This window comes from Ictidomys tridecemlineatus, chromosome 9, assembly GCF_052094955.1.
Source record: "Ictidomys tridecemlineatus isolate mIctTri1 chromosome 9, mIctTri1.hap1, whole genome shotgun sequence".
NCBI lineage: Eukaryota > Metazoa > Chordata > Mammalia > Rodentia > Sciuridae > Ictidomys > Ictidomys tridecemlineatus.
The window spans coordinates 72,508,079-72,571,291 of NC_135485.1; the positions used below are offsets into that span (position 1 = coordinate 72,508,079).

The window sequence follows — 63,213 nt, forward strand, 5'->3', positions numbered from 1 at the left end:
TGTCTTCATAAACATAAACCAACCTTCATAGGGCAAAGAGCTTTTCTCTCATGGATAAAGTTATAACTGTAGTTTTAAATTATATTGTAATTTTTAATTTGTTAAATACATTATCAAGACACCTTGAAAATTTGCACTTATATCCAGTAGACAATAATATTTTCTTCACATCCACTGTGAAATGTATAAGCTTTATAGTAACTAAAATTGCCAGATATTTTTCCTTGAGAATAAAATTACAAGTGAAATGAAGTAAAGGAGAAATTAAATGAATTCCACTGAATTATCAAAAAACTGTGTGTCAGAAATAAGACTAGAAGTGATTTCTTTGTTCCATATATGAATTCTTCCTGGTCACCAGTCATTTCTGTCACTTTGAATATTAGACTGATAAAATTACACATTCACTTTTCATTTTTATCTTTCTCTTTTAAATTTAAGACACAATGTCAAGTAGGTGCCATAATTTTGTGAGAACCATAAACACACTTCAAAATATCTTTTGATCTCTGTTATTTCTCAAGAGCTGTATTGTTGCTTTTTATTCACAATCTGATAAGTCATTATTTCTTGTAGCACATGCAATGTTTGTCTTTCTGTCTCTTTCACAGCAGGAAGAGACGATAAGCAAATATTTGGGACTGAATCATTTCCTAGGTAAAATGTATCAGTTATATCAACTCTGCAGACCATGTGAATAGTTTAAATGCCATGATAAAATATTTCTATGGTATATATTTCCAAATAAAAATCATGTAGCATCTTTAAAATAAAGAATTTTATTTTGTAGAAAACAAATTTAAAATGCTTATAACTTTTATCCATTACCACTGGGGTTTAGGTCCTATATGTACAAATTGTATTATTTGATCTGAATATCAATTATCTATCTTTGTGTCTGTGAAATGGAGAAAGACTTGTAGGTTCTGCCATTTGGGGCATCCATTTTTAATTAAGTCACTTGTGAAGCTTTGCTCAAATCATAATGTGGAGAACTATGTCCTCTTAGGGGCTCCCTGATATTTATGCCCATTATATGATCTGCCTTTCCTCTGAATGCAATGAATTTAGTGAGTTTGTTATAACAAACAGTGTATAGAATACATCCAAAGTGATGGAGTGCCACTTCTGAAAGTGGGTCATGAAATACTGTCATTCCTGTCTTGCTCATAACTGTAAGTTCTATTCATGTGCTACTTAAGAGAAAACAAGCTGCATGTTGAGAGATGTCCTATGGAGAAGCCAATGTGCCAAAGAGGTAAGAACTAGTGAGGGACTGTGGTCTCAATGCAATAACCAAGAAGAACATAAATCCTTTGACAAGCCACATGCCTGGGCATGGAAATGGTTCATTCCCCAATCAAACCTGGAGATAATTGTAGGCCTCACTTGATTATAGTTTTTCTGAGACCCTGAGTCAGAGGATTCTGCTAAGTCACTTTTAGATTCCTGATCCACAGCAACAAGGAAACCAAGTGTTATTGTTTTAAACCAATAAATTCCGAGTAATTTTTAAAAACAAAGATAGACATAACTAATACAACCTGTGCCTCAGAATTCTGTCTCCACTCTAACCTCAAAATAAAAAAAAAAATTAAAACCTAAGTAAAAATGCGCATTCTCATCATGGTATTTTTTAAACCAATCCCCAAATTGACACAAACAAGAGAAAACAACAAAAACTAGTTTGTAAGACCCAAACCATCATGGTTTTAAAAAATAAAATCAAACTGTATATGAATCCTTAGATTCAAGCTCCAACTGAATTGTCACTTAGCTTCCTCAATATAAGATGCCAAGTCTGCTATTGACCCACTCTCATGGTAGTCTATACATAGAAATGTACATTTTTGCATATTGTTTCATTTGATTGGTATAACCCCTTAAAGCATTTGAAGATACCATTATTACCATTTTACAGATGAATATTGAGGAAAAAGAGATAAGGAAAGTCCTAGTGTCACAAGCTAAGAATCTGATAATGAGTTATAAATGGGAATTGGTCTTAACACTGTTCCTAGTGCAGAATTGTTACTATACCACAGTACATTTACATCTGGGAAGATAGTAATTTCCATAATTATACCATGTTACAAAACATGGCATGTTACCCCAGTGGAATATATAAACTAATCAGACACTTCATTCTCTGTGAAACCCTTCTTAATTGCCAAACTTACAATGGATATAAAGTAAATATTTTTAAATTTAAAGATATTAAAATTAACTTTAGAATTTTAAAATTAATATTTATGCCATTTCCATGATATTAAGTTGTCTAATGAAACAGTCTTGTAAAATATTGTAGAAGGACATCTTCCAAGTAAACTGAGTGCTTTTGAATTCAGAAGTCCATAATAGACATTAGCTCATGCACACACACACACACAAAAAAAATTGACAAGGAAGCTACCTGTATTGAAGGAGGCTATAATTTGAAATTAGCATTGAAGAAAGACAGGAAAGAAAAATGGGAAGTAACCAAATTGAGTTGAACACGTACTGAATATTTTGCATAGTCATGCAATTTGAGGGGCAGCAATGTAAATACCTTAAATATATTGACCAATTTTTGTCTTTTCTCTGAATTGGCTACTGCTGAACTCAATCCCTAAGTAAACTAGTTGCTGAAGAAATGGTAAATGACTAGCATGTGACCATGTTACTAATTACATGTAACAGATGAAGACAATGAAGCAAATAGGAGTCAACCATTTTCGATAACACTGTTAATGAGAATTGGAATTTGACAAAGATATTATCTTTCCATTTGTATAAAGTGTTCTCAAATAATTCTTTCTGATAATAATTAAGAACTAGATATAATCAATAGACATCTAATTTATTGTCAAGCCAGAACATAAGGGTGCTAGTTATAAATATCATGTATCTACAAGGAAAAAAAAGAATGATTTTTCTAATAATTTCAATAAAAATGACTTAACTCTTATGCTCAATAATTCCATATTTACCTCCAAATCTATACTTATTCCAAAAATAACAGCTCAAAAATATAGATTAAACAGATAATAGTGGGACTCCCAAATTCTACTTTTTAAAATTCTTAGACTTCACTAATGGTTGAGCTAGGAATAGCAGTGGGTAAAGCCAACTAGTATTGCATGAATCACAGAGAAAGACATCACCCATTTGAACTCAGATTAGTCATCTTTTGGCCTAGAGCTTATTTAAATTCTGAATTCAAAGCTTAATGCTCCTTTTCAGGCTGGAAAATGGTAAAATAAGAAGGCTACATCCTCATATACCTGCACAATTAAGTGTGAAAAATGAAGCATCTCATGATATAGAGAACAGAGAGGATGAAAAGGCAAGCTGAACTCCTGGGTCATATGTTATCAAAAAGAACTTAGGGACATGTCCTGGGCTGAAACACTGTGTATTAGACTGAAAAAGAAAAAAAAATCTCATTATATTTTCTTGGCAGTAGATAGCACATGAGTTTCTAAAATAAAATAACAGTGTAAATAAAGACCTTAGGTATTAATTGGATAATTGCTTTTAAACATGATCTGAATGGTAAGAAAGCAACAACCACTTGAAATGTCCCCTTTTAGAATGTAAGTGAAGCAATTGTTTGTCCCCTAATTTCCACATGGAAGATGCATCTTTCCAGCTCTTATTTTCTTTCCAATGCCCTTATTCAGGATTTGCACACCAGCCAAATTGGTTCATTCCAAGTTTCCTGAACATCCTTTTGAACCCTTGTGCCAGTTAACATTATTAACTCCATCTGGCTCTTCTAATTATGTAACTACAGATGATCTTCTCTTCAACATCCAAAATAGATGCCAACATAGCCATGAAATATTTCATCACCATCACATTAGGGAAAAAAATCAACCAATATTTCTGTACAATTTTGGACCAGGTCATTTTTACTTTTTTTTATCTTTAAGCTCCTTGAAGAGTTATTAGAATACATCAAGAATCCAATATGTATTTGTTAAGCTGAAATAAATCATAATTAAATTTGATGAGTTCAGTCAAAAGCCATATTATATATTTTTCTTAGTTCTTGACAAAGTAGAAAGTAAGTGCTAAAGATAAACAATAAATGAATGCATTTACTTGTAGACTAAGTGGACTGCAAACTTTCTTCCAATAGTTTTTGTTGTTATTGTTGTTGTTGGTACAAATTTCTTTGAATTTCATGAGTAAAACAACCTGAATTAACTGCAATGACAACCATAAAAGTAGTACTAAAAGACATTGCTGTTTATGAAATGTGATGTAAAACAAGTGATCAGAAACACTATGCATTTTTGCTCAGAACTTTCAAAAAAATATATAGGCTTGCTTTAGTCTTTTAGTTTAAACCAACATGTTCATTTCCCAGCTTTTTAATTTTCATTAATAAATTTTTATTCAACTATATATGATTAAATGTATTGGCTTATATAGCTAGAAAGGTATTTTTTATTTATAAAGGTGAAAACAAAAGCCTAGAAAAACCTTACTTGAAATGGATTAATGACATTGATCAGAAATAATAATGCATCCTTAGCTTAAATGTTAAATTGCAATTTTAATTAGAATTTTATTTATACCTACATACTGTCTCACTTTTCTTGTACTTTTATTAATTAGTAAAACAAATTATAGCAGTAATGCTCTCGTTAATTGAGTTTTTTTTTTAATCCCTAAGATTTTGTTAGTTTTAAATTCTTTTAAATGAAGGTTATGTTGGGGGGTGGGGAGAGTACCTCTGTTTTAGACAACTTTTTCTCTTCTGTGACTAAAAGACCTATCCAGAACAATTGTAAAGGAAAAGTTTATTTGGGGCTCACGGTTTCAGAAGTTCTAGTCCATAGATAGCCTGCTCTGCTCCTCAGAGCTGGAAGCGAAGCAAAACAACATGGTAGAAGAATGTGGCAGAGGGAAGCACTCACAAAGTCATCAGAAAGCAGAGAGGGTGCTCCACTGGCCAAATACAAATACACTCCAAAGCCACACCCCCAAGGACCCACTTCCTTCAGCCCCTCCTCCTCCAGTTACACTGTGTTAATCCCATCAGGGGGTTAAATTCACTGATTTGGTTAAGGCTCTCACAACCCAATCATTAACTCTCTGAAACCTCTGGCATTGTCTCACATGTGAGCTTTTAGGAGACAGCTCACATTAAAACCATAAGAACCTCCAAGAAAAAAAGTATCCTAAGAAAATCACCCATTCTATGCACACACTTCCATTCTTGGCTACATCTGTCCCAGAAAGGTTACAGAGAAGAAGCAGCCAGTGAATTAGTAGGATAGGCACAGAGGCAAGGAAGGAACCACAGGCTATTATGTGTTTATTTCTGTTGCTATTGTGGCTGATTCTGTTCAGGTGGAAACCATGGACTTTTTTATTTCATACTTTATCTCTTGATTCTTCCTAAAGCCTTCCTAAACCACAGTGCAATTGCATTTATTTGGTTCTGAAAGTCTGTAACAGGATTTTGTGTCAATTAATTTTCTTTCAACTTGGGTTAGTCAGCTTTTTTGTTGTTGTGGCTAAAGGATCTGAACAGAACAATTTTAAAAGAGGAAAAGTTTATTTGAGGGTTCACAGTTTAAGAGGTCTTAGTCCACAAAAGGCTGACTCCATTCCTCCAGGCTCAAGGTGAGGCAGGACATCATAATGGAAGAGTATGGCAGAGGGAAACAACTCACATGTTCATCAGTAAGCAGAAAGAGAATCCACTTTCCACATACAAAATATATATCCCAAAGCCACGTCCCCAGTGAACCACTTCCTCCAGCCACACCCCACCTGCCTCCAGTCACCACTCAGCTAATCCCATCAGGGATCAGTTCACTGATTAGGTCAAGACTTTCACACCCTAATCATTGATCCTTGGAACCTTCTTGCTCTGTTTCATATGTGAGCTTTTGGGGGACACCTCATATCCAAACCATAAAACAACTTCAAATTAATGCTTCATTTCCTGTTCTGCAAACAATTAGCTAGAAGCATTGGATATTTTTTCTTTGCCAGGTAACAAAGTAGCAGGATGTTAAAACGTTTAAGGAAAAAGAAGAATAGAGACCTGAATACAGGAAGGAGTTTTTCTTCCTACTTCTGAGGTGCTCTCTCAACAGGCTCAGGCAATATGACCAGTTTCTCCAGCACTAGGCTTCTGGAGCATCTGGCTCCTCACTGTCCAGCTGCTGCAGTATGACTGCCAGCTGAACTCACTGGCCAGATATCTCCCACAGGAATGAGTTTATATAGTCTTGTGGAAGAGTGCATCTACCAAGACATCCCCTTTCACAGCATTCCTCAGCAGTGTGAAGGATAGACAGATCTTAGCCAGCAGTGACTCCTCTGCCATTCAGTCAGCCACAGTTGTATTCTCTTCAGCATGGTGTAGAGTTTAGCCTTGGAGAGGGTGGACTCCTCTATGGTTGCTTTTTTTCAGTCCTAGGACTAGTGTCTTCTCCTTACATCTTCTTATGCCTGTATTCTTTAGAGTTATTATGTATTAGCTATTGCTACATCATCCAAATTTACTATAGTTAATAACATTTTATGTTAAATATATTTTTTTCAAATTAATATCTGATTTCTATCTCTTGATTTATGACAGATGCAGAGGATTTGAAGTTTACATAGAGGCTAAAGGATTAAATAAATATTTAAATGTTTTAGAGAAGGGAAGTAGTGGCTGGGCAAATCAAAAAATAAGGAGTATATTAGTACACAGAAAAATGTGGGGGGTTAGCAAGGATGGTGGAATGTGATGGACATCATTATCCAAAGTAATATAATTTGGCCAATATATTTTGTCTAGCATTTCCCCTTTCCCTCCCCTCTTCCCTCCCACTGTTCCCTTTCCTCTACTCTAACTGATCTCCCTTCTATTTTCATAAGACTATTCCACCCCTACCTTTTGTTTTCATTTTCCTGTCTACCTTCTGTAGATGAGAGAAAACATGTGACCCTTGACCTTCTGAGTTTGGCTTATTTTGCTTAACTTAATGGTTTCAAATTTCATCCATTTTCCTGCAAATGGCATGATTTCATTTTTCTTTATAGCTGAATAAAACTCCATTTTGTGTATGTATCACATTTTTTAAAATTCATTAATCTGTTGATAGATACCTAGGCTGGTTCCCTAGTTTGGCTATTGTGAACTGGGCTGCTGTAAACAAGGGTACGTGTATATCACTATATTATGCTGACTTTAATTCTTTAGGATAAATACCAAGGAGTTATACAGCTTAGAAGTATGAGGATTCCATTCCCAGGCTTTTGAGGAAGTTTCAGACTGATTTCCATAATGATTGTACTTATTTACAATCTCACCAACAGTGCAAAAGTGTTCCATTTTCTCTGCATCCTCTCCAACATTTATTATTGTTTGTACTCAAAATGACTATCATTTTGATTAGACTTGGGTGAAATCTCAAGGTAGTTTGAATTTACATTCCCTAATTGCTAATGATTTTGCACCTTTTTTTTGTTGTTGTTGGCCATTTTTTTTTCTTCTTTTTAGAAGTGTCTCTGTAGCTCATTTGCCCATTTATTGACTGGATTATTTTGGTTTTTGTTGTTGTTTTTGTGTTAAGTTTAGCGAGTTCTTTATACATTATTCCTCTGTCAGAAGCATAGCTAGCAAAGATTTTTCCCCATTTTCTAGGTTCTATCTTCATATACTTGTTTCCTTTGCTGTGCAGGATCTTTTTAAATGATGCTATCCCATTTATTAACTCTTGACATTATTTTCTAAGCTTTAAAGTCCTATTGAGGAATTCATTGTTAGTGTCTATATTGCTAGAGTGTTGACCTTACATTTTCTTCTAGAAATTGCATCGTTCCTGGTCTAATTTTTATATTGTTTTATTCATGTTTAATTGATTTTCATGTGGGACAAGAGATAAGAGTCTAATTTTTTCTTCTATATATGGGCTACCCGTTTTCCTAGCACTGTTTGCTAAAAAAGCTGTCTTTTCTCCCATGTATGTTTTTGGCACCTTTGTCAAAAAAAGATCAGGTTACTGCATCTGAGTAAGTTTGTATCTGTGTCTTCAAGTCTGTACTATTGGTCTATATGTCTGTTCTTAGGGCAATTATTTTTGAGGAAAGTGTCTGTGTGTGTTGCCTGAGGATGCAGAGGGGACTTAGAAATGACAATGGACAGCACTCTCAGTTCTGTCCATAACGCATGGAGTAGTGCATATTCTAAGTGCACTTTCTGAGATGGCTTATTGTAGTTGTAACTGTCTTTATACTAAGAGTGACAGTATACACTTGGACACTAAGACCCTGTGGTCCATATGTTACCACTTGATGGCTGGGTTTTATTTGTAGATAAATCTAAATTTTATAGAGGAATAAGTGGGCCTCCCCTTCCATCCTTCCTTCCTTCCTTCCTTCTTTTTTTTTTACTCTTATTTTTAAGTAGGAGTAGACTGGAGATATAGTAGGAGTAGGCTGGAGATATACCTCAGTTGGTAGAGTGCTTGCCTTGCATGTACAAGACCCTGGGTTCAATCCCCAGTACCACAAAAAAGAAAGAAAGAAAACCTATAGAATAGTAAACATGTAACCAGTAACATCATCATTTACCATTGAGTATTATGTATGGTACATAACTTTCCATGCTATACTTTTATGACAGAAGTATTGTAAGTTATTTATACCAGCAACACCCAAAATTTAATGAGTAGTGCACTTGCTAGAACAGCTGCCATGATGTTGACAACAGATGACAGCTTTCATGTCACTGGGCAACAGGGATTTTCCAGCTCTGTTATAATCTTATGGGAACATCACGGAAGCAGTCTATTGTTGAACAAGATGTCTATGGCTGTAGTTTTTATATTCAATTACACACACTTGATTGATCCCGTTGGTGAGTTGATCTAGTTTGTTGCTGATTTTATGCCACTAGATCTGTCCATTTCTAACACTCAATAGGAGACTGACAAGAGTGAATATCTGATTTTGAGCTACACATTTAATTTATATACAGAGAGGAAATATTTGGTGGATCATATTCAAAGTTAGTAGTGTAGTAGTTGTTTAAGCCTGGGATGGGTGATAAGTACAGGGAGAAATTGCTATTCAACCTTCTGCTCAAATCCTGGTGTCTATGAATAAGTTTGTTCTTTACAAGAAGGGAATGAAGTCTGTACTTGGTCAGAAACCCTCCTTAACCATTTTATTGATCAACACCTCAATGTCTTGGGTTTGTGACTGGAAAGATCTTGCTTATGTTTAAGCAGGGTCTGGCTTGAATTTAGTTCTTAGGCTCAGCTGGCACTAGATAATACACTTCATTTTATCCAGGAGGTGAAACAGAAGTTTCTAGAAGGTAATAAATCTGAAGATCTTGTAGCTGTAGCTGTCCTTACACTAAATGTGACAGTACACACTTGGACACTAAGACCCTGTGGTCCATATGCTACTGTTTTATAGCTGGATTTTATTTGAAGATAAATACATGATGCCATGTCCCACTGAAGCCACTGGAGGTGAGAGTCTTACAAAGAAAGAGGAAGGACAGACTGAGAGGTTTATCTACCCTCTCACAGAAGGTCTAAACAGTACAGTGGGGTCAGCTTGGTGAAGAGAGGAGACAAAGGGTGAGGACTCCCCAGGGCATCTGCCAGTGTTGTCCTCCTGACTCCCACAGACACACACTCCCCCATGTCTTGATACCTACTCCTCTTGTTTGGATTCATAGGAGCCTCTCCATTGGATTCCTTTTAAATTTGCATGAGTTTTTCTCTAGTTTCCATAGGACATAAAGTCAACTGTTATTATGTATTATACTTATTCTGTTTCCTAAAGTGATAATGGGATGTGTGAGGCAGGGTATTGACGTATTTTTGGAACAAGTTAAGATCATATAGGACCCTCACAAATCCTCTGTTTGGACCACAGAGTCCTTGCTTTGGGAATGATATTCTCCTCCTCTTGAAGTTTTGTGCCTTCCCCACCTGTACCCTCATTTTCTTGTGGGCCAGGAGAGAGTGCTACAGGTGGTGTGTTCTTGGTGTGTTGTGTCTGATAAATCTGGCGCTATTTCTGTTCTTGGAGTTTCTAAGTGGTGTTACACAGGGGCAGCACATACAGAGATAAAGAAGTCTTCCAAGTTCTCTCATAGGCAACAGAGGAGGGATTGAGAACAGTGTCCCCATGCTGGCTTTTTGGTTGTTAGAGTAGTCATTTATATGATCTCCTTACTTCATCCTTACCCTGATAAAAGTAAGAGTGGTCCTTTTAAATATAGTTAAATCATGGCATTCCTTCACTCAGAATTTTGTGCTACCCTCAATGTCATTCCCAGTCCAAGTCAAATTCCTCATGGTGGTCGGTAATGATATCTGCCTGAGCTCTCCTTCCTTTGACCTTATCACCTGTCTTCTTGCCCTCCTTCACTCTTCAGGCCCTCTGGCCTTTTTGCTGGTTCCTTACACTAGTGCTTAGAAGAGCACTGTTCCTCCAGAAAACCACCCTCAGTGACTTCTCAATAGCATCATTAGAGAGTACTTTCCTAACCCCCTGTCCTACATCAGTCTCTTATGTAGCTGGGATTTAGAGGTTTGCACCACCATGTCTAGCTTGAATTCTTTATTTTAATCTTTTTTTTAAAGATGTGGTTATTAGGTGATAATCTGTTTTCCTTAACATATTACTACTGTAATTAAAACTACCTTTTAATGTCAATGTTTAATAACTCCAGTCTGGATTACCTGTGGGTCTTCTTTTATGTTCTCATTTTTGGAACTTTAGCTACTATATCTGACATACTTGAAAATTTGAATGAGGATATCTTTTGTTTTTCTTTGTATTGTTAATCTGGGGCCCTTAACCAGTGAGCCACATCCACATTCCATTTTATTTTATTTTTTTTATTTTGAGACGATGTTCTTGCTGTGCTACTTAGGGCCTCACTAAATTCCTAAGCTGGCTTTGAACTTAAAATTCTCCTTCCTTAGTCTCTCTTTATTTTTTAATTGTTGGTTGTTCAAAACATTACATAGTTCTTGATATATCATATTTCACATTTTGATTCAAGTGGGTTATGAACTCCCATTTTTACCCTGTATACAGCTTGTAGAATCACATCAGTTACACATCCATTGATTTACATATTGAAATACTCATGTCTGTTGTATTCTGCTACCTTTCCTATCCTATACTATCCCCCCTCCACTCCCCTCCCCTCCCATCTTCTTTCTCTACCCCCTCTACTGTAATTCATTCCTCCCCCTTGTATTATTTTTTCCCTTTCCCCTCACTTCCTCTTGTATGTAATTTTGTATAACCCTGAGGGTCTCCTTCCATTTCCATACAATTTCCCTTCTCTCTCCCTTTCCCTCCCACCTCTCATCCTTGTTTAATGTTGGTCTTCTTCTCATGCTCTTCTTCCCTAGTCTGTTCTTAGTTACTCTCTTTATATCAAAGAAGACATTTGGCATTTGTTTTTTAGGGCTTGGCTACCTTCACTTAGCATAATCTGCTCTAATGCCATCCATTTCCCTCCAAATTCTATGATTTTGCCATTTTTTAATGCAGAGTAATACTCCATTGTGTATAAATGCCACATTGTTTTTATCCATTCGTCTATTGAAGGGCATCTAGGTTGGTTCCACAGTCTTGCTATTGTGAATTGTGCTGCTATGAACATTGATGTAGCAGTGTCCCTGTAGCATGCTCTTTTTAGGTCTTTAGGGAATAGACCCAGAAGGGGAATAGCTGGGTCAAATGGTGGTTCCATTCCCAGCTTTCCCAGGAATCTCCATACTGCTTTCCAAATTGGCTGCACCCATTGGCAGTCCCACCAGCAGTGTACAAGATGACCCTTTTCTCCACATCCTCTCCAGCACTTGTTGTTGTTTGACTTCCTAATGGCTGCCAATCTTACTGGAGTGAGATGGTATCTTAGGGTGGTTTTGATTTGCATTTCTCTGACTGCTAGAGATGGTGAGCATTTTTCCATGTACTTGTTGATTGATTGTATGTCCTCCTCTGAGAAGTGTCTGTTCAGGTTCTTGGCCCATTTGTTGATTGGGTTATTTGTTATCTTATTGTCTAATTTTTTGAGTTCTTTGTGTACTCTGGATATTAGGGCTCTATCTGAAGTGTGAGGAGTAAAGATTTGTTCCCATGATGTAGGCTCCCTATTTACCTCTCTTATTGTTTATTTTGCTGCAAAGAAACTTTTTAGTTTGAGTAAGTCCCATTTGTTGATTCTAGATGTTAACTCTTGTGCTATGGGTGTCCTATTGAGGAATTTGGAGCCCGACCCCACAGTATGTAGGTCGTAGCCAACTTTTTCTTTTATCAGATGCCATGTCTCTGATTTGATATCAAGCTCCTTGATCCATTTTGAGTTAACTTTTGTGCATGGCGAGAGAAAGAGATTCAGTTTCATTTTGTTGCATATGGATTTCCAGTTTTCCCAGCATCATTTGTTGAAGATGCTATCCTTCCTCCATTGCATGCTTTTAGCCCCTTTATCAAATATAAGAAAGTTTTAGTTTTGTGGGTTGGTTTCTGTGTCCTCTATTCTGTACCATTGGTCCACGCGCCTGTTTTGGTACCAGTACCATGCTGTTTTTGTTACTATTGCTCTGTAGTATAGTTTGAAATCTGGTATTGTCATACCACCTGATTCACACTTCTTGCTTAGCATTGTTTTTGCTTTTCTTGGTCTTTTATTCTTCCATATGAATTTCATGATTGCTTTCTCTATTTCTACAAGAAATGCCATTGGGATTTTGATTGGCATTGCATTAAACCTATAGAGAACTTTTGGTAATATCGCCATTTTGATGATGTTAGTTCTGCCTATCCTTGAACAGGGTATATTTTTTCATCTTCTAAGATCTTCTTCAATTTCTCTCTTTAGGGTTCTGTAGTTTTCATTGTATAAGTCTTTCACCTCTTTTGTTAGGTTGATTCCCAAGTATTTTATTCTTTTTGAGGATATTGTGAACGGAGTGGTTGTCCTCATTTTCATTTCAGAGGATTTGTTGCTGATATACAGGAATGCCTTTGATTTATGTGTGTTGATTTTATATCCTGCCACTTTGCTGAATTCATTTATTAGCTCTAATAGTTTCTTTGTAGACCCTTTTGGGTCTGCTAGGTATAGAATCATGTCATCCGCAAATAGTGATAATTTAAGTTCTTCTTTTCCTATTTTTATGCCTTTAATTTCTTTTGTATGTCTAATTGCTCTGGCTAGTATTTCAAGGACTAAATTAAATAGAAGTGGTGAGAGAGGGCATCCCTGTCTTGTTCCAGATTTTAGAGGGAATGCCTTCAACTTTAATCCATTCAGAATGATGCTAGCCTGAGGCTTAGCATAGATTGCTTTTACAATGTTGAGGTATATTCCTGTTATCCCTAGTTTTTCAAGAGTTTTGAACATAAAGGGATGCTGTACTTTGTCGAATGCTTTTTCCGCATCTATTGAGATGATCATATGGTTCTTATTTTTAAGTCTATTGATGTGGTGAATAACATTTATTGATTTCCGTATATTGAACCAGCCTTGCATCACAGGGATGAATCCTACTTGATCATGGTGCACAATTTTTTTGATATGCTTTTGTATCAGATTCACCAGAATTTTATTGAGGATTTTTGCATCTCGGTTCATTAGAGATATTGGTAAGTAGTTTTCTTTCTTTGAAGTGTCTTTGTCTGGTTTCGGAATTAGGGTGATGTTGGCCTCGTAGAATGAATTTGAAAGTTCTCCCTCTTTTTCTATTTCCTGAAATAGCTTGAAAAGTATTGGTATTAGTTCCTCTTTAAAGGTTTTGTAGAACTCTGCTGTATACCCATCCGGTCCTGGGCTTTTCTTAGATGGTAATCTTTTGATGGTTTCTTCTATTTCCTCAGTTGATATTGGTCTGTTTAGGTTGTCTATATCCTCCTGACTCAATCTGGGCAGATTATATGACTTACGAAATTTATCCATGCCTTCACTATCTTCTATTTTATTGGAGTATAGGGATTCAAAATAATTTCTGATTATCTTCTGTATTTCTAAAGTGTCTGTTGTGATATTGCCTTTTTCATCCTGTATGCTATTAATTTGAGTTCTCTCTCTTCTTCTCTTCACTAGCATGGCTAAGGGTCTGTCAATTTTATTTATTTTTTCAAAGAACCAACTTTTAGTTTTGTCAATTTTTTCAATTGTTTCTTTTGTTTCGATTTCATTAATTTCAGCTCTGATTTTAATTATTTCTTGCCTTCTACTTTTTTTGCTGTTGTTTTGCTTTTTTTTTCCAGGATTTTGAGATGAAGTATGAGATCATTTATTTGTTGGTTTTTTTCTTTTTTTAAGGAATGAACTCCAAGCAATGAATTTTCCTCTTAGAACTGCTTTCAATGTGTCCCATAGATTCCGATATGTTGTGTCTGTGTTTTTATTTAACTCTAAGAATTTTTTAATTTCCTCCTTGATGTCTTATAAAACCCATTGATCATTCAGTAACCTATTGTTCATTCTCCAAGTGATCCATGATTTTTCCTTCCTTGTTTTTTTTTTGTTGATTTTCAGTTTCATTCCATTATGATCAGATAAGATGCATGGTATTTTCTCTACTCATTTATATTGTCTAAGAGTTGCCCTGTGACATAATATATGATCTATTTTTGAGAAGGATCCATGTGCTGCTGAGAAAAAAGTGTAACTGCTTGATGTTGGGTGGCATATTCTATATATGTCAATTAAGTCTAGTTTGTTAATTGTGTTATTGAGTTCTATAGTTTCCTTATTCAACTTTTGTTTGTTAGAACTGTCCAGTGGTGAGAGAGGTGTGTTGAAGACTCCCATGATTATTGTATGGTGGTCTATTAGACTCTTGAACTTGAGAAGAGTTTGCTTGATGAAAATAGCAGCACCATTGTTTGGAGCATATATATTTATGATTGTTATGTCTTGTTGGTGTATGATTCCCTTGAGCAGTATGTAGTGTCCCTCTTTATCCCTTTTGATTAACTGTGGCTTGAAATCTATTTTATTTGATATGAGTATGGACACTTCTACTTGTTTCTGCAGTCCATATGAGTGATATGATTTTTCCCAACCTTTCACCTTCAGTCTATGTATATCTTTTCCTATCAAATGCATCTCCTGTAGGCAGCATATTGTTGGGTCTTGTTTTGTGATCCATTCAACTAGCCTGTGTCTCTTAATTGGTGAGTTTAAGCCATTAACATTTAGGGTTATTATTGAGATATGGTTTGTTCTTCCAGCCATATTTGTTTATTAATGCTACTAAACCTGATTTGTTTTCCTCTTTGATTATTTCCCCCCTTTACTGTCCTACCTTCCACTGTTGGTTTTCATTGTTGTTTTCCATTTCCTCTTCCTGTAATGTTTTGCCAAGGATTTTTTGAAGAGATGGTTTTCTAGCTGCAAATTCTTTTAACTTTTGTTTATCATGGAAGGTTTTAATTTCATCTTCCATCCTGAAGCTTAATTTCGCCGGATACACGATTCTTGGTTGGAATCCATTTTCTTTTAGTGTTTGAAATATGTTATTCCAGGATCTTCTAGCTTTCAGAGTCTGTGTTGAGAGATCAGCTGTTATCCTGATTGGTTTACCCCTAAATGTAATCTGCTTCCTTTCTCTTGTAGCTTTTAAAATTCTCTCCTTATTCTGTATGTTGGACATCTTCATTATAATGTGTCTAGGTGTGGATCTCTTATGATTTTGCACATTCGGTGTCCTCTAGGCTTCTAGGATTTGGGATTCTGTCTCATTCTTCAAGTCTGGGAAGTTTTCTCATATTATTTCACTGAATAGATTGTTTATTCCTTTGGTTTGGAGCTCTGTGCCTTCCTGTATCCCAATGACTCTTAAGTTTGGTCTTTTAATATTATCCCATAATTCTTGGATGTTCTGCTCATGGTTTCTTAGCAGACTTGCTGAGCTGTCTTTGTTCTTTTCAAGTTGAAATACTTTGTCTTCATTGTCTGATGTTCTATCTTCTAAGTCATCTACTCTGCTGGTAGTATTCTCAATTGAGTTTTTAAGTTGGTTTATTGCTTCCTGCATTTCTAGGATTTCTATTTGTTTGTTTTTTATTTCCTCTATCTCCCTGTGAAATTGATCTTTTACTTCCTGGATTTGTTTATGTAGTTCCTTGTCAATGTGATCTTTCATTGTCTGATTTTGCTGTCTCATGTCTTCCTTGAGACTCCAGATCATCTGAAGCATGTATATCCTGAACTCTTTATCTGACATTCCATCTGTTGCAGCTATTACCTCTTCTAAAGTTGACTTGACCTGCATTGCTTGTGGTCCTTTCTTTCCTTGTCTTTTCATACTGCTCATGTTTCTTTCTGCTTGGTGAAACTGTTGTGTTTTTGAAATTTTCTCTCTATTTATTTATATTGCTCTTGTATAGTTGAAAAATCTCCCTTGCAGGGCAGGTAGTGGCTGTGATCCTCCTCCAATTGGGGTGATCTGTCTACCACGCTGGCGGGCCGCTAGGTCTGCTCTCCCGGTCGGTCGAAGGTCCGCCTACCCAGCAGGCACGTGGGGCAGCTCTGTCACTCCGCAGGTTGCTGGGCCTAACCTTCCGGTGAGTCGCAGGTCCGCCTACCTTGCAGGTGCGGGGGGAGGGGGCGGCTCCGCCCCTCAGCAGGCTGCTGGGCCTGATCTGCTGGTGGTCACAGTCCTGCCTACCTTGCAGGCACTGGGGGAGGGGGCGGACCTGCCCCTCAGCAGGCCGCTGGACCTGTCCTGCTGGTGGGTCTCAGGTCTGCCTACCCTGCAGGCACGTGGGGCAGCTCTGTCACTCCGCAGGTTGCTGGGCCTGACCTGCCCGTTGGTCGCAGGTCCGCCTACCTTCCTTCCTTAGTCTATTAAGTTGCTAAGATCAAAAATATGTGCCACTCCATCTGGGTGATGATATCTTTTTAAGAGTGATGACCTAGATTGAGCAGAGAATGGTCTCTTTTGGGTTTTCCTGTATTCTCAGGACATAATTTTCTGAGATCTCGAAAGCTTGGTTTTCTAGGAATCCTCACCTTTACTGGCTCACCATTCCAAATTTTGTCTCCCTGGATGAAAGACTGTTGAGATATTTGCTCAGATATACTAGGGGCTTCCTGGACAATGCCTCTAGCAGCTTATTTCTGCTTGGCTCCTGAGTGGTGCCCTGTGTGTAAAAGTTTGAATTTGCAAACCCCAAAGAGGAAAAGGCACAGGTTTCTGGGATTTCCCATTGCTGTTCCTTGCTTGCTAGGATTTTCTGCATGGAGGCCTACATACCTGGCATACACCAAGGATTTCTGAGTGGCAGGCAACTTCTCTTGTGCTAGGCATGTGAGCAACAGAACTTTTACCCTGTAGGCATAGCCCTGGGCATGAGGTCATGTGTTGCAATCCCCGTGCTTCCTCCATGGTCCACTCCTCAATTGGTCACTGCAAGGACAGGTAGCAGAAATTGCATTGGTAGCTGCCTGTAATCTGCTTAGCTACTGCCTGAGTATATATACATGGTAACTGTGCAATAAAATCAGATCTGTTTCCTGCTTGGTCTCCAGAGGTCGTGATTAGCAATTCTGCAGTCACACTCTCCTCTACCCTGTTCTGTGGATCTACTCGCTGGATGAGAGAGAGCCCACACAATTTTGGTTCCTCCAGTTCCATTGGCTTTCTTGCTCTCATCAGAGAACTCTTCACACACTCCTTCTCATGTTCTCTCTGCTTCTATGGTTGTTCTCGAGAGGATGATTAGTTTGGAGCAGCTAGTCCACCATAGGCAAAGATAAAGTTCTTCATGAATGTCTTTGGCTTTTAAAAATGAGGGCTAGGATTATTGCAGTTAGCACTTAAAACCAATTTAACAAGCTTAGTTCAGCCACAGGTCGAATTCTGATTAAATACTTTAAGGGAACTTTTGTAATTTCTGTAATGAAATATTTTTAACTTAATATTTGCTTTTGCTCTAAAGCTTTGAACTGCTTAACTATTGGTTTGATTTAGTTCATAATTTTTATATGTTTGTGCATGAAGGAAATAATAATGTCATTGCAAAAGAATGTTGGCGTTTACCTACTTTGCTGATTGAAGGTGCACAACAACCAAAGTTGTACAACTATAAATTCAGAGAAATCTCTCCCCCCCCAGAATGCTAGAATAAGTTCCTTTTGGTAGTAAAAATATTATAAACACTAACATTAAACAAATACAACCACTGAATGATGCTCCTCTAGGCTCTTCCTGAATTGAGGTTGTATCATATTATGATTTTCAAGCCAGACAAAACTAATAATTATTTACATTTTTCTGCCTTCCTGGGTTTTGAATAATTTTCATACTGTTTAATTATTAGGACACCTTAATTTGGGAATGTGACATCTAATTGGAGTGCAGGTAATCTAGTTCGGATCTGCCTCCCATTATAGGTTCTAAAGTTCTTTTTATCACAGTGATGTGGGGTCTTCTTTACAAAGGAACCTACTCACTGCAGCACAATTTAAAGGATCCTCATTTAAATGTGTTCATATGTTGTTATCTAGTGTTTAAAATTTGATTTACATGGACTATCAACTTACAAATGCTTTTCTTTCTACAGAAAGACAGAACTATCCAGATGTCTTCCAGTAATGAACTGTGTTCAATTTCCATGTCCCAAAGAAACTCTGATGACCTCCCTGAGACAACTTCCAGTGATAAGAAAGGGCCTGTGTTGAGTTTTCACAATGTCTCTTATCATGTAAAAGAGAAGAAAGGCTTTCCATTTGATCAGAAAACAACTGAGGAAAAAGAACTATGGAATATCAAGTATGTGCATGAACTTTTTAAAAGACAACTATATTGACCAACAATGAATACAGGTCTTGGATATTGTGTTCAAGACTGTGTACAGACATATTAAGATATGCTTTCACATATTTTGGCTAAACTAGGACTGAAATGATTGAATCATCTTTAAGTGTATGTTTAGTTTGAAAAGAACTGAACTGACACACCATTTCTAAAAATGATTGTAAAACGTATATCAATATTTATTTAAGAAACTGAACAATTAATAGGTCTTTAGTTTTTCATGGGTAAGCCTTGTGTTTGGGTGGAAGGATGCCTGTATCATTGTTTTTTAATCTTGGGTATATAATTGTAACTCTGAACTTTCCAAACTATGAAGTACAATGTGCTGTCTGAAACAGATGCATTTTAGGTACCTGTGCACTTTATATTCTTTATAGTGTAGAAGCAAGAAGGTTAAAATGCTAGTATATTGTGAAAGTACTTTTCTTTTCAAACATACCTGGGTTAAATGAATGGTTGCGTTAAAATTGTCTCTTTATGATAGTTATAATTGTTCTATAATAATTTACTTATCACTTATTATAATAAAGACAGGTAGAACATATTTAAATATAAGATGTAAGTTAATTGAAGTTATATAGTTAAAGTACAGAGTAATAAGAATTTATAATCTTAAATCAACTATTTTTTATTTGTTCTAATTAGAACAATTTTACGTGACAGTAGAATTTTGCATTTTGACACATCATATGGAAATAGAGTATATCCTCTCATTCTTCTGGGTGTATATGATGTGGAATAACACCAGTCATGGAATCATAAATGCACATAGGGCAGGGTAATAATGTCCAATTCATTTTACTAACCTTCTGACCCCTGTATCTTCTCCCTTCCCTTCACTCCCCTCTGCCTAGTCCACTCTATTTTTCCCTAGCCCCCACTTCCTTATTGTAAATTAGCATTCACATACCTAAGAAAACATTCAGCCTTTGTTTTTTCTGGGATTGGCTTATTTTGCTTAACATGATATTCTCTAGCTCCACCCATTTACCAGCAAGTGCCACAATTTCATTCTTCGTTAAGGCTGAGTAATATACCATTGTATATATATACCATATTTTTTTATCCATTCATCTGTTGAAGGGCACCTACGTTGGTTCCATAGTTTAGCTATTGTGAATTGGGCTGCTATAAATGTTGATGTGGTTGTGTTACTGTAGTATGATGATTTTAATTCATTTGGGAATAAATAATTATATTTTTAAAGTACATGGCAATTATGATTTTTATTCTTTTCATCTCACAACAAATTCAGAACTCAAAGTGCAATGTTGAAATGGGATCTAGAGTAGGAGGGCAATGAGTATTTCTATGTAACCTATCACTACCACATGTACCTCTGTGAGTTCAGATACTGACCTTTATGGGTATCAACTTTTTTCTGATATTTGTGAGTCTCTGATTCCCATATATGATGTTAGTATGTGAATTTGGCTTTGCATAGATACCATCACTATAAGTTCTGTTTGTGTCCTAAGGGAAAAATTTTTCCTAAACAAAGCAAAAACTTTTTCCTGGCTCCCCAAGGCTGGAGAGTGGTTATAAAAGAGTACTTTGACTCAATGTGGCTGCAGATCTATATGGAATTAGACATTCATTCTGTTTTCTAGATATTTTTATGTGACTTTATACTTCTTTGTTAATGCCAGCAACTCCCTTCAGATCAAGGAAGTGATAAGGTAGCATAGAAAATGTTGAGGCATGGGTGGAAAAGAAATGGTGAGGATCTGAGGGCTGGTTGGGCTGAGGCCTTGACTGTATTAGGATGGGATCTCTGTCCATGCAGCAACACCTGCTATCTTGCCTACTTCTTGTCTCTGTCGTGTTGGTTTAGGAAATCCTGACTAGGAGAATAAGGAGAGAAATGGTGGATAACGGGCTTTGATCTTTTACTACATTAGATAGACTTGACATATGAAAAGCTAACGAGCCTTTGTGAATATAGTAATTAAAATATGTTTGTCCCTACAGATTTTGTGATGAAAGAAGTGATTGTACCATGCTTTGAATATGTGCAGGTTGAATAGATATAAAATACACTCTGTGTGAGGGTTCATTTACCTTGCTTATCCTTTCCAGCTACCTCAATGGATATGGAATTAGCTACTGCTCCACACTGGAACTGTGGCATTTGGGAAACTACACTACTACCATTTTCTGAAACACTGGGTTTAGTGTCAAAGAAAACCAAACAGTGGTATCTGTGAAATACTTTGCCTTTACATATTTACATTTGGTTTTGGTTGAATCATTGAGGATGGCTTGATCTTTCCTTGAGTATATATCTTAAAAACCTGGGAAGTTTTCCAGGCACTAAATGAAGACTTAGGGAATGAGAAGGCTTTTCCTACTAATTTTAGAAGCAGTTTCTAGGTAGATATGAATAAAGAAGATCATTAGGAACTATATACAAATGCACTTTGAGAGTGTACCCAAGCATTTTTAATTTGGGAGTTTGCTAATGATTGAACCCAAGACTTTATACATGCTAGCATTGATGTTGACCCCCAGATGTACCCAGTCATTTGTGTATCTTTACACTGGGGGAGGAAGGTTTCCAAAAGAATAAGAATTTTCTGTGTCACATCTTGTTCCTGGTTTATCACACTCTCATTATATTAGTTCAGTCATTGAGTGAGTTGTTCCTAGTTAAAAAGCAAAGTGAAAGGTACATTTAACCTCAGCCCCCAGCTGCCCTAGTATCATTGTGAGACAAATTAGGTGGCACCAGCCATGAATGCCAAAGTCCTAGTGGTGTGAGTGCTGTGGGGCACTGGAGCACACATTTTGAGGTACCTAACAGTTCTAAAGAGAGACTGGCATAGACACCAGTGTTCTGAATGGGCTAAGTCAGACTGCTCTTTGATCATTCCTGTGCATCTGCAATGTCCCTGCCCTTAGTTCTTCTTCCTCCAGTTAATTTTCTTAGTAGTTTTACCTCTTATATTTAGGAAAAAATTCAGCCTCTTTGACTTCATTTTGGGTCTTAGCACAGTCAACACTGCCATCATCACCCCCTTCTTCTCTATCTGAATACTCACTACCCTCACATACACACTTAATTAGATTGAAGCACAATTGTGTCTGTTTTGTGCCTGCACATCCCCAAATGACATCCATGCTAGAGGGATGTCTCCTAATTCTACACAGATCATTTTCCAGTCCATTTATCAGATCCTGAACAAAGCAGTAAATCATCTATCCTAGGGCATGTTTTGCTTTTTTAATTGGTAAGGTGTTTTTCTCAAATGTGAAGAACAGGTGATAGTTTCTTATACTCTAGAGTGCTTCATTCCAGTCTTTTATTTTTATTTAAGATGTATTGATTCTTTTGTTCTGATTAGATTTTAAAAGTGAGAACACTACTCCTGATAGTCTACAAATCATTGATTAATTAATTGTGTGTTTCTTGACTGGGAAACAGGCCAGGGAATTTGAAGAGGCTGATCATCAAGCATTATTCAGAAGCTGTTTAAGAGGAGTAAGAGGAATGGAGATTATTTACAAGAATTTCACAGATTGTTGATATAGAATGTGTCATTTCTATTTAGGGATTAGTGGCTTCATAAATAAATGAAAGGGATTTTCAAGGATCTGAGGCTTTTCTTTCATAGGTCTTGACTAGTGATTCATATCCTATGTATACTAGACTATTTTTAACCAATTATTTTTTTCCTTAAAATTTGATTCTTGTTATATGTCTGCAATTTCATTAGCCTTCAATAATATATCTAATGTAGCCCCTAAAGCTATAGAACTCTTTAAAAAGTAAAATAATAAATCAGTATGTTTTTGTGTTTACAGTGTGATCATGAAACCTGGCCTTAATGCCATCGTGGGACACCAAGGTGGAGGCAAATCATTGTGAGTATAACAGAAAGCACAAATAAGTCTTTTGGTGCTGTTTCTGTGTGCTTTTACAAATCACATGCATTTTCTTTTCATGTCTGCTTTTGTCTTGTGGATAATGTGCATTTGGACTCTTATGGTTTTGATCCTAGGACCAGAAATTCTTATTAAGTTCAGCATTACAAACACAGCATGATAAAGCAATTAGCACAAAGCAGTTGACCTCATTATGAGATAATGAGAAAGGAAAATAAGGGAATAATATTAAAAGTGTAGATAAGGAGCTGAAGGTCTCAGTGGGACTTACCTCAGAGGTAAAGGCTCCTATTGCTTGGGTTGGATCCATAAAGGTGAGGGTCACTTGGAAGATCTGTACGGGATAAGCCAATGATATCCTGCTTTAATGTTTTTTGGCTTTCTTATACCACATGATAAAGGAAAGTAAGAATTTGTGTATTTGCGTACATGTACACACATATGTTAAACCACAGAATATTTTGGCTAGTTCACTTTCTAACCTGAACAGAATTTGGATTCAGAATAGGTGAGAGATGTGACCTTTGTAGTGAGGAAAAATCTCACAACATGTGTGTCCTTTTATAGGTTATTAGATATCTTAGCTGCAAGGAAAGAACCAAGAGTATTATATGAAAATGTTTGGGTACATGAAGTACCTCACCCTGACAATTTCCAATGCAATTCAGGATATGTGGTACAGGTAAGTATGAGTAGGTTTTCCTTTTAGGTTTCCCCTGTTTCTATATGGGCAAGAGCCTTGGCTTGTAGTATACCATGCTTCCAATTGAACATGCTTAAGGAACCAATCTTATTTACACCAAATTTACATCATCTCCCTTAAGACTGACAAAGAGGTTAAGGAGAGGAAGAAAGGATCTGGAATATGAACCTGTAGGCAATGGTAACAATTCTAACTTTGAATCATTTCCAAAGGGTCTACTGTTGCCCTTTTGCCCTTCCTTCACTTCTCTTTTTCTCCTAAAAGATGCCCCTGTCAAATCCTCATATAAAGTATTCTGGAAGTGCTTAGTAGTCACCATAATCACCTGTGCTCCATCTGGGTGTGAAGGTAGGGAAGGAAAATTATTCCCTGGGCTCTGAAGCTTTGTGGAGTCACTGAAATGTTTAGAGTTGAAAGTTCACCATTACCTAGAAATTTTCCATGGGTTTGTTATTTCTGTGAACAAACTTAAACATTCACTGGAGTGATGGTCTTAGAAAAGACTCAGTATGACTCATTGAAAGTACATTTTCCTTCAGGATGATATCGTAATGAGCACCCTGACAGTGAGAGAAAACATGTGGTTCTCAGCTTCTCTTCGACTTCCAACAACTATGTCAAAGAAGAGAAAAAATAAGCGAATCAAAAAGGTCATTGAAAAGTTAGGTCTCTGTGAAGTGGCAGATTCCAAAGTAATGTGAAAATTACTGACAGATTCATAACCAGGAAAGAGGACTTCCCTGTGTGGGCAATATGACCTTAATCAGAAGTTTCCTAAAATGTGTGTGGTCAAAACTGGCTGCTTTCTGTAGTGATAAAAAGAAGTGTCCAGATTCCATCTTTAAAGGGGTAAATTAAGTGAAGAAATAATCTTAACCGTGGTCTAATCCTGGGGTGGAATTGGTCTATGTGGAGAGAGCCCACCCTCATTGCTCAAAAACACAGATCATTTGATGTCTTTGCACTTTTCTTGTTGTTGTTTATTTCTTTCCTTTTTTACTTTTCTTCCCCTTTCTTCTTCTGGGGGACATTGTTGTATTGTTTTCTGAAATCACTTCTGTGTTTCATAAATGACAAGAATTCAAGGATTTTTTTAAATGGGTTCTTTTTAGTTGCACATGACACTACAATTCATTTTGACATAATTAGAAAAGCATGGAATATAGTTTGTTCTGGTTCAGTCCCCAGTGCTTTCGCTTCCCCTTCTAACCTCCCTGCCCTGTATCCTTCCCTCTACTCTACTGAGACTTCAGCTATTTACTTATAGTTTTTTAAAATTAATGTCTTTTGGATTTACATGATGGGAGGATTTACTGTTGTTTATTCATATAGGCACATAGGAAAGTTTGGTCAGACTCATTCCACTGTCTCTCCTTATCTCACCCCTCCTTCTCCTCTTCATCCTCCTTTGTCTATCTCACTGAACTTTCTTCTCATTTTCTTATTTTGGATTAGCTTCCACATATCAGAGAAAACATTTGAACCTAAGCTTCGTGGGACAGGTTACTTTCATTTAGCATGATAGACTTCTGTTCCATCCATTTACTGGCAAATGGCATAATGTCATTCTTTATGGTTTAGTAAAACTCCATTTCATATTTGTACCACATTATTTTTTCCTGCCCAATTATCTCTTGATGGGCACCTAGTTTGATTCCATAACTTGGCTATTGTGAATTGTGCTGTTATAAACACTGATGTGACTTTATCACTATAGTATATGATTTTAATGTTTTGGACATATCAATGAGTGGGCTAACTGGGTGAAAGGATACTTTCATTTCTAGTATTTAAAAGGATCTCCACACTGCTTTCCAGAGTGGTTGCACTAATTTTTAGTCCCACCAACAATGTATGAATGTACCTTTCTCCACATCCTAATCAACATTTATGGTTACTTGTATTCTTTTTTTTTTTTTTTTTTAAGAGAGTGAGAGAAGGGCGGCGGGATGGGGGGGAAGAGAGAGAGAACTTTCAACATTTATTTTTTAGTTTTTTGTGGACACAACATCTTTGTATGTGGTGCTGAGGATCAAACCTGGGCCACATGCATAGCAGGCAAGCACGCTACCGCTTGAGCCACATCCCCAGCCCCTTACTTGTATTCTTGATAATTGCCACTCTAACTAGATCAAGAAGAAATCTCAATGTAGTTTTAATTTGCATTTCCTTGATTAGCAGATATTAAACACTTTTCATGTATTGATCGATAGTTTGTATTTCTCCTTTTGAAAAGTATCTGTTTAACTTCTTTGCCCACTTACTAATTTGTTCATTTATTTATTTAGTGTTAATTTTTTTTTAATTCTTGTATATTCTGGATATCAATGCTCTGAGAAGCAGATAGAAAACATTTTCTCCCATTCTGTAGGTTTTCTCTTCATGCTCTTAATTCTTTCCTCTGCCATTCATAAACTTTATCTTGATGCCATCCCACTTACTGAATTTATTTTATTTCTTGCACTTTAGGAGTCTTATTTAAATAGTCAGTTCCTTTGCTGATTTGTTGGAGTGTTGGGCCTACATTTCCTTTTAGCAGGTGCAGGGTTTCTGGTCTAATTCCTAGGTCTCCAATACAGTTTGAGTTGACATTTTTGCAGGGTGAGAGGTTGGAGTTAAATTTTATTCTATTCCGTATAGATTTCCAGTTTTTCCAGGACCATTGGTTAAAAAGGCTATCTTTTCTCCAACATATGTTTTTGGCACCTTTGTCTAGTATAAGATAATTGTATTATGTGGGTTTGTCTCTGTGTCTTCTATTCTATTCTGTGGTCTTCATACCTGTTTTGGTGCTAGCTGTTTTTATTACAATAGCTTTGTACTATAATTTGAGATCTGATATTGTGATGCCTCCTGCTTTGCTTTTCTAGCCTAGGATTGCTTTGACTATTCTGGGTCTTTTATTTTTCCAAATAAATATTATAAGTGCTTTTTATAGTTCTGTGAAGATTGTCATTGGAATTTTGATGGGATTTGCATTGAATCTGTACATGCTTCTGGTAGAATGCCATTTTGATAATATTAATTCTGCCTATATAAGAATATGAGAGATTTTTCCATCTTCTAAGGTTTTCCTCAATTATTTTCTTTATTTTTTGAGGGGGGAGGGTGGTACCAGGGATTGAACTCAGGAGAACTCAAGAACTTAGCCACATCCCCAGCCCTATTTTGTATTTTATTTAAAGAAAGGGTCTTACTGAATTGCTTACTGCCTCCCTTTTGCTGAGACTGGCTTTGAACTCACAATTCTCCTGCCTCAGCCTCCCAAGCCACCGGGATTACAGGCATGCACCACCGAACCCAGCTATTTTCTTAAGAGTTCTATATTTTTTTTTTAGAGATCCTTCACCACTTTTGTTAGATTTATTCCCAAGTATTTTGAGACTATTGTGAATAGAATAGTCTTTCTAATTTATTTTTAATTGATTCATCATTAGAGTATAGGATTATGATTGATTTACGAGTGTTGATATTATATCCTGTTACATTACTGAATTCACTTATGAGTTCTCAAAATCTCCTGCTGGAGTTATTTGAGTCTTCTAAATATAGTAGTATCGTATCACCAACATACAGAGATAATTTGAATTCTTCTTTTCACATTTGCATTTCTACACATTCCTTCTCTTGCCTGAGTGCTCTGGCTAGAATTTCAAGGACTATTTTGAAAAGGACTTGTGAAAGTGGGCATACTTGCCTTGTTTCTGTTTTTAGAGGAAGTGATTTCAGTTTTACTCCATTCAGTATAATGTTGGCATTGGGTTTGTCATATATAGCATTTTAATGTTCAGTTAAATTTCTTCTGTCTGTAGTTTTTCAAAATGACTGGGTGCTGTACTTTGTCAAATGGTTTATCTGCAGCTATTGATATTATCATGTGATTCTTGTCCTTAAGTCTATTTATATAGCAAATTACACTTATCAGTTTCTGTATGTTGAGCCAAACTTGAGTATCTGGGATAATACCAACTTGATCTTGATGCACTTTTTAATATGTTTTTGTCAACATTGTCAAGATTTTCTAGCTTATTGGGATATAAATTTTCAAAATAGATTCTGTGGTGATTTTTTCTTTTTCATCCTGAATTTTGTTCTTTTTTACCTTCTTTCTTTTTGTTAGTGTTTATCAATCTTGTTTATCCTTTCAAAAAACCAATTCTTTCTTATGTTGATCTCTCTGATCATTTTTTTATTCTCAATTTCATTGATTTCTGCTCTGGTTTTCATTATTTCCTATCTTCTACTGATTTGGTGTTGGTGTATTTGTTCTTGTTTTTCTATGGCCTTGAGATGTAATGATCAATTATTTATTTGGTATCTTTCTATTATTATAATATATGAGCTCATTGCTATGAACTTAGAGATTTTGTTGTATTACTATTCTCATTTACTTATAATTCTTTTTATTTCTCCTCTGATTTCTTCTACTATACATTCATCATTCAAATGTGTAGTATTTAATTTCCTGGTGTTAAAGTGGTTTTTTTAAAAAATATTATCATTGATTTCTAACTTCATTCCTTTATGATCTGATACAATGCAAGGTATTTTCTCTATTTTGCAAAGATTTGCTTTATGATCTAAAACATGGTCTATTTTAGAAAAATTTCCACGTGCTATTGAGAAGAAGAAAGTGAAACCAGTCATTGATTGATGAAATATTTCATGGATGACTATTAGTTCCACTTATTTCATGGATGACTATTAGTTCCACTTATTAATTTTATTTTTTTAATTCTGTAAAATCCTTATTTAGTTTATGTTTGAAGGATCTATACAGTGATGATAAAGGTGTGTTAAAATCACCTAGTATTAGTGTTTTGTTGATTTATAATATTGATTTTATTTTTTAAATCAAAAATTTTGTTTGTTGGATGTATGTAGATGCTCTTTTGTTTGGGGGACTAATAGTTACAATCATTATGTTTTTGATATGCTCCCTTAAGCAGCATGAAGTGACCTTCTTTGTCTCTTCTGATTTATTATGTCTTAATGTCCACATTATCTGATATGAGAAGAGCTGCCCCTGATTGTTCATGAGTAAAATTTGAACGATATGTCTTTTTCATTTTTTCGTCTTCAGTCTGTGGATGTTTTTGCCTGTAAGGTGAGTCTCTTGGAGACAGCATAATGTTGGGTCCTGTTTTTAATTCAATCTGCCAACCTGTGTTTTTTGATTAAAGATTTTCAACCATTTACCTTCAAATTTGTTATTTAGAGATGATTTTCATGCTCATTTTCTTTTATTTTTAATGTTTAAACTGGACTTGATTCTCCTTTGACTATTCTACTAGTACACTTCATTCCTATGCTGCTTATCATTTTTTTCTATCTCCCGGCTTTCCAGGAGCATGATTATCTGCTTATCATTTATTCTTCATTTCCTTTCACAAAATTTTCCTGTGAGTGTATCTTGTAAGTCAGGCTTTCTAATTATAAATTCTATTGGCTCTATTTATCATGGAAGGTTTTTAATTAAATTTCAATTCTGAAGCTTAATTTTGCTTGCTATGGAATTATTGGTTGGCATCAATTTTATTTCAGAGCTTGGTATATATTATTCCAAGTCCTCCTGACTTTCAGGGTATGGGTTGAGAAATGAATTGAAATTTGGATTGGTTTAGCTCTAAATGTGACCAATCATTTTTCTCTTGCAGCTTTTATAATTCTATCCTTATTTTCTATGTTAGGCATTTTCATTATAATGTGTCTTAGAGTGGATCTATTGTGATTTTTCTATAATTGGAATTCTTATGCCTCTTTTATTTGGATTTCTATCTCATTCTTAAGGTTTGAAAATTTATCTAGTATTATTTTATTCAAAAGACTGTGCATCCCTTTAGCTCAAATTTCAGAGCCTTCATGTATCCAAATGAATCTTAAATTTGGTCATTTAATATTATCACATTTTTAAAAATATTTTGTTTATGGTCTCTTAACCTCTTTTCTTTATCATCAGCTTTATTTTCAAGATTATATACTTTGTCTTTGAGGCCTGAAAAATCTATCTTTGAAATAGTTTAATCTATTGATGGTGCTTTTATTTAAGTTTTTAATTTGGTTTCTTGAGTCTTTCATTTCTAACATTTCCATTTGATGCCTTTTCAGAATTTTTTTAATCTTTATTGAAATAATCTTTACTTCTTGTATTTTCTTTCAGTTTCACTTCTTAAATCTTCCTTTAGGTCATAGAACATTTTAACTATGAACTTTCTAAATTATTTCTCTGATATTTCCTCTACTATAGTGTTGATGAAGTCAGTCGAAGCATTATAGGAAATTTGGGGTAGTTTATTCTCTTGCCTTTTCATACTGTTTGTATGTCTACCTTTGTATGGGTATAATTCTCACTTCTTCTTTTAAGGGAGGGACTATTTTGTGAGTTTCTTTCTCTTAAGAGTCCTGGGTAGGTTGAATATCCACATATTGATTTTTAATTTTTTATACTATGTTTGACTTCTACTTATCCCAATATCAGCACTACTTTCGGAGGTGCCACCCTCTTTATTATATTTGCTTCTGTGCCAAGTCTCATGCTGTTCAACCTTATGAGAAACTAAAACTTCTTGCTTTTTGTTTTTTATGGTTCCTCAAATCCAGTGTAAACTTGGAATAAACTTCTGTAATAGGCAAAAAAATGGGTAATTAATTTAGTAAGATTACTATACTTAAATGAGGGCTAAATGGGGGAAAGGAGAAAGATTGGGCAAACGGAGAGGGAAAAGAGATACTGAAAATAAGAAAAAGAGAGTAAAGTTATAAAAGGGTAATTCAGACCCAGATATATAGAGAAATAGATGTTGTATATTTGAAATAGTAGCAGATAAGGTAAGAAGATGAATTAGGGGTAAGAGGAACATTTATCAGCTAGATCTAGAAAAGCAAAGATAGGATTGATTCCAATTAATGCTTTAAACCATTGGATGAAATATTTTCAAATGGGTTGAGGGTACAATGTTAGTTATTGGGTAACAACTATCATTCAAGTTAAAGAGTTATATATATTATCTAAGTTGATGTTAGAGTTGTTTATAGTAAACCATGCTTAGGCAAAGAAAAACCTTGTTGAATTTTGATTTAGATTTCAGTGGAGTTTGGACATTTAGGAAATTACCATCATTCTTTGGCTGTGGATCTGTTCATATTACAGGGGCATAGGAGCCAATTAGCAAGTTGCTGTGAACCTCCTCCAGGCAGTTCCAGTTTGTCAGCTCAGGGGCTTGAAGTTGTCTGCTTGGAGGGTGCAGTGTTGTATATTGGTTGTTTTTATTGTGCATAGGAGTTCAGGATGCAGAATCTGGAGTGTCCCTATAAGTGTCATGGGTCACTGTGTACCTCTTACCCTCTATCAGATCCTTTTAGTGGTGGTGAGGATCCTGGTGACTGACTGAGTGCAGCAACTCTATGAGCACAGGAACTCTGTGTTCTTTGATGCAGCTGTCTAGGTATGGAAAATGCCCATGGTGATTTAAGGGATAACTTTAAGGGGTGGAAGGACTGTGGACTCCAGTTCAGTTTTCTTTTCAGATTTGGTTTTAAGCTATTTGTTCTAAGAATCCTGCTGTTCCTGTCACACTTCAAATTTTGTCTGCCTTTCTACTTGTTTTTAAGTGGGTGAGCTTAAGAGTTTTTCTGCTCCCTCCTTTCTCTTTGTTGCCCCATCCCACTTTACCTATCTGGTTCAGTTTTAGGGTTAGGGGACTCTGTGCTCTTTTTCTACTTCAGTAACCAATCATCAAGTCTCTCCAGGTCTCAAACTTTGTAATATTGCATCTTAAAGCATTTGTTTTGTCACCCAATTCTTAATTCTGCTTTTCCTTCACTACCTCCTTCTGTGTGAGCTGATTGGGACTCACTAATTCTTATGCTGTGATTCACTTTGTTGTAATTGGGCTTCCAAATGATATTTGTTTACCTCTGGAGTTACTTCTAATTTGTGGAGTGATAAAGTTATTTTGTAAAGCCTTTCTTCTTTCTTTCACAGTTTTCTTTTCTCATTCTCTCCAGTCTTTGTTGTTGTTGTTTTTATTTCCAGACTCTTACATCTTTCTCTTTGATTTCTCGTTTGTTTACCTCTTCTCACATAATTGCAAAAGGAAATAAGTACATTTACTTACCGTATCAACACATTATCAATCAACAAAATGTCTCTAAAAAATGTCTCTGTATAATCAGCTGTTTTAAGTTCATATGTTTTTGTCACAATCATGGTATACAATATACAATTGCTTTAGACTCGTGATTGATGAAGATTTAATACAAATCATTTTTTTAAGTTTCCAATTTTTAAGATTTTCTTAATTTTAAAAATCCTTTTTGCTTTGTTTTGTTTTACCGGTAAGTAGATCAACATGGATATAAAGGGAGGATGAAAAAATAGGACAGACATTTGACATTCAGTATCTTGTTGACTTTTTCCTTTGTAAATTATTCATTGTATTCCCCTCTTCAATACTGATTAGCTTGTCAAAAGTTGAATTCCATAAGATTCCACTCCACGACATTGGTCGTAATTTGTTACTTAAAGTAGAGAAAAAATTTAAGAAAAATCTCCTGTAGGGAAAGGTTTCCTAAAACTCCAAGCAATTACATTTTAGTATACTTTTCTTTTAAATGTTTTTATCTATTTAGGGAGATATATAAAATTAACTAGAGTGATAGTAGTGGTAATATCATGTGTAGCACTTTTAATATTAAGCATCAACTCTAGATTTATATTCAAGTGTTTTTATTAGTTTATAATAATTATACAGAATAATAGATTCCATTGTGGCATATTTAAACAAGCATATGACATTTTGATAAAGGTACCCAAATGTCTTTTATAGTTCATTTGTTAATAATACCCAATCAAGGGCCATGAGTAGCATTTGGATATCATCTGTTTGGAGACTCCAAATTCCAGATGTGTTTTCTACTTCCTTCCTCCCCAAAACCTTCTTTCTCTCCTGCATATATATTTACTCATTGCAAAGACTGGGCCAGTTGCCCTGTGGAATGTTCCCTTTTCTGGATTTTTCTGAAAAGATGAATCAGGAATTCCAAGGTAAGTTAAGGTATAGAAAACAACATTTTGGGGAAAAATTATGAAATTGAAAAGAGGCTGAAATGGTATGGTAAAAGTGTACATTCCTGGCTCCAACTTGACTCTCTTTATTAATCCCCTTGGGATTGTTTTGTGGAGGCAGTGTGTCAGTGGGAGGTGGTTAGAAAACACTGAAAGATCGCTATGGATAGTTTCCTCTCCTATCTTAGTAGGGATTTTTTTTTTTTTTACGTCAGAGTCATATTTTTTTAGTGTTGTAACTTACTCTCTTAAAACTAAATACTTGACTTGGTGAGGAACACACAGGACTATTAGAGACTGAGCTTTAATAATACATGATTTTACCACTACTATCACTCTAGTTAATTTTATATCATATCAGGTATAGTCACTTGATAACTTTGCCCTGGGCCTCACCTTATGCATATGATAAGAGAAACCTCTCCTTCTCCCAGGTGTCATTTACTTAACATACAGAATAATTAACATAATGAGATAACATGTCTCTATCAAGAATGGTACAGTTTAACTCATCAAATGACAGTGACTATATTCATTCATGTGGATGATGATAATAATTTGTGTTTTAGGTGAAATCTAAAGGAGAAAGAAAAATGATTAGTACAGGAATGGAGCTGATCCTTGATCCTTCCATCTTGTTCCTGGATGAGCCCACAACTTGTTTAGACTGGAACACAGCATATAAGGTCATTAAACTCCTGAAAAGGTAAATGCTATGGCAACATTGTTTTTTAATTTATTTACTATCTGTTCACCTGGTATTTTTGGTGCAGAGGATTCAGAATCTAAAAAAGTGCTCCTCTTGGTTAGTGGAATACAGTCAATAAACAAGAAGCAGTTCAAGAAAGATGAAACGAGCATAGGGAAGGAAGTTCATGTGAAGTTGGGAAGCTTTTAAAATAGCAGAAAGGTCAGGTAAGACCACAAGCATGTGACACATGAGGAGAGAGAGAGAGAGAGAGAGAGAGAGAGAGAGGTGCTGTAAATTCAGAAGAGAGTTCTGGTTGTAAGAAACAGTGGCCCTGAGGCAGGTCATATCTGGTATGTGGATATTAGAGAGGCCAGAGGGACAGACCCATGGACTAAAGATAGTGGAGGTTGGCTGGAGGCTTAACAACAAAAATATTTTTCTTATGGCTCTGGAGGTAGAAATTTGACATTGATGCATCCTCGGGGTTGTTTCTTCCTTAGCCTCTCTCCTTGGCTTGTAGATGGCCATCAACTTCATTGTGTGTCTTTGTCCTAATTTGCTCCTAATTAGAAAGGCAGATGACAACTTTCAAAGACCACATTTAACTTTAATAACATCTTCAAAGGTGCTGTGTCCAATGTGGCCACATTTTGTGGCACTAGGGGATATGGCTTCAACACCTGAGTTTGGGGAGGACCCAGTTTAGACCATCACAGGTGGATTAGGATATGAGGTGGAGCTGGGCTCTTGGCAGATTGCATAGATCTCATAGGCCATATCAGATGTGTGCTTTTCCTGTCACTAGGGGACATGGGGATGGTTTGAGAGTTTAAAGCAGAGCAATGACTGTGGAGAATACTGTGCAGTTGGGCAAGGGTGAGGGAGGACCTCTTGAAGGAGTTGCTGAGGGATGATGGAGCTTTGACTATGCTAATCGTGGTGAGAATTGGGCAGTTTCTGGGTCTGTTTTCAAGGGACTCAACAGAATCAGCTCAGGATTAGACTTGGGATTGGAGGATGGAGACAAACTGCTGAGATTTGGGACTTGAAGATGTGGAAGAATGAAATGAAAGAAATGACTTTCCTTTTACAAGAAAGTAAAATATTAGGGATCACGTATAAGAAAATTTTCAATAGCTGAGATTTAAACATCATCTTTAAAAATATAGAAAAATATTTCATACTGACAGAAAGGATGCAAATATAATACAGATGAAATCCTACTCTTCTCACCTGGATTCCTCACTGTCATACTTCACTGCGTCTATAGCCCCTCCTGCTCTCTCTGGTGCTCCCTACATAGTTTTTTTTTTTTCTGCCATCATGCCCTTCCACTCCAAATACTACCTACTCCAGACTCCAATGAGGGAGGCCACACCACTGCCTGCACTCCCCAGTCAATAAGCATGGCTTGCCAGGATTTAATCCAGGGCTATTCAGATTTCACCGCTTCTTCATACCGTCTATTTACAGTAAGCACTCATTGAATGACATGGCTCCCAGGCAATCCCATTTCCATCTTCCAGACATTTCCCAACTCATTATGTCCTTTAAAGTTCCAGTTTCTAAGTGAAGGGTTCATCATGAGTTTGTTTTGCTCCTCACTTTAGTTATTTTTTTCACCCAACACAACACCAAGACAAGCACACACATAAGCACTGCTTATTGTGTGACACAGAACAGCTTCTGGTACTTTCAAAATAGACCTGTTCAGTTTACTCTTTGTTCACCTTGTTCTTTAACTGTGAGTATCTCTTTTCTTAACTCACTCCTGTTAGTGCTTTCAATATTCTACTTATATTATTTTAAGACTGGGTTGCAAACCTCTGTTTGTTTATAAAGAACCATTAGCTACTTCTAATCATCATATTGAAATTACAGATTCCTATCTTGTGTTTCTCATTGAATCAGAACATTCTTGGATACATTGCTAGATGCACAAGGTGCTTATCAAATTTTTAAATTAAAATGATTCTTCTCTTAAAATAATTTAAATAACTGCTTTGAATAGTGATTGTGGCCTTTGTTTCTTCTTCCCATAAGTAATAACTTCTATAAAAGATAGTTTAGCAGTGTTCCTAGCTTAGCATTAGTTCAGAGCTCAGATCCCAAACTTGCCCCTTAGTAACTGTGAGTCCCTGTTCAGTTGCTTGACCTTTAAGCCTTATCTGTAAAATGGAGGGAAATGAAAATATTAGAACTGCCTTATAACAACATTTTGTAAATGGAGATGAGTTTAACTCTAAAGCATTTAGTGAAGATATTCTGAGTGCTTAGTAATAATAGATCATGAGGATAGAAGTGAAAACCAATTCCTAATGAGCCAGAATGGTTAAATGATCAAAGAGAATTAGTTATATGATATTCTTTTAATCATTGGTCCATAACTACTCCTCAAAATGAGTGTACTTAGAGATTATCTGTGATGCTTATTAATAATACAGATTCCCTATACATAAATCCAGATATTGTAATTCACTGGGAAGACTATATAGGAACCTGCATTTTCACTAAAATTCTAGCCAATTCTAGACTGTTGATGCATCAAATTTTAAGAATCTTTATCTTTTTTAAAAAAGCATTAAATTTAGGTTCCCCAGTTTCTAAGTATGAGATATGGAATATGACACACCCTAAAATAGTATGGCTTGGACAGAGGATGTAAAAAGAAAATTAGCACATTAACGGCATTGATCCTTTCCCAGTTCATTCTTCCCAGTGACAGAACAATCCCTAGAAAGGAAGCCAAAGCATTAATCTTTCCCCAAATAAACCCTTTCCCAGTGACAGTATAGTAGGACCCTGAAGGGAAAGAGACAAGCACTGTACACTGACCCAGACCCTCCACTCTTCCCCAAGTAAAAATATTTCCCAGTAAAAACAAATTTTCAAATTCTCACAAACCTATTTCCTGAGTGCCCAAACTGATCACTGACCCTAGATCTCTCCCATTTCACCCAGTATGTTATACCCTAAATTCCTAAGTGCCCCAAACTAATAAGATCATTAATTAAGTCACCTCTCAGTATAGCTTATATAAGCCCAGAAGCCTCCTTTGTCCAGGGCTCAAATTCCACTAGAAGAGTGGGTCCATTCCTCTGAATGTAGTCCCCTTCTGGAATAAAAGGCTGAAATGATCCATGAAGTTTGCACCCAGCCCTGTCCTTTTGTGCTAACACCAAGTATATAATATGAATTGAAATGAGAAGTTTGTGGGACGAGATCAAGTTGAACTGAGAGAAAATGCTCTACTGACAGGAATAAAGTATTTTACCAAGAAGTGCAAGGTTTGGAAGTTTAATAATTCATTATTTTCCCTTTTTCACTTAGGCTTTCAGAGCAAGGACGAACAATCATCTTCTCTATTTATCAGCCTCAGTATTCCATCGTCCAGCTATTTGACAGCCTCACCATATTGGCCTCAGGAAAACTAGTGTACCATGGTCCTGCCAAGATGGCTTTGGAGTACTTCAAATCAGGAGGTGTAGTTGACCTTCTCATGCATGATCCTTCATTCATAGACTCCTGGGGAGAGCAGAGGGGGTAGCAACAGTGCTGCTTGATCTTTGCATAGACCTAACTGGATTTTCACCACCCTAAAACATTTTTGATCAGTTTGGTGCCAGAGTTTTCCCTCATTTTGCAGCACTTGCTTATTGTTCAGGGCTCTTTCTGTTCTCCTATGTGAGTGTGCATACTGTGGTGGTGGGGGGGAATACACGTGTATTTCTCATGGGCAATTCATTGCCTGTTCTATTCCCAGTTGTGGTGACCTTTCCCTTACAGTTAAGTAATTAACATGTTGAATTTACAGTTAGTTATTTTGTTGGTTGAACATTTTTTAAAAGTCCCAAATCATTGCCTTTTGGACCATGTAACAGATTGTTGTTGTCCAATATTTCCCCTGACACATGATCTTGCTCTGCCTTCCTGAGGGTTCATGAGATGCTGCTGCATTTTCTAGTAACTTTAGTTTGAAGGTCTTGAGTGATGTGGTCTTGAGTGGAATGGCTGGCCCTGAATCTGACATTAATGGACCAGCATTCCAGGCTGCTTGGTTCTATTTCAGATTAAATATTATGATTTCTTTAATGGCTTATCCATCTTCTTCTTTTTAGAAGTTTTTGGGTATTATTATAGATATTTCTCCATGACCCGAAATAAAATTGTTAATATTATCTTTCTCAATTTGTTTTTATTAAATCTTTGTTGTTTAAAAATAATCAAACACATGTGAATCTGGGGAATCCAGGGAAAATGAACTGAAAAGTCAGAGCTCAGGCCAAGTTTAGATGATTGTGCCACAGGAAGTTGAGGTGAGAGCTCATATGTGCTGTGCTGGTCACATTCTGTTGATAGTGCTTCTTATGGGAATTTCTTATCTATCTGGGATTATGGCAGCTTGAGAGGTGATTTTTTGGGTCTCTGGATTTAATAGGTAGCCACGCAGTCCTTGCTGATATGCATATTGATGTTTCAGCATTCTTTACATTAACTGAAAGTTCACAAGAAACTTAATATTTTTTCTTGGACCTATATTTAGATTTTTGAAGAAGTACTAATAAACACCAAGACATATTGAAAGCTACTTGGGGTTCAAAGATTTATGAGAAGTAAGGATTAATATAAGATGGTCTATAGATTTCGAAAATGTTTTGGAATATTTCTTTTTAAGTTGGGGACAGAGAATATGAAATATTGTAGGACTAAATGTATAAGAGGAAAGGATAAAATAGTGAGATGAAAAGAGAGCAAGGAGAAAGAAGTTATTGAGTCAATCTTCCCTAGCCTTACCTCCATCAGACTTACTGAGTCTGCTCTATTTTCCAAAACCTATGTGGAGTTCTTGCTGGTATCTTTTCTAGGTTACAGCTGTGAGCACTACGCCAATCCTGCTGAAGTCTTCTTTGATGTCATTAATGGTATAATAAAGCAAAAGTCAGAAGGTATGTGAATCTAACATTTCCATATTTTTGCCAAATTAAGTTAGTTAAGGTTTTGCAATGCAGTAGCTCATTAAAAAATAACCTAGTGAATTTACATATTTATGTGGTAACCAAATAAATTTAGTTGTCAGTGAATACTGTGAGTATTTTTATCTAATTTACAAGTGATTATGTTGGTTTTTTGTACTCAAGTTTCAGAATTTAGGAGTTATACAAATAAGAGTTCACAGAAAACCTGGTAAAACTGGTAGTAATCTGTTACTAATGAGGTAGTAATCTGAGGCCTGTTATCCACTTTTATTCCAGCCAACAACACTGAAATGCCTTTAGATAATGAAGAGTCAATCATAGAAGCATTAGCTGATTTTTATGAAAAATCCCCCATCTGTGGAGAAACAAAATCTGAACTAGAACGACTCTCAAATGATCAGAACAAGAAGAGCTTATTCAGGGAGGAGATCTCCTATGTTACCTCTTTTGGTCATCAGCTCATAGGCATCACCTGGCGTTCATTCCAAAACTTGGTGGGTCGTCCCCAGCCCTGGATAGCACAGGTAACTGACAGATTCTTCTAATTATGCTCTGAAATAATCATTTGAGAGCTATTTGTTCTGATATGGACTGCTCCAGGATTGTTTTATCTTCTACCCATCCTCCCATTTATTTGTCATTCCTATTCTATTTGAGATATAGAAAGAGTCAATTGAACCAGTGTAATAGTTTGGAAATGATGTAAGTCTTCCCCCAAGGACTCATGTGTTGAAGGCATAGTCCCCATAGAGCAGTATTCAGAGGTGAGGCTCTTGGAAAGTGGTTGGATCATCTGACCTCATCAAAGGATGGAGGGATTCATAGTTTGGTGGCAGTATTGGGAGGTTGGGAAAGTAGGAGGTGAGGCCTAATTGGAATAAGTGGTCTCTGGGGTGGTGGGGGGTTGCCCTGGAAGGGATTATCTTGTCTCTGGTTCCTCCTTTGCTCTCTCTGCTTCCTGGCTGCCGTGAGGGAAGCAGCATTTCTTCATCATGCCCTCCTGCCATGATGTTCTGCCTCACCTCAGGCCCCAAACAATTTAGCTAATAGACCATGGACTGAAACCTCTGAAATTGTGAACCAAAATAAATCTTATTTCCTGTCAGTGTCCTTTTTTCTGTGACCAAAATAGCAGAAAACAACTTCCGGAGGAAAAGGTAATTTGAGTCTCATGGTTTCAGAAAGTCTCAGTTCATAGAGGACTGACTCCATTGTTCTGGGCCCAAGGGGAGGTAGCACTTATACAAATAAGTTTAAATGCTCAGAAGCAGAGAGGAGTGAGAGTGAGAAGGGGCTTCAGGAAGAACAATACTTTCTGGGCATGCTCCCTAGTGACCCACCTTCTCCCACCACACCCCATGTGTCTGCAGTTACTACTCAGACATTCCATAGTAATGGATGGACGGGTCAGATTACAGCTCTCACAATTCAATCATTTCACCTCTGAATATTGCTGCATTATCAAATAAGTTTTCAGGGGACACCTCATATGAAAGTTATAATATCTCCTTTAAGTTGATTTTCTTAGATATTTTTTTCACGATGATAAAAAAGCTGAATAACACATCAGGTATGACACAATTACATTTCTACCTTTGCAATGCTTTTTAAAGTGTTTTCCTGGACTATATAACTCAAAATTTTGATGATGTAGACAAATTTTAATGGAAAATCTTCAACAAAATTTTATTTTTTAAAAAGTGTCAAGAAAAGAAAATATCAACTAAATATAGTATTTTCTAGTAGCTGTCCACAATCATTTATTGATTCATTTGAAAAGTTCAACTCAAGAGTATGTGTTCCATTTTGATACTCTACTGGTGAATGAAATGGGTAAAAATTAAAACCTCTACTGGCATAGATTTTATTTTCTTATGAGGACAGAGACATGATATCTGAAAACAGAAAATTCATGGTGTGCCATATGGTAGAAGAGACAATGAAGAGATTTTAAAGAGAAAGAAAATACAAAAGGGGAAGGAAGAGGGAAGAAGATAGATGGACTATGGTTGGTTTGCTCTTGATATTAGATGTTTAAGGAACCTAGTCTTATTGACTATTTCTGACAGTAGTTTGTTCTGTGCACTGTGTGAGGGAAGAGACTGTAGGCAGAATGCTGTTTCTTGTAATTGACCCTCCTCGTTAAGAGATTCTAATCCTGGTAAAGCCATAGATGTCTCAAAGACTGTGCAGTTTATGCACAGGAAATAACCAGACAAAACAAGGCTATTCACGTCTGCTTAACTCCTTTATATAAGATGTGATGGTGTTCTTTTTTTCCTTTTACTGGCTCTGTAGTAGTTGTTGACGATCACTTCTAAGTTTTTTTTTTTCCCCCACTGCAGTGCTAGGACTGAATTTAGAGCCTCATACATACTAAACAATTGCTGTATCCCTGAGCTACAAAGCCAGCCCATTTTTTTATTTATTCATGGCCCTATGTCACACAAAAAACTAGTTCCTCTCAGGTAGTTTATAAGAAAATCAATTTAGCTTGTTTTTTTGGGGGGGTATTATTTTTATTATCAATCATTGAGTTTCTGTGGAATATTTAGATGTGGCTGGTTTTGGCTCCAAATAACTGACTTCCCTGCACAAGCACCGTACTTTTCATTTTTAAGTATTATTGATTTGTAAGTGTGCCTGAGAACCAGCATCTCCTTCTCAATCATGCTTTCCATCCTGCAAACATTTTTGATCCTTGTGCTTTGGCATATCTCTCAGAACACAGTCATTTTAGAGTCTTGTCAACTAAAAGTTACATTTTATTCTTCATAATAGATGTTAATTCATTTGGAAAATTGTCAGGTGAGTTACATCATCGAACCTTGTTCAGTAGTGAGATGATGTAGTGATTTGATTCTTTAGAGTAATTTATGCATTAAGTTTTTCTTTTTTGACTCTCTAGTATGTCTTGTCCAATACATATGTGGTAGTTATGGGCAGGCATTATTAGAACATACCTATCTATAAAATACCAGGATTGTGCATGTTTTGGGTCTAGGCTTCTTTAAGGTGCAGACAACAAGCCCAAAGCCTCCAGGATGCACATTCAGCCTACTTGCCTCATCAGAAAACTCAGTTCCACAGAAGGAATTCCAACAGTGTTCAGAAAAGATTCAGTCTCTAAAATAAGGGTAGAATCTTGTAGCTCCCTGAGTTTAGCAGAACAACTATTGTTCCTGTTTGTAAATGCTGGAAAATTAGCTCAGGAGCAGACAAATACTCTTTGATAAAGGCCCAGATAGTAAATATTTTGGACTTTGAGAGCTATAGATGGCCTTTGTCTGGAGTAGTCAACCCTGGCGCTTCAGCATCAAAGTAGCCACAACTAATACATATGCTATTCATGGACACTGAATTTTGAATTCTTTAGATGTTCCCTATTGCAGGAAATATTATTCTTGATTTGTTTCTCCCAATTAATGGAAAAAAATTTAACCATTTTTAGCTTATATGCTTAAGAAAAATAGGAGACTAGCCCTGTTTGATCTGTGTGTTGTAGTTTACTGACCCTTGTATAGGGTTCTTATTCTCATATTATTTTTATTTCTCTAATTTTGTAAAAATGAAGTTGTTAAAAAGTTTTATGACTCCTGCTGATAATCTTGTATTTATTGTCTTATTGTTGTACTTTGTTCTGGACTAGTTATTTTTTTACATGATTCAGATTTGACATCTAACCAGATAAAATACTGAGAAGATCTAGGAATGAATAGATTATTGGAGAAAGAAGATTTAATGTTCTTTTAATGTGCCGAGTTTTCTGAACAAATCAACTTGGACAACATTATCACTAATCACCTGGAAGTTCATTGTTTATATTCACATAAAAAACAAACATTTGACTATGGATCCTCCTCCTCCTCCTTCTACTTCTTTTTTAAGAGAAAGCTACAAACACCACTCAAAACACACCTTGAGAAATGAAATGTTGTTTAAATACATCTGAACAAAGGCAGAGTAAGATGGTTGGAAATTTTTTTTTTATCTCTTTTGAAAGAGACTAGTGGACAGATGCACAAAGCTTGTAGATAGTGTCATTTGCTGTGTTGTGAGCGTTTCAGTTTGCTCAAAGGCTTTCTTTTTCTTTATGGAAGAAGAAATACCACATATAAACCTTGTGAAAGCATGATATGATCCAGGATTCATCATTTTGTCAATATGTTTGAAAATTGAAAATATCTAGGAAACATCCTAATGGTAATATTCAGTCAGTGTAAGATGTCAAGTTTGGACGCAAAAGAAGCAAAGAATGCAGAGCGTATATTATGAAGTCTTAATGTCTTAAAAGTCATACTGCATAAAAGTATACATGTATACATATGTGTGCTGCATGTCAATAGAACCAATTGCATTTGTTTTGAAAGTTTGAGCTGTTGTAATGAAATAGAGCATATCCTGAAGGTATTTGAAAAATGTCAGGGCAAAGGATTTTCCTTCCTAAATTTCTCTTATTAGGAAATGAATTTTAAGAACATCTCATAGGCGAAACATTTAAATAATATTGTTTCCAGCATCTGGTCTTTACAAACTAGTGTTTACAGACTATGATTCTGTTTTTGCCTTTTGTTTGACTTCTTGCCATAAGTGTCCTTTACAAATTAGCTCATGGCTTGATATCACGATAATGTTGAGGTTTCTTTTTATTTTGATGTTTCCAAGATATATGGTAGCATATTTTGTTTTCTTTGCATTACAATTTTCTCTATTATTATATTTAAAGCAAGAATAATTATAAGAGGAATTCCTTACATAGACTATATCACAATGTAACCCTTAACTTTTTGACAATTAAATCACTCTTAAGCCACTTTTTATTCTACAAACAAGTTTTACATTGGTCCATTCTCTATGGGAGCCATTCATACAGACTGTGTAAGTAAAGATGAATGAGAATGGCAAAGAAAGAATTTGAGGCTCAGGTGTGCCAAGTAAATGTAGACCTCACTGGCTGGGATTGGAAGATAAGCAATGTCATTGGAGATGGTCATGGAACCTTTGGGTGTCCTCAACTGGCTGAGTGCTTTGGTGACAGTGACAATGTACTTTCCAGTGCAGGTGGGGATATCCCACAAGTTGGAAAGGTATCTATTACTACTGCATTATCATTCAAAATCCCATTGTTAGAATTTGTATGAGTGTGTGTATATATGTTATTATATTCTTGTTTATCTCTTTATTTGGAAGTAGTGAGGATCAAAACCTAGGATGTGGCATATGCCATGACAGCATTCTATTGGTAAGCTACCTCCTCAGCCTTGAAATTTCATTAATTTCCAATGATCAGAGTAAAGACATCCTGTTTTTACTTGATCTTCTTGAAGTATAAAGCTGCATGTTTACTGGCATGATAGTTGAGAGTTCAGTTCCAGTTAATGACTGATTTAGAAAGCGGTAGGACTCTGGCCAAGTCATTTAAAGTGTGTATTTTAGTGGAGAAATTTGATTAGGTAGTATGATATAAATAAAATGTACTACATTTTATTTGTCCACTCATCCATTGCTAAAATATATATTTTTTAATAATAAAATTTTTACATGCAATTGAAACTCTTTTCTTTCTGTTTTCATTTTTTTTCTTTTTGAAAAGATAATTTCCACATTCATTCTGGGAATTGTTGTAGGTGCTACTTTCCTTTCGCTAAAAAATGATTGTACTGAAATACAAAATAGGTAAGTATAATTAGCTCTTGATTTTGAGAAAATCCTGTCACTTTGTTCAAGCTCAGGGGCATCTATTAAGAATTTGAACTTATTGTATCAAAATAGATTCTACTGCCATATATAAAAATTAAAAAATAATTTGAATTTATGACAATAGAGGGTAAACGTTGGTGTTTTATTATGGGGTAGGGACAGTAAATGTATTGAAAACTGAATAGAAGAGTTAATTTTTTCACACATATATATATACTTGTGTGGTGGTAAGTTACACACATCTCATACACATCTCTTTTTTTAAATTTTTATTGTTGGTTGTTCAAAACATTACATATTTCTTGATATATCATATTTCACACTTTGATTCAAGTGGGTTATGGTCTCCCATTTTTACCCCATATACGGCTTGCAGAATCACATCGGTTACACATCCACTGATTTACATATTGCCATACTAGTGTCTGTTGTATTCTGCTGCCTTTCCTATCCTCTACTATCCCCCCTCCCCTCCCCTCCCTCCCCTCTTCTCTCTCTACCCCCTCTACTGTAATTCATTTCTCCCCTTTTTTTTTAAATTTTCTTTTCCCCTCACTTCCTCTTGTATGTAATTTTGTATAACCCTGAGGGTCTCCTTCCATTTCCATGCAATTTCCCTTCTCTCTCCCTTTCTGTCCCACCTCTCATCCCTGTTTAATGTTAATCTTCTTCTCATGCTCTTCCTCCCTACTCTGTTCTTAGCTACTCTCTTTATATCAAAGAAGACATTTGGCATTTGTTTTTTAGGGATTGGCTAGCTTCACTTAGCATAATCTGCTCTAATGCCATCCATTTCCCTGCAAATTCTATGATTTTGTCATTTTTTAATGCAGAGTAATACTCCATTGTGTATAAAGGCCACATTTTTTTTTTATCCATTTGTCTTTTGAAGGGCATCTAGGTTGGTTCCACAGTCTTACTATTGTGAATTGTCATACACATCTTAACCATTTCTAAGTGCACAGTTCCGGGACATCAAATATATTCACGTTGTCAGTTGTCAGCTATCACCACCATCCAACTCCAGAGCGTTTCTTCATCTTCCCAGGGGAAATCTTCAATCCACCTAAGAGAAACCACCCACAGCGACCTCTGCCACCTCTGCAACAATCTGCAATTTTCTGTTTCTGCATTTGGTTATTCTAGGAAGCTCATGAATGTGCAGGCATACTATACTCATCTTTTTATGACTGCCTTATTTACCTCAGCATAATGTCCTCAAGGTTCTTCTAAATTAAGGTATCCTAATTTTTTCTGTTTTAAGGTTGAAAAATATTCTATCATATGTATATACTACATTTTATTTGTCCATTCATCCATTGCTAAAAATAGGGATTGCTTACACATCTTGGTTATTTGTGTGATGCTGCTATGGGTATACACATAGCTATTTGAATTCTGTTTTCAATAGAGCTTTGGAGAAGATACCGGAAGTAGAACTTCTGTATTATTTGGAAATTCTGTTGATTTTTTAACTAATGCCATACTCTCTTCTACTTCATTTTACCTTCTTAGCAGCAGAACATAGAGTTCCAATCTCTCCATATTCTCATCAAAATTGATTATTTTTTCTTTTTTGAAATAACAGAGTTCCATTAGATCTTTGAAGATATGTCTGTTTTAAGTCCTTTGCGATTTTTAAAATAAGATTTTTTTGCTCAGGATTTTTTGTAATTGTTGCTGCTAATGTACAGTCCTTTATATTTATGAGTTATTAATCCCTCTTCAGATACATTATTTATGCATATTTTATCCTATTCTGTGGATTTATTTATTTCTGTTGATAGTACCATTTTTGCACAGAATTTTTAATTTTGATATAGCCCTAGTGATCATTTTTCTTTGGAGGTTTGTGAGCCAATTTTCCTAATGTTTTTTTATTTGGGAGTATAGGACACGTGGATGGAATGGCATTTATCCTCTCATTTGGAAAGCACTTGTCAGTGTTATGATCCTTTCTAGTTTCAGTTAAAATGTATCCCAAAAACTTGCATACCAGGATGTCATTTTAAACAGTTGCTTCATAGTCTGAACCTAGATTCTCAACATCAGAGTCCACAGGGCTCTCATCACAATTCATATAAGGAGAACCACTCCTTGCTAGGCATTGAGCTCCATTATTGACAGCTGTGGCTCATGTTACCTACCAATAGCCAGAGAAGTGGATGGTCTCATCCCCATTTTAATATTGATAACCTTTAAGGAATTTGATGTTGAATCTATTTTGATATGTAGAAAAGACTTGATTCCAAAAGCTCAGTCCTTGTCCCAGATGCCAGTGCAAATCATGAGAACAGGGTTTTGCAAAACACACAAAAATAAATTTTATTGATTTCCTCTAGTATACAAAAAAGAAAGAGCAGACTAACATTTCCAGAGTTATTTTCCTCTCTACAAGGGGAACAAAGTGTTATTAAAGGGAAATTCCGGAACTAGACTCCAAGTATACTTTTTAAAAGGTATATATAATGTCCACATGGTGCCCTGAAGAAGCCATTGGTCAGATCTGTTGGTACCAGTTTCTATCTTTTCACATCTTACTAATACCAATTTCCTTATTCTTGTTAATGATCTGAACATGTTAATGACCTGCATATGATAGCCCAGACTAGGACACACAAAAAAATGTGAATCTTACTTCTACACACACAGGGAGGGGAAGAAGGAAAATAGGAAGAAAAGAGAATAAAACACATCAGTTTTAAAATAAGCCTCCTGTGTTTGAGTAGGAAAGTTCATACTAAATGCCTGAAATGGATCCCTGTTATAGGCTGGTTGCTTTGAATGGAAGAATAACCATAAAAGTTAATTCTTTATTCAAGTACAGTGAATTTTCCTCTTTATTGAATTAGGTTGTTTTTCTCTATGAAGAGACAATTATTACAGTTGTTTTCCAGAGTTAAGTCTCCTTTTTAGCTTCTAAAGGCAGAGATCTCTGGAATTTTTTACAACTCTGCCAATACTTGGTTTATGCCCTGTGTAGATACTATTTCTTAACCAAGCTCAACATAATCACAGGTTCTCAAAGTTGTGTACTGTGTATATCATGTAGCAGGAAGCATTTGGAAAAATATTAAGAAATCTGTCATCAGCTGCAATTTTAAAGTAGTGAAATGCTAACTATTAAATGTTTAATAGAAAAAGCCAAAGAAATAAAGAGGAACTTTAGCAGTTTCTTCAGATATTTTCTGGAAAAAAATGAACACTAACCTCATTATAATTTGTACTTTTTACTTACAATTGCTACAACTTTTTATAAGTTTGGGCATTGTAAAAGTGGCCAATGTGTGTGGCTCATCAAATCCATCTTCATGTAATTGATTCTTCTGTTTATGAAAAAAAATTCAGCCTTATCTCTGAAACCAGATTGTTAGACCTTTCTTCAGGGCTTAGTATCAGTGCCTCATCATTTGAAGAGGCTAACAGTTTAGTTCTTTGGGGAGACCAAGCAATGTCTTTGCACTCTCTCTTACCCTGTGTAACCAAGGAACTGGGTTAGAATCCTGTGTAGAGTGTGAGCTTATTTGAATAGCCTTAAGAGTTGTGATGATTACTAAACAAATTGAAAAAAAAAAGGTGTTTAAAAATATTTGGATCCAGTAACCCCACTTCTGTGTATTTATACAAAATATTTGAAGTCAGTTTGTTAAGAGGAGTCTCACTCCCATGTTCATTGCAGCACTGTGCACAATAGTTGATTCAGAAATCAGTCTAAGTGTCCATCAGCTGATGAATGGATAAGGAAAGTGTGTGTATACACAAGGGAATGCTGTTCAGCCTCAAGAAAAGAAATCTTACCATTTGTGACAACATGGATAGAAATGGAGAACATTATGCTAAGTAAAATAATCCAGACAGAGAAAGACAAAAGTCACATGTTCTCATATGTAAATTCTGACACTATTGGACTCTAAAAAACAGAGAGTAGAATGGGGGTTGCTAAAGGCTAACATATGGGGAAATGAGGTGATGAAGGTTGAAAGTACTAATCTCAGTAAGGCAGAAAGTATAGGTTTTTTCTTTTGAACAACTTCTCCTCCTCCTCCTCCTCCTCCTCCTCCTCCTCCTCCTCCTCCTCCTCCTCCTCCTCCTCCTCCTTCTTCTTCTCTTTTGAGATACACTGCACAGGATGGTGAATCCATAAAAGAATAATGTACAATTCATAATTTCTAGGAATAAATTTCAAATATTCTCATCATAAAAAATGATGAATACTTGAATTGATGGGTACCACCATAATTATTTTCATTTTGCTATTCTTTCACACATTATATTCTTGAAGCATAACATTACTTTTTGCCCCAGAAATATACTATTACAATTTGTCAATTTATGAATAAAAATAAATCAGATCTATATGAAGGTTACCTCTTGAAAAGCATTAAATATTTTAACATTAAAATTTTTTAATAATAAAACTGTTTAATGTAAAATAAATCATCTTATGTATTAGAAGGAATTATGCTGTTTTTTTCTTAGAATCATGAATATTTTAATAGAAAAAGCCAAAGAAATAAAGAAGAACTTTAGCAGTTTCTTCAGATTTTTTCTGGAAAAAAATGAACACTAACCTCATTTTAATTTGTATTTTTGACTTACATTATTAAATGTATTTGTATTATTAAATGCAAGACAACAAATTAAAGTGAATTTTTGCCATGTCCCATGTTTCTAAAATTGCCTTTCAACTTGATATTATGTTTATTCCAATAGCAAAAGTTATATAGTAGTTTTTCTCTTGGGCCTGGCTATTTTCCATTCACTTTGATTATTATGTGAACTTTCATACTAAAAACAGCTTATACCCCTTAGTTCTTCATTCTTTAGGTGAAAAAAAATTGCCTATGGGCTCTTCTTTTTCTTTTTATTTTTCTAAGTAGTTGGAATTATTTACTTGGATTTATATGCATAAAAATGTTCTCTTCTTTTTAAGTCATTGAAATGATACACACATTATCTCACTTTCTGGTTTTTACTTTCAGTTCAGTTGTTTGGTTTGGAAGGGAAGCTTTTCTTTGTTTCAGGGATGGTGGCATGCTTTCATGAAATTCTTATTTCTACTGGAGTATAAGGATTTTCTTTCTGAACCTCAATTATTTTAACCAAGAAATAAGTATCAAAGCTTCATACACATGATCAAATTACTTTTTATATTATAAATAAGCATCAAATTGATTTTTATTTTGAGCATCCTAGAAAATCCTGTAGGAAAGTGGCTGTCCCACATCAAGGATAACTGTCAAGGCTAATGATGGCCCTGTCCTGGGTGACTACAGCAAGGAGCTGGGCAGGGGTTTCCTCCCCTATCTCATTACTTTCCACATGTCTTACTTTCTTATTACTTCACTTTAAAACCAAACTGGATGATTAAATATTTTAACTCTTGGGAGATTTATTTAGGTTCATTTAGTTTAATGTTTCTCTTTTCGTACATTAGGAATGACATACAGCATTTTTGTGAGTTAATTTGAAGATGAGGGAGTATTTTTACGTTAGCTCAGGCTGTCATAGGAAAATCCCATGTACTTGGTGGCTGAAACAACAGAATGTTATTTTCTCTCAAAAATGGAGTCTGGAAGTCTGGGGTTAGAATTCCCTTCCAGCAGGTCAGGCTCCTATAAGGGTCCCTCCCTGGCTTGTAAATGGGACATTCACTGGACATCCTCTCATGGCAGAGAACAGCTGGTGTTTCTTCCTCTCCACCAATTCACTAATCCCATCATGGGGCTCCACTCTCATGACCTCATGTAAACCTTATTACTTCCTTAAGCCTACCTCCTGGTACTATCACATTGGGGGTTATCTCTTCAATAGATGAATTTTAGGGAAAACAAGTCAGTGCACAACAACCCAAAACAAGAATTTCAATTTTTGCTATAGTGTGGAGTGACAGGGGTACCAATGAGGAGACACAGAGTTGGGAGAGCCACTAGAAGGGGCCAGGCTTTCCTATCTGTTTAAACTTAAAGAGTTCTACTTTTCTTTTTAAGATGTATTTGATATTACATTATTTCTGGAAGGAGTTTTATGGGAAGAAACCAACCTAAGGGTGCTGAGTTACCTGAGGTGCTTTTGTTCCCACTCTGTCCTGACAGAGCAGCAGTGTTCTTCTTCTTGATGGCTCACCAGTGTTTCAATAGCGTGTCAGCTGTGAAACTCTTTGTGGTCCAGAAGCAGCTATTTCTGTGAGTTGGTCTCTATTCTGTTAAGGGACATTGCTGGCTGGGGGAAAATGGTTAAATGCAGAATTAGACCAAAAATGTGATTCTGGGGATTACTGGTATTTATTTTTCTTTTCTTTTCCCTTGTGTTCTTTATGTTTTCAAATTGACATTTAAATTATACATATTTACCATGTAAAACACAAAGTCTATATAAGGACTACCAATATTAAGTGAGCAAAAGCAGTCCCAATTGAGATAGAAAGTCAAGAGTGTGTGGGACCTGCTACAAAGAAAAAAGAAATTTTAAGGTTAGGGTATGGTCATCAAATCCCAATTCTGCTGAGAAAACAAGGAATAAAGGGGTTAATAAGTATCTTTAGTTTTTAGGAAAAAAATAGGTCATAATGACCCTCCCAAGGAAATTTTTCAGAGTCTTCGGTAGAGATTAAGTAGAGGTGTAAGCAGCAAATTAGAAATGGGATATGAAGTTGACAAAGTATGTGGCCAAGCATAGCTCTGAGTGGATCAAAGAAAAAGTGAAGAGACCCAGAGGGCAGCCTTACAGGAAAGAGCAAGAGCAAGATGGTTTTTCCCTGTATTTTTCAAGGATGGAGGAAATTTACTCAGGCCTTCATGCCCAGGACAGGAATTACCAGAGAGGAAAGGAATGAAGACACTGGTGAAAGAGTTTGGAATTTAGGGAAGAAAGGTGTCAGGAAGAGGGGAGATGAGAATTTGATTGCTGATAGTGCTGCACTTGGAGGCAGGATCATGGGAGGAAGAAGTCTTTTTCTTTTTTTTAACAAAAGAGAGAGAAGTAAACAAATTTAGTGATCTGAATCTGCTAGAGGGCCTTGGAAATTAACCATGTTACTTTCACACTCAGAAGTGGAGAGAAGAAAAGCCTCCATTACCACTGAAGTTAGCCCTGAAGTGCTGCTCCTCAGGCAGAGCCAGCCTGACAGCAGAAGCAGAGACTCTGAGGAGAGTGAGGAGATGCAGAATCTGCCCCTGGAGGGGTGATATGGGCCAGAGTGGGTGGCAGCAGGAGGAGTGCTGTCATGAGGGGGTCACAGCAAGAGCCTCATGGGGCTAATGCCCCAGGGAGGCTGCATCTGAGAAATAGAAGGATGGGGGGAGGGTCAGCCTGGAACGTGTGGGCAGCTGCAGTGTCAGACCTGGTGGCAGCAGGAGTATGCACAGCAGCATCTCATCTGGGCTGTGCCTTCTTGGACTAATCTGGGGTGTGTTGTGTGTGTTTTTGTTCTGCAGACACGAGCACATCAGTGGATACTACAAAGTGTCGTCTTATTTCTTTGGAAATATTTATCTGACTTACTAGCCAGGAGGTTCTTGCCAAGTTTTACATTTGCTTTTATAGTATACTTCATGGTGGGTAAGTAACAAGACAAAGGGGATGTGTCTCTAGCCTTGAATATGTGGAGATGTTAACTTCTCATTGCAAACATGCTTTTGGTTCCCAAAACCATAAAACAAGCTATAAGGAATCATGCATTGATGGTATATTCTCTAAATTAGCTGGTTAATGTGGACACTTTTTCTAGACTTTTTCTCAACTGAACTTTAAAATGTATTTATGGAACTATATTTTTCTGAGGGATGCCATGAATCATACTAAAACACTAGATTGTGCTAGAGAAGCTGGGATATTTATTGCCTATCTGTATTTTTTTTCTCTATATCTTACTACATGCATCTCTATGTAGAAAAAAAATATACACAGGCAGATAATATCTCTGTTTGCAGAGATATGTAGAGAGAGATTGAAAAAAACAATGTATGAATATCTTTTGTCCCTGTCTCCTACTCTAATGAGAGGAAGACGGTGACTTTGGGATTTACTGATTTGATAAAATTACTTGTTTGTTAGATTACATCTATTTTATGTTTATGTAGAACAGAATCAGTTGTGCATTATGCTCTGGCTTCACACCAGGCTCACTGAATTATCATTTCTATAAGTTTCACTAATATGTGTGTGTATGTGCGCACGTGCACACACACATACACACACACACACTCACACTCTAGAATTTTCTATGATAACTCACCACAGGATTATAACCACTAATAGAGCTGGAAACTTCAATTTTATAAATAAGAAGTGTGCTATGAGAATTAGGCATGGAATCTTAGAGCTGTAGACTTCTTATCAGTGTTCTTACAGATGTTCCAAAATCTTCAGACCATACTAATACAGAGCATTAGCTCATGATAATTATAAAGTAATTTAAGAAGCTTGGCAGCCCTATTCCCAATCACAGAGCCACATGGTGATTATACTAAGGGGATTTACTTTATGAAGATGGCTACCCTTCAGTTGCATGAAGAGAAATAATGAAATTAGTGACACAGGGTAGTTGCATGTGTTTTTTGTTGTTCTGATCTTACTTTCTCAGGATATTGTAATCTTATTGGCACTATAAACTGTTCCAGATACACAGGGAGCTACACAGCTAAACCAATCCCTTGTTTTCTTTAAGGATCAAATCCAGCAGTGGAGGCTTTCTTCATCATGATCTTTACTCTCATGATGGTGGCTTTTTCATCCATTTCCATGTCACTGGCCATAGGAATAAGTCATAGTGATGTAACTATAACAAGATGGGTCATGGACATCTATTTTATGTTGGTGAGTGTGAATTGGGCTTCTCTGGGGACAGAATTTTTTCCCCTTGTTTCTCTGACACTTTCCTGTCATAAAAAGTCTGTTTTGAGGATTCTGGATGTGGGAATCTGATGGTTTCAGGAAGCCATAGACTGAACTGTAGTTTATATTAAAGAATGTACCACTTTCTTCCTTGCTCTTATATAGGCTTTTCTGCTAGTGTTCTCATGTACTTACTTATCTTAGCCATGTCCTTATTAATGATCTTTTAAAAAAAGACTTTTTAGTGATTATTAATGTTTATAAATTAGGACTTCAAAAACAAGAATAATGATTGATTCCCTCGCAAAAAAAACCAGACTGTCCACCTGCCTTTCATGCTGGTGTTAGAGAACTGCCAGCTGTGTAAGCAGCAGAGCTGGTTTGGTTGGATTCACTATTCCCCAAGGTGAAAGTGAAAGCTTTCACTTTCTCATGTTACACTCCATGAGAAGTGTAACAGGGGGTCTAGCTTGGATGCCTTTTGCATTTTGAAAATGTTTTAAAATTACTGGAAATTTCTAAAGTCCATAGTATTAGGTCACTTGTTGTCTGGATTCCTGAGAATCGCCAATATCAATATGTTTCTGTTTCATCTTTTAAGAAAATGATTACAAAGTCTTAATCTTTCATGGTCCTAAAATTTGCACTCACATAGATGAATCAACAGATAAATAGAGCCTATTACCACATATTCCTACACAATATCAGCTAAACAGGGATGCTCAGCCAATTGGTATGGACATCCTTTCTGGTACAGTAGAAAGAGATGCCCTTGAATGACACATATACAACACTTTAAAAAGTTCTTTTTATTAATGTGGTATAGTTATCCATAATTTGGGGATTCGTTTTGAGGCAAACATAAAAGCATGGCTTACACATACTCTTGTCAATTTCTGAATTTGTCAACTGCCAATATATACCATAAACAATGTGATGTGTAATTTGTATTTCATCTACTATAAAAAAAGTCCTTCAGTAAATAAAGATGTTTTGTTTGATTTATTTGATACATTGATTGTGATTTGGAAGTTTTCATGTAGAATTTTAAAAGCCAGTTGTAAAATTTTATTTCACTCGGAGATGTCATGTTATACACCAGGCACTTCTGGTAGGTCAAGTCTGATATACACAGGCTCACCACAGCACTGCCACCATTGTGCAAATCCCAGCTCACCTCAACCCAGTTGGGGCCAGTGTTATGTGGGCCTCTCATTCATCTCCAGAGCTCCTTCCTGAATCTGCATTGCAATATCACTTTTTCATAGCTTTAAACAGAGGGATTATCCATGTTTTCTGTTGTACTACACCACGCTATACAGTTTATAAGTTCTAAGCATTGGGAAACCTGAAGCCTACAATTCTGAACCCCAAATTATTATTAATGTCATTGATGCAAAAAGCAAATCGTTGTAAATAACAAATCTTACAATTGTATGGAAATGGAGAGGTGTATGTGAAGCTCAGGAACATTCTTGTATATGTTCCTAGATTTTCAGAATCATTAGGAGCAACACACCTTGGTGTTATACTTAGGATAGTCAGTAGGCAGCTCTTTGTGTCAGTGAGTTCTGCATTAGAAAATTCAAACAACCACAGATGGAAAACATACAGAACAAAAATTAGGTATGTACTGAATATGTACATTTTCTTTTTTAGTTATTATTGCCTAAACTATATAGTTTATATGGTTATATGTATATAGTATAAACTACATATACAACATTTATATTATAGTAGGTAAAAAAATATGAAGATGATTTGAAATGCAAAGGATACGTATATTTAAAGTATAAAGCATTTGCTTGGGATTACATGCAAATACTATGCTCTTTTAAAATAATAGAATTTGAGATCTGCAGATTTGAGTATCTATATATGTGAGTATTAGAGCTGGTCTCCCTTGGATACCAAGAGATGAATATATTTCTTAATCTTCCATTGTTTGCAAGTACAGAAAAACATGAAAATATAGTATTAACAATTAAGGATCTTCCAAATAAATGAAATCTATGATATAGACTAGAGTATATTTTCATTAATTAAAACCCTAAACAGTCTTGGCCATGTGAGGTTTACACATACAAAGGAAGATTAATATTTAGAGCAAGGTCAAAGAATTTCAAGAGTTGTTCCTACCAGAAATGTTTAGAAGGTTATAGCATTCTTGAAAATGCTCTTCTCTAGAATTCCTCATGAAATTCCTGGACCAGTTCTAATTCATGATTTTTGCTTTTTGTAGATGATTTTGGTTCTGCCATTATATCTTAGAAGCATAGCTCCTCAGATCTTGTGGATTCAGTACTTCAGCATTCCTTATTATGGCTTTACAGTAAGTTGTCCTTGACTTTCATTGTGAATAGGTGCCCAAGGTGGGAACAGTGAAAATAAAGACTATAAGTCTCACTTCCCCTGCCATGACCTGTGGACACCTTCCAGGAGCACAAGGTCAGGGAGTCATCTGGGGTTTTCCTCAGTCACCCTGTTGTTTCAGATGAGGAAAGGTGAGGAGAATAAATCTTATAGTAAAGTGGAAAGAATGGCAGATGAAAAACATTGTGTTTATATTCAATAAGGAAATAAATGAGAGGATGGGAGACTGGGATACTTAGCATATGATTAAAGAGAAATTATGAGAAACAAAGAGGCTAAATAACACTCCTAGCCTTATGGCTCTAGCAAAGGAATCAACTCCAAAGAAAACCATGTCTTAATACATTGTAACCAAGATTTTAACTCCTACAAGTGATTTTGATGAAAACAAGAAAAGATCATTACCATAAGTCAGCAATATTCATTGAGCAATACTATATCATTTTACTTATAAAGATTATAGAGTTATACAGTTAAAGAGAGAAGAAAGAAGGGGCTTTGGGGTGATCTACCAAGAGATCTCCCTTCTTGGCCAATTGGAAGGAATATCCCAACCTTAGGCCTCTTAATTTCCAGGGAAATTAGTTAATTTGTGACATATTGTGAATATGCAACTTTGTATATATTTGGAAATAACAATAAAGATTGAACTTGAAGATTTAATCGTTATGATTCTTTGAAAATGTTTTGAAATTTAAAACCACCTTGCATTGTCCTTTGTGTCACATAGGCTTTGCAGCATAATGAATTTTTGGGATGATACTTCTGTCAAGCTCTCAATATAACACATGGCAATAACTGTCTAAACTACGTAATGTAAGTTTGTGTCCAATGTCTTAAGAGGCTTTATTATTACTATGATGAGATATAGAGAGTCCCCTGGGATTAGAGCTGGAACAAGAATTTTCAGGGTCAACAAACCTTTCTGAGCCTACATTTTCCCCCTCATAAAGTGAGTCATTGTGCACTAATGCATGTGAACATGTTGTACTTGTATTATGCTACAGTCCAAATTGTCTTTGTATAGAAATGTTCACTGGGGGCATGTTGGAAAAATTAATGTTTCAGTTTTTGAGTAATTTTTAGTTTTTAGAGCATTTGAGTTTGAAACAGGCTGTTTGATAGTTTAGCAAAGCTTATAGTCTCTGGATGTATGGATTCTGTGCTGTCAGCCCAGCCCATGGACCACAGTAGGCACTAAAAGGGCTGCAGTAACATAAAGGGGGTAACATTAAGATCTGGATCTAGTCCTTTCCTCTGCTCACATTATGTGTGTGTGTGAGTGTGTGTGTGTGGGGGGGCGGTGTGTTTGTGTTTGTGTGTGACAGAGAGAGAGAAAGAGAGGGAGAAAGAGAGAGAGAGAGAGAGAGAGAGAGAGAGAGAGAGAGAGAGAGAGAGAGACTGACACTGACTGACTTGGAATTCTCCCTATCAATGGTTATGTCCTTTAGTGAATAAACACATATTTCAACAAGTCAAGAAGGAATTCTCATTTTTGCATCAAGTTCTTAAAATAGAAATGCTGGTTTTAGTGAAATGAGAAGATCTTGTTTTGTACTTTTTATATTTTACTTTTCTATTACTGTTTTTAATCATTTGATATCAATATAAAATTAATGAAAGAAAAGAGAATACTGGTATTTTAAATCCCTTTTGGATGTTCAAATAACTTAGAAATAATTCTTAGTAAAAAGACAGTTTTGTATTTTGAATTACTAATGGGAAAAGCCTCTAGGAAAAGAGATTTTCTATTTTTGTCCACTCTCCTTGGTTTGATTTGGGTGTGACGTCTTTGTAACATAGAGTCACCACCAGGCTTCAAGGGAGAATGCAGTGGTTGGAAATGTGGGACCAGATAAGGAGGAGCCACCACAGGCTTCACACTTACATAGGGCTCATATTCACAAGAGGAAGGAAGAAGCTCCTCTTAGCAGAGGGAGGTCATGGCTATTTTAGGAACTTCTAAATGCCAAGATGCGCAAGACAACAGGCCATAACTGTGGCTGCACAGTTGATACTGTCTTAGTATTAGGTGCTTTTCTACCTGCGGCAGGAATGCTCCATTCTGCTCTGTTCCAGCTGGTACTTCAGGTCTGAGTCTGTTTTCTGGGCCTGCAGGTAATATCCTGTACCCTAGCATCTGTGATGCTCTTCATAATATTGGAATGACAGCTGACAAACAACTCTGGTTGGAAGCCCTTGCTCTTCTCTGGTCCTGATTTTAGAATTCTTAGCCTATGTTTTTAGGAAGGTTGTCTTAAGGATAAGCAGAACTACAAACAACTTTGATCATCTTAGGAAGGGGCATAGGTGTCATAACTTAGGCCACAGTTTTCCCCATCAGGAGTAAGTGAAAGGTCACTTGATAATTATTTTGGCCCTTTAAAGAGGGCAGCATTAGAGACTTAAAAACATATGAATTTGATCAAGCTAGAAATTTGGTTCTTAATGTGACTATAAACTTGGCCAAGTTCATTAAGCCTACTTCACTTCTTCTTTTAAATATGTAGGATATGTATACCCCTTTGATTTATTTAATGATTCATAGGTATTATATATAAAGGGATAATTATTGAAGATTTTGTATGCATAGAGATGTCTTTAAGGAACAGCAACTGTATTGACTAAAATTTCATAGATTCTAGGAATGAAGTTACATTCTTTCTGTGTTTAATTTCAGATGTTCTGGTGAAGAATTCTTGGAACTGCAGAACATTGATCTCTCACTTTGGGGTTTGTGGAAGAATCATGTGACTTTGGCTATTTTGATGATTATCTTACTCATAATTGCCTACCTAAGAATTTTATTTCTTCAAAAACATTCTTAAATTCTGCTTTAATTTTCTATGAATTACCCTCACATTAAAAAATATCTAATGAAAATTATTTGTTGTCTTCTGTTAAGTTTCATTATACCATAGGTAAGCCATAATTATTTTTAATAAAAAATTACAGAAATAACTGAATTATTCATCAAATAATCCACATCAAAACCTAATTCTATTACATATTGCATGTTAACTTATCTCATTGGACAGTCAGAATTAGGAAGAAATTCCAGCTAATTTCTTGATATAACAAAGGAGAATTTAACTATAGACACTCTTGACAAGTTGCTAATATTTGTGCTATCAGATTTCTCATGCTCAAAATGAGTAAGCAGATTAGTAGCTGGACAGTTTTAACAGCCTTTGTATCCTTGATCTGCCATTCTTCAATAAATAACAAATGTGTTAATGTTCTACTAGAAGTAATAAACCTAAAATATATTGGAAACATAGTGCCATTTCTACAGTAAAAAAAAAATTCAGATAGAAATTCATGTCTTTGATAAGCTAATTGAGGTTGGTGGAACTTACTGATAGTTCTTTAAAGGATTTGTAATATCTCAAGATTCTTGGCTGGGAGCTTTGAGCTATATGTAGAGTTGAGGGCCTGGGTTCTAGGAATGAAATATCTGGGACACTCTGGCTCTGCAAAGTAACTTCACTTCCTCAGATGCCTCAGTAGTATATAATCTGGTTGCAACAGATTCTCCTGAGAGCTTTGCTAAGACATAGTTGTCTACCCCTCCTGTCCCACCACAGCAGTACCTATAGAGCCACCTCCAAGAAGAAATTTGCCAGGGCTGGATTTCATCATTTCTAAGGTCCTTTCAGCTCTAAAAAATTCAGACTCATGGTCTAATAGCTGTTCTATCTTTCCTCTCACAGGATGCCCATCATTTGTATACCTCATTCATTTCTATATACTCTCTTCATTCTAACTTTACCTCTAATAGGGAAGTATTTACCAGTACTGTGCTGTGTTTCAAAACTTCTCTTTTGGCAATGTAACAAAAAGCACAGTAAAGCGAAGTATCATATATTGAAGACATATTGCATCCACCATTCCAGGTCAAGAGGTAGAATGTGACCAGCACACAGGTGCCCCATAGGCCCTCTGCAATCACTGCTTCTTCCTCTCTCCATGGGTTGCTTTTGAAATGATACATGTATATTTCTCTCAGTTCCTGTTTATCAGATCATCACTGCAGCTCAGGTTTGTGGGGTTATGTGTACAAGTACATGCTTAAGTACCTCTTCCACTTTTAATAAGCTTTTAGTACTTAAACAATTTATATTTACAAAAAAAGCTGCAAAGGTAGTGTGGAAATTTCCCATGTTCCCTGTGCCCAGCTTTCCTTAATATTTACATTTTACATACCAAGCTCCAGTTCTGATCCCACCACTTTTTGACTAGTTCTTTTATTGTTTTGGGGTCTGTTTCAAGACATCACATATAGCTCCTCTTGTTTAGACAGAAATACTTACAGGAATTAAAGGGTCCAGGGGATGACCAGATGTAGACCTGATGTGGTCATCTTGGAATGTCATTTACCCACCAGTGGGTGCCCTGCCATATTCCTGCAATATCAGAGTAGAGACATGACTTTAAATTTTTATCTTTAAACTTTAACATTTATTTCTTTTTACAACATTTCATTAATACATCATATCCTAACATCTGCTTTACCTGGTTATTATGTAAATATCAAAGTCAAAGAGTTTTTCTCATTTTTGGAAGTATTCTGCTTTTTCTGTAACTGTGCTTTACAGTTCCCTACATGTACATTTCATTACACATATGAAAATATTTATCCATACTTTATGTACAATATAGACCAAAAATATTTTTAAAAAGCTAAAATTATAAATATCTTCTTTTTAGATTATTCCTAATTTAAATAAACACTAGTTTGTTTATCTTTTTGTATTATAATCACTTTTTTATATATTTTATTGTGGTAAGAAACACATAATAAAATTTATCAACTTATCCACTATGGGGAGACATAATTGTCTGGCCCTCCTGTCCCACCACAGCAGTACCTATAGAGCCACCTCCAAGAAGAAATTTTCCAGGGCTGGATTTCATCATTTCTAAGGTCCTTTCAGCTCTAAAAATTTTAGACTTATGGTCTAATAGCTGTTCTATCTTTCCCCTCACAGGATGCCTCATCATTTGTATACCTCATTTATTTTTATATACTCTCTTTATTCTAACTTTACCTCTAATAGGGAAGTATGCCAGTACTGGTAAATACTGTGCCTTGTTAGGGGGGTTCTTTTTCCTGCTCAGAAAGGTTTAAGCCACCTATGAAATTAAAGTCTACAATAATTAATGAAGAACAAAAGACAAAGTCAGAAAGATATTTTCAAAATATGGAGCCCCTGACAGGTCTAGTCTACACAGGAGCTGGAACTAGAGAATTATAAAATAACTCCTGTGGTTTATTTCAGGGGGTACATCAAAGGCAGGGATAAGCTTTGAGGGGAGGAGTCTTTCTTCCTGATGTCTTGCAGTCAGCAGGTTGATTCATGTCTTGGCAGGTCACACCCATCTCAGGGCGGCTGTGCAGCTACAGCAGGTCACCCCAACTCCAGTACTGTGTGGGACCTTTGGCAGATGTTGAATAGGGCTCACAGCGTGTATGGGAAGTCTGTCAGAGGAAATGTCTACTGGAAGTTCCCAGACACCAGATTCTTCTATTCACTGGCTGTGATGTATGATATAGTCTACACACAGCCCAGAGATGGCTTTCAACAATCCCCTTTTGAGGAACATTTTAAGTTGGAAAAATATTTGTTTGCATAAATTTATTTAAGAACATGTATGTACTCTCATGTAATTTGTTGTTATTTCCTTGGATGTCATAACTAATCTATAACGGAGGGGACTGGTTGATTTGGTTTAAAATAAAAGAAAGCAAAGAGCAAATGAAGCATCATCTGATAATTATACTCCAGTTGCTCTTCTTTGGATGGCAAAAACTGCAAGAATGGTGCTACAGAAGGCTGATATGTTGGGGATGGAATAAGAAAGGGGAGAAAAAGCAGGTAATTTGGAGAGAAAGATTAAAGAGGAAGTGTACATATCTCTACTCTGGCTTTGAAGCCATCCTCTTGAACCTTGGATTTGAATTTCATTAACATCTATTGCACGTATACATATTTGAACAGTAACAATACTGACTTGTAAGATGTCTTTTTCCTACTCCAGTGCATATCCAATGGGCTTTAGAAAAGAATTGTCAAGGGGACAGAGATGGAGGCTGTCAATGGATCTCATAAGAGCTGGGCTGTCACCTGGCAAGCAGCATAGTACAGCTGAAGTAATGGCCAAGAATAAGGAAGTTCTAGAAAGGACGCTAGAAGAGAGAAATAAAAAATGGTGCTTGTGGCCTGTGGGAAATAGCAGCAATGGGGACCAGCTAGTTCCATTGACCCTCCAGTATTGTGTTTTCTAGATATTGCTACTAGCCTCTCCCTCAAGCTGTCCAGAGTGAACTTGAGATGTTTATGAGTGGATCTGTATGGTGGGAGGGGTGGGTTGAATTGGGTGCTGTTGGTGCTATCACACCTCCTCTGTGCACCTCCACTTTTGGTTGCTGCTGTGGTGGACAATTCCTTGTGAGCTGAGCTCATTCCAACAATGTCCCTCCTCCAGCCTGCACCACACCTCTCTTCACTTAGGACTGCTCTTAGGCCTGTTTCTAAGTTACAAGAAAGTTAGATTGTGTGCAAGTGTGGTGGGTAAGACCAAGGCTAATATCCCATGAGCACCTGTAACAAACAGGGACAGGGCCAAAGAGAAATGTCCCAGCATGATGCTTTTCAGACAGGAAATTTTGGGATGCATTCCTTTGTGCTATCAGAGGAGGAATCCAGCCTTTTGCCTACTGAGGCAACTTTAAAATAATTGTGTATTGGCCTTTCCCCCTTTCCTGTCTCCTCTTCTACTGCCATTTATTTATTTATTTTGAGTTCAAAGTCTGGACTCACAGATAAACAGACAGCCTAAGAATTTTTCTATATTTGCAACTGCACATTGGATTTCATGATATGCTCAGATTTGTTTGATAAACTAAGAGATTGATCTGGATAAATAATAAAATTTGTGTTAATAGCATTTATTTCATAATCATCCTATAATCTTTCCAGAGGTAAAGTTCATGTGCATTTGGATTTGAGGGAACACTGGCTGCCTCCAGTGTTTAATATATGTTGCATTTTTCAAAGCCATTTTGTTTTCCAGGCTACTTGATAGTCTTTAACCTTCACTGGTAAATAAAAAAGTTCATTTTTTCAACACAGCTCTTACCATGATCCTTCTGTTTTCTTGGGAGATTGTATATACCCAATATTTCTTCCGTTTGACAGGTTCATTTTGAAATATGCTGAATATTCAATTTCTCCACCCCTCTTCTTCATCCCACCCTTTCAATGAGATGCCTTTGCCTTTGTAATGCAGCCTGAAGTTTGTCAAATAGGAAGAGCCCATTAGTCATTTTAATTATGTCTTGGGCATACCCTTTTCTCCACAGTAGTAAATATTTCCTGTAGCTAATAAAAGAATCATACAATGAAAACATAAATGATTAAAATGAAAAAATAAAACCTTAAGAAATTGTAAAATTGGTGCCATTTTGACTTATTCAGTTAGCAAAAATTAATATTTTTTTCAGTCAAAGGTTTTTTTTTTTCTTTTCAAGATCAGTGATGGCTTGTGATTTCAATTAAAAATCTTGGGTGTGTTTTACTTTCTTGAAACAAACCTACACCTGCTGAGAAATCTTTATCTTAACGTTTTGAATGTGTTACTTTTAATCTCTGGAGGAAGTTTCAGGAAATCCTGTCTTTTGGAGGCAACCTTTGAGGTTCAATAATTTATTCCATTTCATGAATAAATTTTTGTTTCAATTCAACTAAAAATAAATAATTTGTTAAAAAAATGTGTTTGCAGTTAGGCAAATGGGCTCATATTATTTTGGCTTTTGTATAAATTGGTACAAACATCTTAAAGAATTGCTTGGAAAATTGCATCAAGACTATATTCTCATAATTTTTGTGAAAATTCTATAAAGAAATAATAAAAAAGAGGTTATATTAGTTATAGTCTCATAGAAAATCATTAAAAAATGGAAAAAATATAAATGTTCATCAATAGCAGGAATAGGGTTAATATGTTTTGGTTATTTGGTATAAATTATAAATTCATAACATTATTTTATATAGAGATATACATATATATCCATGTAATATGTAAAATAATTTATAGTAATATACTCTATCACCATAACAAAATCAGGATTTCAGGACATGTTTAATATGAGGTGAAAAGGCAGT

General features: G+C 36.0%; 1 protein-coding gene across 1 annotated transcript; it reads left to right on the plus strand.

Moving 5' to 3' along the window:
- Nucleotides 1-18,579: 18,579 nt before the first annotated feature.
- LOC120892319 (broad substrate specificity ATP-binding cassette transporter ABCG2-like) lies at nt 18,580-60,504 on the plus strand. The gene is given in 15 exon segments (XM_078020731.1): nt 18,580-18,770; nt 22,620-22,679; nt 23,268-23,382; nt 23,943-24,095; nt 33,040-33,176; nt 36,492-36,643; nt 38,027-38,107; nt 38,414-38,661; nt 43,731-43,813; nt 49,933-50,022; nt 51,274-51,326; nt 51,329-51,397; nt 52,506-52,654; nt 54,915-55,004; nt 60,418-60,504. Coding segments are annotated over 15 exon segments (1,758 nt in total).
- Nucleotides 60,505-63,213: the final 2,709 nt, after the last annotated feature.